This window comes from Magnolia sinica, chromosome 16, assembly GCF_029962835.1.
Source record: "Magnolia sinica isolate HGM2019 chromosome 16, MsV1, whole genome shotgun sequence".
Classification (NCBI taxonomy): Eukaryota; Viridiplantae; Streptophyta; class Magnoliopsida; order Magnoliales; family Magnoliaceae; genus Magnolia; species Magnolia sinica.
This window is the reverse complement of record NC_080588.1, coordinates 59,104,151-59,176,239: the sequence shown is the minus strand read 5'-3', so window position 1 is coordinate 59,176,239 and position 72,089 is coordinate 59,104,151. Positions and strand designations below refer to the sequence as shown.

The 72,089-nt window shown below is 40.2% G+C and overlaps 1 protein-coding gene across 1 annotated transcript; it reads right to left on the bottom strand.

The window, feature by feature from the left end:
- Window positions 1-13,223: 13,223 nt before the first annotated feature.
- LOC131228723 (uncharacterized) lies at window positions 13,224-64,719 on the bottom strand. Its single transcript, XM_058224573.1, has 9 exons — window positions 64,550-64,719; window positions 61,674-61,754; window positions 59,133-59,253; window positions 58,934-59,028; window positions 46,822-46,893; window positions 44,078-44,410; window positions 43,821-43,929; window positions 40,541-40,727; window positions 13,224-13,767 (listed from the first exon to the last, which is right to left on the bottom strand). The coding sequence occupies exons 1-9, from the start codon at window positions 64,571-64,573 to the stop codon at window positions 13,680-13,682; spliced, it is 1,110 nt and encodes a 369-aa protein (XP_058080556.1). The 5' UTR covers window positions 64,574-64,719; the 3' UTR covers window positions 13,224-13,679.
- Window positions 64,720-72,089: the final 7,370 nt, after the last annotated feature.

The following is a 72,089-nucleotide window of genomic DNA, read 5'->3' as shown; positions in this document are numbered from 1 at the left end:
ACTGCGGACCGCTGATATTCACTACGTACCACTGATATTAACAGTGGACTGCATATATTTTCACCATGGATCGCAGATATTAACAGTAATATGGTAATATTTACCGAAGACCACTAATAATAACAATGGACTGTTGATATTCACTGTGGACCACTAATATTAATAGTGGGCCGCTGATATTAACAGTGGACTGCTGCTATTCACCGTAGACCGCTGATATTAACAGTGGACTGCTGCTATTCACCACGGACCGCTGATATTAACAGTGAACTGTTTGATACTCACCGTGGACCCCTGATATTAATAATGGACCATTGATATTCACTGTGGACCGTAGATATTTTCACTGTAGATCGCAGATATTCACTATGGATCGTCGATCCTAAGAAAATGACCATAACTCCCTCATTACATGTCTGATTTATGTGATCTTATGCTCTTGGAAATATAATTTGGTGACCTTCCAGATGGCTTTGGAATCATCTTATTTTGATACCATTTGATTTCCCAAAAGTGGGCCCAAAGGTCATTGTTCAATGTGGGATCATTGATATACATTGTGAGGTATCAGTCCAACGAAAACAGCCATAACTCCCTCGATACATGTCTAGTTTAGGTGATTTTGTGTTCTTTGGAAATACAATTTGATGAAATTTCAAATGGCATTAGAATCATCTCATTTGAACACCATTTTATTATCCAAAAGTGGTTCGAAAGTTCATCATTCACCGTGGACGACAGATATTCACTACGGGTCACCGATCTCTTGAAAATGGACATGACCCCTTCGTTACATGTGTAATTTAGGTGTTCTTGTGCACATTGAAAATATAATTTGATTAACTTTTAAATCACTATTGAATATCTCATTTGGACACTATTTGATTGCCCAAAAGTGAACTCAAATTTCATCATTCACTGTGAGTCATAGATCCCACGAAGATAGCCATAACTCTCTCATTACATGTCCGATTTAGGTGATCTTATATTCGTTAGAAATATAATTTGATTAACTTTCAAATGGATTTAGAATCATCTCATTTGGAAACCACTTGATTTCTTAAAAGTAGGTCCAAAGTTTATCAATCTCTGTGAATTGTAGATATTCACTGTGGGTCACCAATTCTATAAAATGACTATAACTCACTTGTTACATGTTCAATTTGGGTGATCGTGTACTTGTTGGAAAGATGATTTGATGAACTTTTAAATAAATTTGGAATCATATTATTTTGACACTACTTGAATGCCCAAAAGTGGGCCAAATTTTCATAATTAATGTGGATCGTAGATATTCACTTTGTGTGACTGATCTCACAAAAAGGTCATAAATCCCTCGTTACATGTCAAATTTGGATGATCTTGTACTCTTTGAAAAGATAATTTGATGTAATTTTAAATGTTTTTAAAAGCATTTTATTTGGACACCATTTAATTATCTAAAAGTATGCTCAAAGTTTATAATTTATTGTGGACTGTATATATTCACTATGGGTCACCAATCCCACGAAAACACCCATAGCTCCCTCATTACATGTCCGATTTGGGTCATCTTATACTCATTATAAAGATAATTTAATAAACTTTCAAATAATTTTAGCAACATCTCATTTATGCATCATTCAATTACCAAAAAGTGGGTGTAATATTTATCAATTATTGTGGGCCGTAAATATTCACTATGGGTTACCTATCTCATGAAAACAATCATAACTCCCCCATTACATGTTCGATTTGGGTGACCTTATGGTTGTACGAAAGATAATTTGATGAAATTTTAAATGAATTTGAAATAATATTATTTGAAACCCACTTGATTGCCAAAAAGTGGGCCTAAAGATCATCATTCACTACAGACCATAGATATTTATTATGGATCACTGATCCTACAAAAATGGTCATAATTCCCTCGTTATGTGTTTCTTTTGGGTGATTTTGTGCTCGTTAGAAAGATAATTTGATAAAATTTCAAATAGATTTAGAATTATCTCATTTGAATACCATTTAATTGTGTAAAAGTGGGCCTAAAATTCATCATTTACTATGGACCGTATATATTCATTGTAGGTCACTGATTTTATGAAAACAGTCATAACCCCCTCGTTACATGTCTAATTTGAGTGATCTTGTGCTTATTGAAAAGATAATTTATTAAAATTTGAAATGGCTTTAAAATCATCTCATTTGGACATTATTTGATTGTCCAAAAACGGGTCCAAAGTTTATCATTCACTGTAAAATGCAGATATTCATATAGATCGCAAATCCCATAAAAACGGCCATAGCTCCCTCGTTATATGTTTGATTTAAGTAATCTTGTACTTGTTGGAAAAATAATGCGATGAAATTTTAAATGGCTTTAGAATAATATCATTTAGACACTGTTTGATTGCTTAAAAGTGGGCTTGAAACTCCTCATTCACTGTGGACCCTAAATATTCACTATGGGTCATTGATCCTATGAAAATGACCATAATTTTTTCGTTACATATTTGATTTGGGTGATCTTATACTCGTTGGAAAGATAATTTAATATCATTTTAAATGAATTTAAAATTATCTTATTCGAACACCATTTGATTGCTCAAAAGTGGTTCTAAAATTCATCATTTATTATAGACCACAAATATTCACTATGGATCAGTGATCTCATGAAAATAGTCATAACTTTGTCGTTACATGTCTGATTTGTGTGATCTTATATACGTTGAAAAGATAATTTGATGAACTTTCAAATAACTTTATAATCATCTTATTCGGATATTTAACGAGAAAGTTATAAGATTACATAAATCAAACATGTAACGAGCGAGTTATGGCTATTTTGTGGGATCAGTAACCCATGAATATCTATGGTCCACAATGAATGATAAATTTTAGGTACACTTTTAAGAAATCAAATGGTGTCCAAATAAGATGATTCTAAAGTCATTTGAAATTTCATTAAATTATTAATTCAACAAGTACAATATCACCTTGAACATGTAACTAGGCTGTTATAGCCATTTTCATGGGATCGGTGAGCTACACTGTGAATATCTACGGCCCATAGTGAATGATGAACTTTGAACCCACTTTTAGATAATTAAATGATGTCTAAATAATATAATTCTAAATTCATTTCAAATTTCATCAAATTATCTTTCCAATTAGCATAAATTCACCCAAATCAGACATAACGAGAGAGTTATAGTCACTTTCATGGGGACGATGACATATAGGGAATATCTGTTGTCCACAATGAATAATGAACTTTGTGCTCACTTTTGGATAATCAAATGGTTTTAAAATGATATTATTCCAAAGTTATTTAAAATTTCATTAAATTTCTTTCCAACGAGCATAAGATCACCCAAATCGAATATGTAACGAGAGAGTTATGACAGTTTTCATAAGATTGGTGACCCATAGTGAATATCTGTAGTTCACAATAAATGATGAACTTTGGGCCCAATTTTAAATAATCAAATGGTGTCCATATGAGATTATTCTAAATCCATTTGTAATTTTATCAAATTATCTTTCCAATGAGTATAAGATCACCCAAATCAGACATGTAACGAGGGAGTTATGGCCATTTTCATAGGATCAATGACCCACAATGATTATCAGCGATCTACAATGAAAATATTGGCAACTCACAGTGAATATCAATGATTCACAATGAATATTAATAATCCATAGTAAATATCGGTATTGCACAGTGAATATTGGTGATCCATACTGAATATCGACAATCTACAGTGAAAATATCAGCGATTCACAATGAATATCGGCTGTCCACATTGAATATCGGCGATCCACACTAAATATCAGCGATCCACACTAAATATTAGCTATCCATAGTAAATATTGGTGATCCATACTGAATATCGATGATCCACAGTAAATATCGATGATCCACCATGCAACATACTTTCATCTCAACATTCATTCATTACAACATTCATCCACTTCAACATTCATCACATTCATTCATTACAAAATTCTTCTATTATAAAATTCATCCACTGCAACATTCTTCCATTAAAAAAATTCATCCATTACAGCATTCTTCCACACCTTTTTCCCTTTCACAAACTCCCACCATTCATACCCAACAAGAAAAAACTAAAAAACAATTAAACTGTAGGGAACTAAAAAAGGAAAAGGAAGGAAAAAGGAAGGAAAAAGGAATGGAACAAAAAGAAACACCATCCTCACTTTCACACCCTCCTCCCCTCCCGTGGAAAAACTAAGGAAGAAGGAAATGGGCAAATAACCCTCATGTGGCAAGGGCCCCACATTTTGAACCCATCCACATCTTATGCGGGGCTTATTGGGATACAGAGAGCTTCAAATAGAAAATTGAAAAAATCCTTCTTAGGTTCATGGATATTTCATTAAAATAAATGGATCAGATCGACCAAGATGTGGGCCGAATCCTTATTTTTGTAGGGTCATGCCCCTTTTTCAAAAAACTTGTTTCCGCATGCCCCTTTTTCAAAAAACCTTTCTCCTTTGGAAACAAGAGCCCACAGTACGAGGCTATTTGCCCCAAAAAACTCAAATTTTGGAGAGGACTTATTACGTCCTGATGCATGAGGACTTGAACAACATCTAAAGGATAGACGTAGGAGAGTTCCTACAACACAAAACTCTGTGAGGCCCACCAAGATGTCCATGTGAAATTGACTCTATCCATCAATTTCTACTGGTCATGTTAGCATGAGAGCCCAAAAATGAGATAGAAAAAAAAAATCCCAAATGGCCTCACCACATAAAACAATGGGTATAGAAATGCCCGCCATTAAAACCTTTCAGGGCTCACGATGATGTTTATATGTTAGTTCGTAAGGTGATTCCCACTAGGACAAAGGGAAACCACAAATATCGCCCTAATATAAAACTTATGTGATCCCAATAAGGTTTTAATGGTGGGGTTCATTCCCCATTATTTCTTATGGCATGGACTACTTAAGGATTGCATCTAGTTCATTTTTGGGCCCTTATCTTTACGTGATCTAATGACTCTGATGGGCGGAGTAGATTTCTTACTAACAACCTGGTGAGTCCCATAGGATTCTGTGTTGCAGGAACTCCCCGAAACAAGAAGCGCAGAAAGCACTGATGATTTATACGGTGGATGCGGCATTGGTGGATGGGTGAATCCCAAACAATGGGGCCCACCATGATGTACATTCCTTGCATCCCATCCATGCATCCAGTTTGAAAGATATTATTAGGTCATGATCCCAAAAATTAAGCAAATTTAAATCTTATGTGGACCACACCATAAGTTACAATGTTGATTGACCATTAAAAAATTTGGGGGCCACCATAATGTTTATTTGCCATCCAACTTGTTGATAACGTCAAAATTACCTAGATGAAGGGACCAAACAAGTATCAGGTTGATCCAAAGCTTTTGTGGCTCATGAGTTTTTAATGGTCATCCACCATTGTTTCTTGTGGTGTGGTCCACCTAAGATTTGGATCTGCTTCATTTTTTGGACAATGCCCTAAAATGAGCTAGAAAAACATATCGACAGCATGGATGTAAGCCATATACATCAAGGTGGCCCCATAGTTAGGGATCCACCCACCTCCTTCTATGAGTAGCTTGGACTTCGTGGGATGAGGATTGGGTAGGCATGGCTCTATGAGCTCATTGGGATGTATAGGATTTATCCACATTATCTATCCATTTTTTAGATAACTTTATATTATGAAACAAAAAATGAAGTAGATCCAAGGCTCAAGAGGGCTGCATAGTGAGGATTGAACACCCACCATTAAAAACTTATTAGGAATCGTGTAAGTTTTGATCAATCTTATATTTGTGTTTGTTTACACCCACTTTCGGCATCCTAATGTGGTCCAATAAAAATATGCCATGTGATGACAATACGTGTTTGACAAATACGAAAGACGTACTCACTCTCGAAGAAATCATCAGTTGATTTTCCTTCGGCGTTACGCATTCCGTTATTAATGCGATGGCACAAACCCTTACTCATGTCTTGTAGCCACGATCAATGTGCCTATTTATAAGGCAGCTGTGAATGCTGGAAATCGGTGCCTACACTGATTTATATATTATGTATTTGTGATGGGGGTGATTAGGCTGATTTGTAGATGTCGGAGTCGCCACTAGCCAATTAATCTCAGAATCTCACAGTTGGCTAGAACCCGCGTTAGAGAAATCCAAAGACTCTCTTACCTTAGGTTGACTCCTGGTCTGTGATCCGGGATTTCAAGTAACGGACCTCGATTACAAAGTGGGAAGGTATTAGGCACCTTCTCTACCCGTACAAATGTACAATCTCTACTCAGTGTGGTAAGAAATCTCAAGGGATGAATGGTATGGTTGGATTAGGACTAGGCACACACAGATTTCTAATGCGGCAAGGTCCGAGATTTCGGCAAGCCACAGAGCATACGTCGAATGATGTATCTAGAGGGTGGATGTAATGATGCTTATGTAAAAAGGTAAAGAAAAGTGGACTAGATCGCTAGGAATTTCTGATGTGACAAGATCCGATGTACGGCAAGTCATATAGCATACGTTCACTAGAAATTTAGAGAAGCAGGGGGGTTGAGAAGGGAATAGATGTCATAATGAATGCTTATATGTAAAATGAATGGATCTTTAGCTTAATCTTAAGTACGCTAAGACATGGACTGGGCCATGATCAATCCGGGCTAGACTTGGGGATTGAGATGGTTGGGAAGGTAGGAAGTAGGGTAAAGGGATAACTGAAAAATCTAGACTTGGAAGCTTGGGAGCTCCTCCTCACCCTCACTCTCTTCCTCCCTCTCTCCCTCTCTCTCTCACTTAGCCTTGGAAATAAGAAGTTGTGTGAAATGAGAAGAGGAGAGGGTTATTTATAGCATTTTCTGATGACATTGCTGTAATTGCTGGGTTTGGGAGGGGTAAAAGTTGACATGACAGCTTGGAATTGGTTGAAAGGAGAGGAATGCCACATGGCATGCTCTTATTGGCTCTTGGTGGTTGGTGATGTTAGTAAAAATGGTAAATAGGGTGACCTACAGGGGTAAATCTATATGAAAGTTGACTTTCGGATGTTGTGACAGCTGTTACTCAGAGGACACACGCATCTTGCGCGCGAAGGTAATTGGATTACCGCCGGCGCTAATCGAACTACCGCCCAGGCTGGGTTTGGTCCAAAGTTCGTCCAGCTAGAGCCGCGTAAATTTTTGAGAGGCGGCGGTAATCGGATTATCGCTCGAGTACAGTTTCTCCTGAATTTTTATCGGTGGGCCCTTTTTTTGGGTCTTGAGAGTGGAACAAAGTCCGTTTTGGATATTTAACTTGAAATAGTTCAAAATTGGCTCGATCATGACTTGAAGTGGCTCAAAAAATGGATTGATAATGAGTGAAGGTTTGGGTATGCTTTGGCTTGAATGATGACTCGTAATGGCTTAAGTTTGGTTAGGGTTTGGATCAGGTTTGGGAAATGGCTGCGGTTTTGGGTAGGGTTTGGGGTTCGAATTAGGGATTAAGCTAGAGTTAGGCTGGGTCTAAGGCTTGGTTTGGATTAGGGTTTAGTTCAGATTAGGGTTTGGTTCGGTTCAGGGTTCGATTTGGATTATGGTTTGGTTCGGATAAGGGTTCGGTTTGAGTATGATCATGGTTCTCGGATTGTGTTAGCTTTCTCAAGATATTAGCCTGGGTGGGGTGTCTACAGCAGCGTACTAGGCACGTCTATAAAATACTTACCAAGAGAATGAATCTATCACAAATGTGGCAATGATATTCTCGATGAGGTCGTCTCTCACGATCCTTCCAAAATGGGAGATCTTCCTAAAAACGTTTGGAAAGGCAGCAACGATCGAGAAGGTTCTAAACATCAAGAGATCGGACCTATGTCCGGGTCAATCAATATGTGGTTCAGGCCTAAGTCAGGAAAGACAAATACATCATTTTGATCAGGTTCCCCATTCCGTAAATTAAGAGAATGGGAGAACTAGATCCAACTTAATCCGATAATAGATCAATACCATGCGTCAAACCCTACCTCACTCCAGACCATCACCTATTGAATGGTCAAATGTGGGAGTGGTTTAATTTGGACCATCCAACATCTCGAAGTCTACAAGATAGGCCATCAACAGAGATTTTGAATGGTCATAATTGGTCCAGATATAGCCCTTGAGGTTCGTGGATCTTGGTCTAATTGTCTTCATCAGAGAAACTTTGGTAGTTCCAGGCCTAGTCTTTAGTGGGTCACGAACATCTTCGCGACAGATTATCTACGAGAAGGAGATCCGAGAAGCTAGCGAGTCTGGATCTAATTGGAGTCTTTTTTCCTAATCAAAGTCGCAAGTTCCATAGTAATCAAGGAAATTCCCATATCTGGAACTTGGGCGAGAGCACGAAGAATCCAGAAGCAATAAGGAAGCCCAGCAAGAGGTTTTCATTACATCGACAAGTTATAAAATGAGCACATGAAAAAGAGCTCGAGGCCTCATACTAAACAGATTTATCTTCTTTTCATTTATCTTTCCTTAATTTACCATAGCATACGTAGCTACTGCATAGCAGATCCCGCTATAGTACCTTATGGGTAGAGATTCTCAACCTTAAGTTGTTGGATCATGTTCAATTGAGTTCTGATTCAGTTGTTCATACCAACCCAGTCACGTCTTGCTGACCACCCACCTCGATCATTCGTAGGTATTTATCCTAGTTTAGTTTTTGTTTATTTATCTAGTTGATTGATACTTTATCGATTGTAATTGACTATACATTTTAATATCAACAAAGTCAGCATTTATTCAGCCTTATTCCATTTATTTGTACATTCTTCTTTATTTGAGAGGTATACAAACCTAAAGAGTAATAAAAGAAAAAATTCATAAAGCCATAAACTCATGTTTATTATCACGAGACATCTATCCATCTCGGCACAGGGGACACCGGCAATTTAATCATAACCTCTAAGTCAAGTAGACTTTGACATGCATACATTTTACTCTCACATGAATAATCAACTTGAGCCCTCGCTTACACGTGTGGCCTAATTTGATTGAATTGGTAGCAGCAACAGAATGGGTAGCAGCAACAATGTTTTTCATTCGTTTAGGTACATGTGAACTTATGAACAAATTGGATGGAAAATAAACATAACGGTGAGCCTTAAAGGTTTCAACACTGGCATCATTACCACAGTTGGTCGGTCAGGTGCACTTGAACCTTGGATGAGATTTTGTTTTTTTTTTTTCTTTTACACACTTACACTCCCACACAAACCCACACACTCAGGCCACAATGGGTACTCGAACCCATGACCTCTTGTTGAAACTCTCTTGAGCCTACCATGGAGCCATGAGTAAGGACCGGCCTTGGATGAGCTTAGTTTTGGGCAATAGCCTAAAATGATCCGTTAAAATGGCCAGACAGTGTGGATAAAACTAAGGGTGTCAATGGGCCGGGCTCGGGCCTAAAAAACAGAGTTTTGAATAAATTCAGCCTGGCAGCCCAGCCTAAACAGTTCAAAATCCAGGCCGAGACCTACCCTAGCCCCGGCCCGTTGACAGCCCTAGATAAAACCTATACATCATGGTGGGCAGGTGATTAAATGTTCACTGTTGAAATATTCGTGACGCCACTGAAGTTTTGGATCAGTCTCACTTTTTTGTGTTTTCAGTTCATCCTCATGGTAATGACCTTATGAACGGTTTGGATGGCACATAAAATCTAAGTGGCCGCAGGAAGATTCCAGCAGTCTCATGTCCTAAGCATAAGATAGCAAAGCGAAGGTTCCACCGTAATGTACGAGCCTTAAATCCACGTTTTGAAATCTCATATCGGCGATGTTCGGCTTCTGATCTGTGGATAGGAGATTTATACAGTTGATATGATGTACCCAACTGGATGGCACGTACACGCAAAGATTTCAACGGGAAAATCCCACCCTTCAATTGTGGACAGCAATGGTCTAAAACCAATCCAAGGCCAAGATTCAACCCCTGGGATCTTTCAATCTGTGAAAATTTTGATTCATGGGAAATCATGATGAGACACAAATGGGATATGTAGGCGCGATTTTATCCAGGCCCACAGGTTGATCTGGGCCGTTAAAAGTGATCTGACATCACATCAGCTAAAATCAATCATGGCAACCATTGGATCAACTCGACCAACGAATCCAATATTTGGAGAGAATTATGCTTACCAAGATGCACGGGAGATTGCATGTCGACGGTTTAGATCACTTGAACACGTGCTCCACTTGCACAAACTAAAAGGCCCAAGTTAACAGTAGATATTTTCTGGTCCAGATTTAACTCACTCGTTGATTGTAGGACTCGGATTTGACAGCGACCCCCCCAGTGCAAGGGTCGGTGCTGTGGACCCCACAATGATTTATGTGTTTTATCCACGCCATCCATCTATTTTATCAGCTCATTTTAGGTCATTAGCCCAAAAATAAGGCAGATCCAACTCTAAGTTGGACCACACCACAGGAAACAGTGGTGATTGAACACCCACCATTAAAAATTTCTTGGGGGGGGGATCAAGCTGATATTTGTGTTTTACTTTCATCAAGATTTGTGTGACCTAATCAACAGGTTGGATGGCAAATAAACATTAGAGTCATCCATGAGAAGTTTTTTATGGTCAGCGTTCAATTACCATTCTTTCGCTCTTTCATGTGGTGTGGTCCACCTGAGATTTGGATCTGCCTCTGAAAAAATGGATGGACAGGATGAAAAAAAAAAAAAAGAACCACAAACATCATGGTGGGGCCTACAGCACCGTCCAGCAGGGTTACTATGGAATGGTCTATTACATTGATTACATTGTTTGCCATTAGGAGTATTGCGCTCTCATTTAGGTCCGAAGCCCAGATAAAGGAGGATCATGTCTGGTCCGTAATCCAAATAATATAACATTTTAAACTCATACCAGGGTGTAGACACCATCATATACGGTCTGACCGAAGATCTGGCCTTTGATAGAGTGGAATGGTCAGGCTATGATGATGACGATGTATCGTCAGTGGAGATTTGTATGGCCCATGATCCTGTGGACCCCATCAGATCAACGCCTGGGTCACCAGACCAGACCAGACCATGGCCCCCAACTTGTACGCCTTACAAAAGATGGTTCATGAACCAAAAAACAAACTGAATGGCTGATCTAACTATCTCATTTATGGCCATTAAATGGGAACTTGTAAAGAAACATATTCAATAGTCCATATATAACTACAAAAAAAAAAAAAGTCCATTGATTAGCGGCCAGGATCGTCCAACCAGTCTGATTTGGGAGCTACCACCGATCGACGTTCTGGATTAAGGTACATGCATGCCACTTGCAGTTGATGCCAGCATAGTATACTATCGTGATAGGACTCTACCATTATTAAAAAGCAGTGACTCCACGTTTAAACATATATACGAGACAATCGAGACCATCGAAATTGTGGGCCCGTATCTCAAAATTAGCCTGCAAATCCTACTGAACGCATGGTTTTTTTTTTTTGAAAGGTAAAGATTTCTATATTAGATGATAAAGGAGTACACAAATAAGGATAATCAGCCCGCTGAGATTGCGGATAGACTACTCGCCTAGAAAAGATAAATTACATCCTATCAAGGAACCAACATTAGAAGCCCATTCTACAATCAGGTATTTCGCCCTTTTAACTAGAGACTCTTCTCCAAATCTCCTTTCTTTGATTCCCTAATCTAGCACCTTGCCGGGCATTGAGCATCCGACCTGTGGATTCTGGAAAGGACCAGTAAATTCCAAAGAAGGATAAAAAACTGGCCAAATTTGATTAACAAGTGGGCAGTGAATGAACAGATGGTCTACTGATTCTTCGTTTGCCATACAACACAGGCAAACATTTGTGATTATCATGCCCCTTTTCCTCAAATTGTTAATTTTTAGGACTTTCTTCTTTCCAACTAGCCATCCGAAGGCTGCTATCTTTGGAGGAACTTTAGATTTCCACACTTATTCTTTCTAGTTCTCAAAAGTGGCGGAGGATTCGCTACCAATAGAGATTACCAATAGAGATGTACAAGGACTTAACCGAAAATGTGCTGGATTTGTCCAATTTCCATACTAGGGTATCTTCACTGTTCTGATCCAGCTTGCAAGTATTTAATCGACCAAGGAGAGCCGTATAATCTTCACTAAACATATGGTTTACCCTGGCATTTCGATCTCAAATCATTTTATTTTGAGTAATCAATATTTGACGGCCACAAATTGAATGGCAGGATCATTTGATTTTAACTAGTCCGACTAATTTTGTGTGTTTCCTACATAACCGTTTTTGCTCTATTTTCCTACATCAGATCAACATGTTGCATGCCTATACATTCTACCTGAATTACAGAGTCCTGTTCATCAGCAAAACGCATTTTTGCTGATGTGGAGGATTCTAAAAATGAGGGCCCAAGTTTCTGCGATCCGACCGTTGATCTGATGAGCAGGGTCCCATCATGGATAAGAGATACCCATGAATCTCTCTGATTAGAAGATATTCAACTTGATCTGATGAGCATGGTCCCATCATGGATAAGGAATACCCATGAATCTCTCTGATTAGAAGATATTAAACCTTCTGCATTTGGCTATTATTTCTTAGGAGATGATACAAAGAAGAACCGGAATCTGGGAGAGCCATCTCTCTACAGTACACGTGGTCCGATGTGAAAATCAGGTCAGCCTATATGCAGGGCCCTCACATGGATAGTTAATGTCTTGAAAATCTATTAGACGATCTAATTCATCTTACCTGTGGCCATTAAAGTGATGTTGGAAAACAAAATCATGTTAATGGTCAAATATGCAGTGATACAAACAGTTGGAATTATCAAAATAAATTAAAATAAAGCAACGACTAGGATTATCTGATGGGTTTTATTTTGAAAGCATAGGCCATTTGTTCTGGTGCTAGTATATGGCTGGACCCGATCAATCCTGCCACGTCCTGTCGAGAGATTGCTTTACCAAATTCCAGTTCTCTTGACTCTACTGTATTCAAACCTACATCTAACCCCCCATCTCCCATCTACAGTGACACTCTTCAAATCAACGGTTCACATTGCCAAGCCAAGCCATACACTCCAGATGAATGGCATCTTGGGTGCCAGCAATCCATGGCATGAGCGGGACTCTATAACCCCTCCTCTTCAACAGATCATATATGGTTCAAAGCCATCAAAATTCCCCAACATGGCGTGCAGACAATTAAAAAAAAAAAATCAATGCAAATTCCATAAATTCATAAAATTCAGCGTCTTCATTTCCACGGTTCACTTGACAGCCAAACAGGTTCGGCCTTCTTTTATTTTCACATGTAAAAGTTCAGACAAGAAAATTACATAAAACAAGCCCATGTTTGAGAAAACCAACAAACATGACCTCTCCTTTTTACCAGCTTCCACAATTTCATTCCAAACTGTAGCATACATAACAAAAAAATGAAGCAAGATCACGAAAAAAAAGTAGATTCCCATGATGGAACAGTGACAAAGGTCATCTAACCCCTTTTCACACAGCAACAAAAGATAGAAACTGGACATCTCGTTGTGTGTTGAGTGGGACCCAGATGAATGGGAGATGTGGCCCGAAACAAAAGCCCGGAATCTGGTAACATCTAGAAAAGGATTTCATATATATAAAACCAGCTTGGATGGGAAGTAAACAAAACTCACTGCTGATTGTCTTCGAGCTGATTTTCGCCAAGACTCCGTTGTGCCAGTCTGTAATATAAAATACCCATCGTAGCCAAACATGCCCTGCAAAGATAATGACACCCTGTATGAGCTTAAACACATGAAATATATGCTTCTTTTTTCCAGGTTCAGTAAAAGTGATGGTTAAGAACAAAGCTTAGAGGGCAGTTTTGGGCAAGAAGCCCACTCAACCTTTACATGGCTCGTCTGATCCATACATGTCGAAAGATGGGTCTTTAAAACCTATCTTACACTTGTTCTTTGTGGTATTTGAAAATGGGAGGAGAAGAAACTTCATTTGGGATTTACGGTCCAAAGTTTTATTTTCGACGGAAATCCATTTTGGGCTTTCAAAACTGAGGTAAATGTTTATGTTTTATGTTTGATATTGACAATTTTTCACGCAGGTAAGTACAAATCATATAGATCCATGGACTTGTGATGAAAAAGCATATTTTATCAAAAATATTAAAATTTTCAACAACAAAAAAAAAAAAGAAGCTCTTTTTCTTTTTCTTTTTTCTATTTTTGTATTTTGTTTTTGGTTTTATGTTATTAAATGTCTCTTAAATTTTATGATCAGTACATTATTTTCACCTCAAATCTATTGATTTAGTATTAAAATCAATTTTAAGTTAATAAGCAATGTTGTTCAAATCATTATCATATCACAAATCGTAAAAGGAGTTGAATTGTATCGTAAATCATAAGATTTACGATATCACAGTGCCGCCACCATTCATCAACTCAACAGGATCATCAGAGCATCAAGCAAACTGTCTTCATTTTATTTATAACCAATGCATCCCTCTAGAAGGGTTCGCGGCCTGATGGGTGAACAAGAAATTCAAAAATCTGATTATTGTTATTCATTATCACAACCTCCAGATGAGTTCCCCACAGGCACCAAAGTTTTGAACCAAGGCACAAAATGGGACCAAAAGGTGTAAAGCACATGCTCAAGTAATTGGAAATAGCAGGGAGCCCACCAACACACTTTTGCCAAACACCACTCGTCATAACCTCTCTCTCTCTCTCTCTCTCTCTCTCTCTCTCTCTCTCTCTAACACACACACACACACACACAATGTTCGATTGCTCCTTGACCTAGTTTTATGCATGGATTACTCATTCATTCATTGGCTAAGTTAATGTGTGTAGAACATGTTTATTATTACGGGTTTATGAGGTTTACCTTTGTTATCCTTAGGCACCCTAAGATTGGACACATTGCCCAATGGCCAGGGGAGAGTTATGATCCATGGATCTCAATGCCTTGGCCATGACCATACAATTCCTTGGATATGCTTGCATCATTCATATTGGTTGTCTTGTGTTAGGGCGAATGACTCAGTTTCAGTATGGACGGTCTCTACCATCAGGCCCAACTCGTGTCAAAATGCCTTCCCCCTAACATGAGTGTGTGAGTGTTTCATGGATGGTTCCTTGGATGAGGCCTTCGATCGCTTCCATTGGCGAGATCGCTTGCAAGTAATTAGTCTAGAATACCCAACATACATAGACTAGAAGATACTTGCAGTTACAGTTGCTCTATTAAATCCCTTGACCTGAGGATGTGTAGATGGAAAGATTCTTATTAATACTAATTTGACTCAAGGTGTCCTGTTTCAGTATCGGTTGGCGTAACGGTGCCCTCCGAAACTGATACGGAAACGGGGGCGCAACGGCCCGTAACAGCGCAAATTTTTTTTTTTGCCAAAAAAATATGAAAAAATATGGTTTAAATCCGGAATATTCTAAGCATTCCAAATATGCATTCATTTATAAATTGGAACATGTTTATGGTGGTGTAACGGTCCACTCTTTGGTGAGAAGTTGTACCAGACTGTCTGATGAATTTATGAACCAAATAACCTGAATTTGACTACAAAATTCATATATTTAATTTTCTAAATATCTAATTTATATACTTAACAACTTGATATTATTTCTCCCAATAGTTCTTTAAAAAAATGAAATTAAATTCAGGTAGATGGCGTTGCCAATTTGGGGCTGACTTGGAGGACCAATCTATGCACTAAATCAGCCTCAAATTCATGCAATTTATTGTCATTATCCCACTTATGAATTGATGGACATTTATTGGATAGTGAATCATGAAAAAAATCAAAAGGCCCTATTTTAAAAAATAAAAGTCCACAAATTAACAATTAAAACTATTCAAACAATTTGATTTTGGCATTGTGAGTTAGCAATTGCAGTCCATAATTTAATTGCTAAATTTTAAGTTAATATATGTCACGTGTACAATTTTTTAAGGCTCAAATTAGGCGGGACTCGGATTGTGAAGTGTAGCACGTGTCAAAATTTTTTGGGCCCCGCCCGTGATGAATGTGTTATATCCACACCGTCAATTCATTTTGCCAAATAATTTTAGGGCATGAGCCCAAAAATGAGGCACATCCAAAGCTCAGGTGGATAGCACCATAAAAAACAACAATAATTAAACATTCACCATAAAAAATTTATTGAGGGCTACAAAAGTTTTAGATCAAGCTGACATGTGTGTTTTCTCTTCATCCACGTCAGTGTGACCCAATTAATAGGTTAGATTGAAAATAAACATTACAGTGGACCTTAAGAAATTTTTAATGGTGACCATTTTATAACCACTGTTTCTTATTTCCTATGGTGTGGTCCACCAGAGAATTGGATATTATCAAGTTTTTAGATCCTGACTTAAAATGACATGGCAAAATGGATGGACGACATGGATAAAATATATACATCATCGCCCACTCAGGTCTGATCAGATCAGATTGGATGGAAAATAAACGTTACCGTGGGCCCCACGAATTGTTTAACGGTGAAAATATTATCTCCGCTGCTATTTTTGGTGTGGTCCAGATGATCTTGGGATATAATTCATTTTTTGGATAGTGCTCTAAAATGATCACTGAAAAAGATGAACGGTGTAGATGTAATAAATACATTACTGTGGAGCCCATATAACTTTGATCTCCTTTGAACCGTTCGTACAACTTGGAGCTCGAGGAGTGTTAGCATTCGTCTTAGCGTGACACGTACCTACAGCCAGCGGCTAGTTGGTGCGTGGTACGCCTGAAAAAAAAAAGGGGGGGGGGAACCGAAAAGAAAAAAGAGGGAAAGAAGAGAGAAGAAAAAAGAGAGAGAGGGAAAGAAAAGAGAAAGAGAGAGAGAGGAAGAAGAAGAAGAAGAAGAAAAGGAGGAAGAAGGCCGCGGCTGCCTGAGAAGAAGAAGAAGAAGAAAGAGAAGAAGAAGAAGAAAAGAAAGGAAAAGAGGTACGTCTCTTTTCTTTTCTTTTTTTTAATGGGAGAAGAGAAGAAACTTCATTTGGGATTTACGGTCCAAAGTTATATTTTCGACAGAAATCCATTTTGGGTTTTCAAAACTGAGGTAAATGTTTATGTTTTATGTTTGATATTGACAATTTTTCACGCAAGCAAGTATAAATCATATAGATCCATGGACTTGTGATAAAAAAGCATATTTTATCAAAAATATTAAAATTTTCAACGACAAAAAAAAAAAAAAAAAGCTCTTTTTCTTTTTCTTTTTTCTTTTTTTGTTTTTTGTTTTTGGTTTTATGTTATTAAATGTCTCTTAAATTTTATGATCAGTACATTATTTTCACCTCAAATCAATTGATTTGGTATTAAAATCAATTTTAAGTTAATAAGCAATGTTGTCCAAATCATTATCATATCACAAATCGTAAAAGGAGTTGAATTGTATCGTAAATCATAAGATTTACGATATCACAGGGCCGCCACCATTCATCAACTCAACAGGATCATCAGAGCATCAAGCAAACTGTCTTCATTTTATTTATAACCAATGCATCCCTCTAGAAGGGTTCGCGGCCTGATGGGTGAACAAGAAATTCCAAAATCTGATTATTGTTATCCATTATCACAACCTCCAGATGAGTTCCCCACAGGCAAAGTTTTGAACCAAGGCACAAAATGGGACCAAAAGGTGTAAAGCACATGCTCAAGTAATTGGAAATAGCAGGGAGCCCACCAACACACTTTTGCCAAACACCACTCGTCATAACCTCTTGTCATAACCTCTTGTCATAACCTCTCTCTCTCTCTCTCTCTCTCTCTCTCTCTCTCTCTCTCACACACACACACACACACACACACACACACACAATGTTTGATTGCTCCTTGACCTAGTTTTATGCATGGATTACTCATTCATTCATTGGCTAAGTTAATGTGTGTAGAACATGTTTATTATTATGGGTTTGTGAGGTTTACCTTTGTTATCCTTAGGCACCCTAAGATTGGACACATTGCCCAATGGCCAGGGGAGAGTTATGATCCATGGATCTCAATGCCTTGGCCATGACCATACAATTCCTTGGATATGCTTGCATCATTCATATTGGTTGTCTTGTGTTAGGGCGAATGACTCAGTTTCAGTATGGACGGTCTCTACCATCAGGCCCAACTCGTGTCAAAATGCCTTCCCCCTAACATGAGTGTGTGAGTGTTTCATGGATGGTTCCTTGGATGAGGCCTTTGATCGCTTCCATTGGCGAGATCGCTAGCAAGTAATTAGTCTAGAATACCCAACATGCATAGACTAGAAGATACTTGCAGTTACAGTTGCTCTATTAAATCCCTTGACCTAAGGATGTGTAGATGGAAAGATTCTTATTAAATACTACTTTGGCTCGCTTTACAAGGCTACCGCATGCCCATTGAAAGTGGGTGTGGCTAAATGGTTTCATTAGGATTGTCAAAGTCCACACAATTCAACAAGGAATCCACTTGGTCCGCCCGTGACATTAGTATGTGGGTTGATCTTAAGGTTTGAACTACCCATCTAGTGTTTTAAAGGCTTAGACAACACTTCTATGGTTCCTAATTGGTTAAAAAAGGTTTTCAACCGTTAACTTAAAGTCTTTTACTATTGATTTGTTTTTAACCATACCTGATGGATATCCAATGACTAGGATTTGTTGATCCACTTCTTGGGGCAGCATGGGATTGCCTGACGATAGTGATCACGGATAGTGGAGGGATTTGAACAATTGGGATGCATGGATTAAGAAAGGTATATAGATTTCCTTCACAGTAGGGTACACAGAAGCCTGTATAGGATGGTGAAGCGCCATATTATGGTGCATCTACTGAAACCCTATCTCCTCTATATATAGATCATATCCAAGAAGGAGAGCTACAATGGGAGAGCCCTGGACGTCCAAGTTGTGTTAGACGTCCAACCTTGTGAGAGCCAAGAGAGGAGAGAGAGAGAGAGAGAGAGAGAGAGAGAGAGAGAGAGAATAGGTGGGACATCCCCACTTCCCATCTCCCACACATGCACACACCCAAGGCGTGAAGTCCACTTCTCGAATGGCTCTGGTCAGCCCTTGGCCTCTACTAGAGGTATTGAGACGGTTCTCTATCCTCCTACACCTGTGATAAATTGAGGAGAGACTCCCTACGTTGGAAGATCGACAGCGATAAAACAAGCAGTTTTTACCGCACACGGTTACGCTTTTAGAAAGTGTATTTTGTGTTTTCTAGAAACACGGAATGATCATGATAGAGATCCATAAGGTCTAACTAAAATATGAATTTTAAAAAATTAAATGCCCACTTCTAATATCTTGGGTCAATAATTCATGAGAACAGAGAGATTGAAAAGGATGTGTTGCTCAAAAAAATACAACTGGGTGAATCTTGGTTGGCTAAGGAGGAGCGATCAAAGATCGAATTCTAACAGTAGAATGGGGCAGAGGTCCAGCTCACAAGTAAGGCAGAGTTCTCTGGGAGCTCATCCCTATCACCATCTACTAGGAGTTATGAAAGGGAAGGAATAACCATATTTTGGGAGCTCATCCCTTTTGCCATCTACTAGGAGTTACGAAAGGGAAGGAGTGACTGTATTTTCAAAGATGTATCTCTGCCCGTGGAATTGATCATTGAGAAAATCAAAGGTTCTATCATCAAATGGATTTCACTATCATCTAAGTTTAAAGAATGGAGTCCAAGGGATATTGCTAAAGATTGGCACATGCTAGTGCAACACATCTCCATTAAGCGCCGACCATCATCAGATACGGTTACCACACACGATTGAGAACCAGAAGAAAAATGGCAAACAGTGGAAAGGAAAAAAGGGAAATCAAAGTTGGAAAGGGGCAAAGGAAGAGATTACACAGAGTTACCCAACCCTCCTTGTGAAGGGATTTCCTGACGGATGGGCTCCTGTTAACTTCGCCAGAGTTTTCGGACAAGCAAGGGCTGTCATGGATGTGGTCTGACCAAGAGACAGGTTCGATGGTACCTACGGGGATTTTGCTTTGGTGAGAATGAGCTCCGAAGAAGAGCTGATAAGAGCTATATGGATGCTCCATGGCGAGAGCTTTGGTGGAGCTAAACTCCTAGTCCAGAGAGCAAGGTTTGGCCCAGAAATGAAATCCAAAAAAGTTGCTGAAACCCTCACCCCTATAATGGCCAAGGATCCAGTGCAAAATCAAACCCAGCAGAAGAGACCCATTTCGTTCAAAGACGCGTTAACCTGATCCACTGAATCGGGTAGGGAACTCAACAATCCATCCAATACCATCAGAACTAATGTGACAATCCCCCAAATCCGAACCAGGATTGATGAATGTTGCAGAATCACGCCGAAGCAATACAACATTCAACCGATCGGATTCAACGAACTCTGGATCAAGCTGAGTCTGGATGTCAACCCAGACATCCTTATATGGGCAGGAGCACTACACAAAGATGGCCCTATCCATCGCATCCAGTCCTGGGAAGAATTTTCACTGTTCGGAATGGAAGAAGTGTGGATCCTCATATGGTCGGTTCCCTTGGAGCTATGGTATGAAGAGTTTTTCCTGCAAGCTGCTACTATTCTCGAAAAATTCATCGAGCTGGATTCTAAGACTCTCCTTGGAGAGGAAAAGGGAGTGATCAGAACCAGGATAAGGAGCAAGAAAGGAGAACCATTGCCTCCTCACATCCAGGTGGTAGTCGATAATAGAACCATCTTTCTACCAATTCAAATGGAAAAGAAAGACGATCCTCTCCCTCGTTGGGGAGATCTCTGGAGATCCAGAGAGTCTACTCGCCAGCCGGAAGCATTGACAATGGCCATGGATCCAAACGCAGGAGCACGATTCCGGTGCTCCAGACTACTTTTCTAGAAACAGCTGTCCTTAGCACTCGAGCGTCTGCAGAAACTTTGGCGCAAGAGACATGTGGCCTCGAGATATGTGAAGAAACTACATGCTGTCCAGCTCGCCTCGCCCGAATAGAACCGTGTATGGAGGAACATCGTCCACGTCATCTACCCGAAGCAAATAAAGACCCGAAGCTCCAGACCCGACCAGCTAAAAAGACACGTATTCCCCCGGAAGCTCTTGAAACAGCATCCGAAGCAGACCGTAACGGGCCCGTATCGGCCGATACGGGTACAAAAACTGGGAACGGCCGATACAGCCCCGTATCGCATAACGGGTACCACCGTTACCGATACGTATCGGCCGTTACGGCCGATACGTATCCGATTTGGGATACCTTGCTTTAGCTCGCTTTATGAGGCTACCGCATGCCCATTGAAAGTGGGTGTGGCTAAATGGTTTCATTAGGATTGTCAAAGTCCACACAATTCAAAAAGGAATCCACTTGGTCCGCCCGTGACATTAGTATGTAAGTTGATCTTAAGGTTTGAACTACCCATCAAGTGTTTTAAAGGCTTAGACAACACTTCTATGGTTTCTAATTGGTTAAAATAGGTTTTCAACCGTTAACTTAAAGTCTTTTACTATTGATTTGTTTTTAACCATACCTGATGGATATCCAATGACTAAGATTTGTTGATCCACTTCTTGGGGCAGCATGGGATTGCCTGACAATAGTGATCACGGATAGTGGAGGGATTTGAACAATTGGGATGCATGGATTAAGAAAGGTATATAGATTTCCTTCACAGTAGGGTACATAGAAGCCTATATAGGGTGGTGAAGTGTCATATTATGGTGCATCTACTGAAACCCTATCTCCTCTATATATAGATCATATCCAAGAAGGAGAGCTACAATGGGAGAGCCCCGGACGTCCAAGTTGTGTTAGACGTCCAACCTTGTGAGAGCCAAGAGAGTAGAGAGAGAGAGAGAATAGGTGGGACATCCCCACTTCCCATCTCCCACACATGCACACACCCAAGGCGTGAGGTCCACTTCTCAAATGGCTCTGGTCAGCCCTTGGCCTCTATTAGAGGTATTGACACGGTTCTCTATCCTCCTACACCTGTGATAAATTGAGGAGAGACTCCCTACGATGGAAGAAACAAGCAGTTTTTCCCGCACACGGTTACGCTTTTAGAAAGTGTATATTGTGTTTTCTAAAAACATGGAATGATCATGATAGAGATCCATAAGGTCTAACTAAAATAGGAATTTTAAAAAATTAAATGCCCACTTCTAATATCTTGGGTCAATAATTCATGAGAACAGAGAGATTGAAAAGGATGTGTTGCTCATAAAAATACAACTGGGTCAATATTGCTTGGCTTAGGAGGAGCAATCAAAGATCGAATTATAACAGTAGAATGGGGCAGAGGTCCAGCTCACAAGTAAGGCAGAGTTCTCTGGGAGCTCATCCCTTTCACCATCTACTAGGAGTAATGAAAGGGAAGGAATAACCATATTTTGGGAGCTCATCCCTTTCGCCATGTACTAGGAATTATGGAAGGGAAGGAGTGACTGTCTTTTCAACGATGTATCTCTGCCCGTGGAATTGATCATTGAGAAAATCAAAGGTTCTATCATCAAATGGATTTCTCTATCATCTAAGTTTAAAGAATGGAGTCCAAGGGATATTGCTAGAGATTGGCACATGCTAGTGCAACACATCTCCATTAAGCGCCGACCATCATCAGATGGGGTTACCACGCACGATCGAGAACCAAAAGAAAAATGGCAAACAGTGGAAAGGAAAAAAGGGAAATCAAAGTTGGAAAGGGGCAAAGGAAGAGATTACACGAGTTACCCAACCCTCCTTGTGAAGGGATTTCCTGACGGATGGGCTCTTGTTAACTTTGCCAGAGTTTTCGGACAAGCAAAGGCTGTCATGGATGTGGTCCGACCAAGAGACAGGTTCGATGGTACCTACAGGGATTTTGCTTTGGTGAGAATGAGCTCCGAAGAAGAGCTGATAAGAGCTATATGGATGCTCCATGGCGAGAGCTTTGGTGGAGCTAAACTCCTAGTCCAGAGAGCAAGGTTTGGCCCAGAAATGAAATCCAAGAAAGTTGCTGAAACCCTCACCCCTATAATGGCCAAGGATCCAGTGCAAAATCAAACCCAGCAGAAGAGACCCATTTCATTCAAAGACACACTAACCTGATCCACTGAATCGGGTAGGGAACTCAACAATCCATCCAATACCATCAGAACTAATGTGATGATCCCCCAAATCCGAAGCAGGATTGATGAATGTTGCAGAATCACGTCGAAGCAATACAACATTCAACCGATCGGATTCAACGAACTCTGGATCAGGCTGAGTCCGGATGTCAACCCAGACATCCTTATATGGGCAGGAGCACTACACAAAGATGGCCCTATCCATCGCATCCAGTCCTAGGAAGAATTTTCACTATTCGAAATGGAAGAAGTGTGGATCCTCATATGGTCGGTTCCCTTGGAGCTATGGTATGAAGAGTTTTTCCTGCAAGCTACTACTATTCTCGAAAATTCATCAAGCTGGATTCCAAGACCCTCCTTGGAGAGGAAATGGGAGTGATCAGAACCAAGATAAGGAGCAAGAAAGGAGAACCGTTGCCTCCTCACATCCAGGTGGTAGTCGATAATAGAACCATCTTTCTACCGATTCAAATGGAAAAGAAAGACGATCCTCTCCCTCATTGGGGAGATCTCTGGAGATCCAGGGAGTCTACTCGCCAGCCGGAAGCATTGACAGTGGCCATGGATCCAAACGCAGAAGCACGATTCCGGTGCTCCAGACTACTTTTCTAGAAACAACTGTCCTCAGCACTCGAGCGTCTGCAGAAACTTTGGCGCAAGAGACATGTGGCCTCGAGATATGTGAAGAAACTACATGCTGTCCAGCTCGCCTCGCCCGAACAGAACCGTGTATGGAGGAACATCGTCCACGTCATCTACCCGAAGCAAATAAAGACCCGAAGCTCCAGACCCGACCAGCTAAAAAGACATGTATTCCCCTGGAAGCTCTCGAAGCAGCATCGGAAGCAGACCTGGAAGTGATGGACGGACCAACCCGCCAACTCATCCCAGCCTCTCATGCTTCGGACCTCTCCAATCCTTCTCTTCTCGATCTAAACCAAACCCAATATCCCAATCCTTCTCTTCTCGATCTGAACCAAACCCTATATCCCGATTCTTCTTCCGACCACTCCCGTTTCAAAATCTCCAAAAACACCCCATCGGCCCCTCTAGACTACCCCATTTGCATACCCCCTTCCGTTCCCGCCCCTCTCTAGTGTACAAACCTCAACCCTCCCCTTACCCCAGAGCCATTACCTCTCCCGTGGGAACCCACAGAGCCCTTTAACCCTGACTTCCGATCATCCAGCTCAGATTATGAGGACTCCCCTTCCAACCCCTCCTCTCCAATCCAATCTCCCAGAAGTTCGATATCCCATCTGGCCCTATCCACCTTATTTCGTGAAGACAGCATTGCCGGTTTGATCAAAGCAGAGCCCCTCCAAATTTGGTAGGAAGGCAACCTAGTCCAGACTGAGAATAAACACTCTTATAAAGCGGAAGACGATTTTCAGAGGGCAGAGATGATCGAAGTCATTCAAAGGAAGAAATGGATCAGAGATGTGATCGGTCACGTGGGCAAATCCTTAGGCCTATCCTTCAGAGACTGTCTAGAAGACTACATAGCTCTCTTCCAACGTGTAGAATCTCGAGGCCGCCCTCTCTCTGGCACCAGATCTCCCAGACAGCGAACCTCCAGATCGCGTAACAACAGAGAACTCCACAATCTCACATCCTCTCTCAATTCTTCAATCGGCTTATTATCGGGAACAGTGAACGTTGAAAACCATGGCAACTCAGTTCCTGAATGAAGATCCTCTCGTGGAATGTTAGAGGAGAGGAGTAGGATCGAAGCAGAAAAGAAGATTGCTCAAGGATACTTGCAGGAGGAATAATCCAGATGTGATTTGTCTTCAAGAGACAAAAACTCAAAATTTCGGTGGACACTATCGGCAGCGCTGGAGGCATCATTGTAGCCTGGAATTAGTCAATTTGGTCCCTGGATTCGAGTTGGAAAGGGGAGTTTTCTGTTTCTATTATCCTTAAAAACAAATCATGCAATTTCCAATGCCTCGTTACTTCCGTTTATGGTACTAATGCTGACAGTAGAAGAACAAATTTCTAGTCGGAACTCAGTGACTCAAGACGCAGATTCAAGGGTCCTTGGTGCCTATGCGAGGACTTCAACATTTACAGATATGCTGAAGAGAAATCTCACGCCTATATCGTCTCTCCCGCAATGCGAATCTTCTCTTCCTGGATCGAGGATCAAGAGCTTGTAGATCTTCCCCTGCTCGGCTCTAAATTCACTTGGACTAACGGGAGAATCAAGCCGACATTAGCCAGATTGGACAGATTTCTAGTTTCTTCTAACTGGATCGATGTCTTCCCCTTCGTCTCTCAATCGGCTCTCCCAAGAACGACTTCAGATCATTCCCCAGTGCTGCTCTCAGCTGATCACCAAAGCTGGGGCCCAAAACCTTTCAAATTTGAAATCTCTTGGACCAAGATTGAAGGCTTTTCGCAACTTATTAAAGATTGGTGGATGGCCTTTAATGTGGAAGGATTCGCCGGCTACAGACTGAGCATAAAACTGAAAATGCTGAAGGAGAAGATCAAACAGTGGAGAGAGAAGGAATCGAACAAAAGGGTTAAGGAATTGGAATCTTTGCTAGCAGAGCTGCAGGATATCGATCTGAAAGCGGAAGATGGTTCGATTTCAACAGATCAAATGTCTGGCAAAATTCAGATTATCCAAAACATTTTAGCTAGAGTCCTGGAAGATGAGATTGCTTGGAGACAACGATCGCGAGCTAAATGGATTAAAGAAGGCGACAAGAACACTAGATTCTTTCACAGCATTGCCAGTGCGCACCTCAGATTCAATAAAATCTGCAGTATTGAGGTGAACAACACATTATCTAAAGACAAATATTTCATCGAATCAGAGGCTATTAGATTTTTTAGCAATCTTCTCCAGGGAGAGACCTGGAACAGACCGGGCCTAGATTTTCTACAGCTTGACAGATTGCAAGCAATGGATGTCAACATTCTTGAGGCCCCTTTCTCCCTGGAAGAAATTAAGGCAGCGGTGGATGCCTTAGGAGGTGACAAGGCTCCTGGTCCTGACGGTTTTCCAATCATTTTCTTCCAAATGTTCTGGGAAATTCTCCAAGATGATATCATGGCTTTTTTCAACGAGTTTCACGACAGAGGCCGACTCTCCAAAGGGCTCGGGGCATCCTTCATTGCTCTAATTCCCAAATTTCCGGGGGCAATTAACTTTAAGGATTTCAGACCGATCAGTCTAATTGGTGGACCGTACAAGATTTTGGCAAAAGTCATGGCGTCGCGTCTGAAGCTGGTGATAGGGAAAGTCATTTCAGGCAATCAGAACACTTTCATCCCGGGTAGATAGATTATTGATAGCGCTTCGAAAGCATACTCCATCCACAAATCCAAATCAAAAGGCATCCTATGCAAGTTAGAAATTGAGAAAGCATATGACCATGTGGATTGGGCCTTTCTCCAATATATGCAAGCCTGCATGGGATTCAGGGAGAAATGTATATGATGGATCGGAGAGTGCATTGGGTCAGCCCACTTCTCAGTTCTTCTAAACGGCTCACCTAGGGCCTTCGGCGAGTTGATCCCCTATCTCCTTTCCTATCTCTTATTGCGGCTGAGGCCCTATCCAAAATGATATCCAAAAAGTCAAGAAGAAGGGATTCTCAGGGGGATCAAAATCAAAGGCTTCGACACCCCCGATCTCTCACATTCAGTTTGCCGACGATATGTTGCTCTTTAGTGAAGCCAACCAAGAGAATGTCAGTAACCTCCGCACTACGATTCGTTGTTTTGAAGTAGTTTCCAGTTTGAAGGTTAATAATGTCGAAATCCAAATTGTACGGGGTGAACATGGATCAAGATGAAATTAGTCACTACGCTGAATTTTTCAACTGTTCCAAAGGCAGATTCCCGTCATCTTTTGTTGGTCTCCCGCTGTGCATAGGCAAACCCCCTAAATCTCTATGGGACAAAGTCATCGTCAGATTCGAGAAATACCTAGCCAGATGGAAATGCAGATACCTATCTTTTGGGGGCTGCATCAACCTCATAAAATCAGCATTATCCAACCTTCCTCTATATTTCATGTCTTTATTCAAATGCCCTGCCCCGGTTCTAGCGACCCTCAAGAAATTAAGACGTGATTTACTTTGGAATGGGAAAGAGGAAAAAAAGAAATTTCACTTGGTTAAATGGAAGGAAGTTTGCAAGCATTATCATGACGGAGGCATTGGGTTAAAACGCCTCAAGCTTATGAACCAAGCCCTTTTAGGCCAATGGATTTGGCGTTTAGGGAATGAGAACGGGAGCCTATGGAACAGGTTTAAGCAAATACGGCCAATCTTCAGGCGGATGGTGGACAAAGCACTCTTCTTCCTATAAGGCTTCCGCTCTATGGAGGGGCGTTCTCTCTATGCAAAAGGAGGTTCTCAAAGGCGTGGGGTTTATCATTGGTAATGGTGCAAAAGTTCAATTCTGGAATGACGTTTGGGTTGGAGAATCAGCCCTCAAATCGGATTTTCCAAATATCTATCGGATATCTCCAAACCAAGCCAGAGCTGTTGCCAACTGTTACTCCTGTATTTGCGGGAAGCTGGTTTGGAACCCGAAATGTAGAAGGAACTTACAGGACTGGGAGGTTGCTGAATATTGGGGCTCTTCTAGACCGTATCTCTAACAGCTATCCGGATCCCATGGACGAAGACAGGCTAGTTTGGAAGGCCGAAAAATCTGGTATGTTTACGGTTAAATCTCTCTACAAAATTCTAGACAGCAAACCCCTTCCCGAAGAAGTTATGACGACATATCAGACTTGGCACTATTCAGTTCCTCCTAAGATTTCATTTTTCGGATGGTTGGTTGGAAAGAAAAAGGTTCTCACGATCGATAACCTAAGGAAAAGAGGAATGATTCTTCCGAACATATGTATCTACTGCGTGGCTAATGAAGAGTCAGTAGATCATTTATTTATTCACCGCCCTTTCATCCAGCAAATCTGGCCTCAAATCTTTAGCCCTTATGGTATTTCCTAGATCCCTCCCCGACTCTACAGACTGGCTATTGAAGGCATGGCATGGGGTTAGTCTAGGCAATCAGAGAACTCCAATTTGGAGAATATCCCTCCTGGCTACTTGGTGGGCAGTTTGGGAAGAAAGAAATTGCAGAACTTTCAGGAACGAGTCCAACTCGACAGACTCCTTAGTTCGTAGACTTAAAAAAAGTGATCATTGAATAGGCTGCTAATTCTGATTCTCTTAAGGGTTGTAATCTCCTTTTCTTAGGCGCTTAGGCGGCCCGCTTCCTCAGCGGCTCCTAGCCCCAATAAAATTATCGTCATCTTTCAAAAAAAAAAACATCTCCATTAAGGCCCCTACTCCAAATGTTGTTTGGGTCCTCTCCTTTCTTGGGTGGAAATGAATAGAATGAGTGCTCGAGAGGTGATCTTTTTCCATCACGTGTAGGGGGTATTCTTAGAAATGAGAATGGTGGTTCTATCTTGTCGTTCTCAAGCCCCATCAACCCAGGCAGCCGAGATGTTGCGGATGTATCAGCATCAAAGGAAGCCCTCTGGAACCTTGCATCTCGAAATATCAGCCCTACGGTGATTGGAAGTCAGGTACCTTTTTTGCATTGCAGATCCCACCAAGCATGTCAAGATTGAGATTCCGAATCACAACGGTAATCTAGATCCTAAGATTTTCAATGACTAGCTAAAGTAAATAGAACATTATTTCCACTTATACGAAATGGAAGAAGCCGTCAACTGCATTTTGTTACCCTGAAACTTAAGAGCACACCACAAGATTGGTGGTATACTATCTAAGAAGACTTGAAACACTACAACTTTCCTCTCTTGGACAAATGAGAGGAAATGAAGGGGAAATTGAAGCAAGGGTTTTTGCCGCTGGATTATGAGACGACTTCCATCGAGGAACTCTTCACATTGCGGCGAGATAATGTGATTGTGAAGGAATAGCACAACATTATCATAAATTGGTGATGCATTGCTGCCTGAGAAAGACGGGAAAGTAACAAGTGGAGTTATTACAACAGACTATAGTCAACATTCAAATAATAGTGAGTAGTGACCACTTGGCTCAACAGTATGAACGTAACGAACCAAATGGCCCAAAAAGTGTAGGAATAGATGTTGGCAGTAAGATGCAATAGCCCCCAAGCTGATGGGGATATAAAGCCACCCACCATACTCCCAACAGCTTTATAGTGCGTCCACAACCAATCGTATGCCGCTGTAATTTTCATCAGGACTACAAAATTTGCCAGAATTCCGCTTCTAACACTCCTAACATAATCAATGGGTGAATCCACTTTACCAAAAACATTGACACATACACAAGTCTATTGCACCAACTCAGGGAAGATCTTCCAACACTTGTCTCAAGCGTGGTTGTCATGAAAATAATGCGACAGAGTGCCCCTCTCGCAATCTCCAATTATGCAACGGACAATAGGATGAATGGTACGGAGAAATTCGTTGAAGACTGGGACAAAGGTGAACACGGAAGTGATTCAGAAAGTGACATTTAGGGACTTGAGGGGGTATAGAAGGCTCAAGGAAAATAAATTATTGTCGATGATCAAGAGGATTCTGATGGCACGAAAAGAGAATGCCTGAGAAGACTGTTTGAGAACCAACATCTTTCATAAACGAGTATTGTGTGGTGGAAAGGTTGTTTAGGTTATTATAAATGGAAGCAGCAGTATGAACATAGCTTCGTAAACAATGGTGGACAAGTTGAAGTTGAAGGATCAGAAGCATCCCAAGCCCTACAAGATTGCATGGGTGAATGATATGTTTCATTTCCCATAACCAATCAGTGCTTAATGAACTTCTCCATGTGTCATCAATCATGAAGAATCACTTTGGTCCAAGTCTATGATAAATCATTGCTGAAAGTCGCACATATATTGTTGGGGCGCTCATGGATACACAACAGAGATGTGACTCATAAGGTTGAAAGCCTGTCATTCTCAACCCTAAGAGAGAACAAGCCTGAAGAGACCGCTGGCTTCCATAGTGTTGGGTATGGCCTGATTCATGGAGGAACGTCAAGAAGAGAGAATCGTGTATGCCAGATCCAAGATTGATATGGATACCAGACTGATCTAACTGGTGAAGGCTCTGTCCAACCACCTGGGATACAAGACATTCTGTCCTGATTTTAGGATTTGGTTCCCAACAAACTGCCAGTCAGCTTCCGCCCATGCGTAGCATTCAGCACGCAATTAAGCTGGTGTGTGGAGCGCAGCCAGATCCAAGATTGATATGGATACCAGACTGATCTAACTGGTGAAGGCTCTGTCCAACCACCTGGGATACAAGACATTCTGTCCTGATTTCATGATTTGGTCCATATGATTGAGCTAGTGTGTGGAGCATAGTTACCTAATCACTAATCTCTCATCATCATCATCATCATCATCATCATTATGAAAGATAACGGGAATTACCTAATCTCTCAACATGCCTAAGGAATCCAACAAAGCATGTAGAGCTCTGATGACCGGGGAGCAATTGCTGGCCAAGGGTTTCACTTGTGAAAGCCTCGGCCCATGTGCCGTGACAGCATTGCTGACGCCAAAGGAGGATGGTAGTTGGTGGGCAGTTGCATCATCAACATGATAATAGTAAAGTACCATTTTTCAATTCCACATCTAGACGGCATGCTGAAAAAGACGACAAATGCTATAATCTTTTCAAAGATCAATTTGCAAAGTGGGAATCGCCTGTGTGACAAATATCACGAGAGTTTGAAGATCTCACAATAATTTCACGAGCAATACATTTAACGAAATTATTCCAAGATTTTCAAAATATTGGCAAATTTTGAAATATCGCATTTTTTTATCGAGATAACTTGGCAATATTAACTCAAAAATAATTATAAAAAAAGGGATTTGTTGTGTAGATATACATCTATATTTAAAATTAATATAATAATTTAATTTTTTAAAATTTTAACTATATTTATTTCTGGGGAGATTTTCTTGATAATATCGTGAGTAAATCCTTTAAAATTTTTGAAAATCTCACAAGAAATTTTCTTACCGATAACGAGATTCGTCACTATAGGTATTACTATATAAGAATTCATATTGAGGACGAATGGAAGACCACTTTTAAAACGAATGATGGATTGTACAAGTGGCTAGTCATGCCTTTCGGCCTGACAAATGCACCTAGCACGTTCATGCAGGTGATGGCATAGGATTTTTTTTTTTTTGAGAAGGAACGAAAATATTATAAATGACAAAAGATACAAGAAGGGAAGGCCCGTTGAGATAGCAGACCAACGCTCCTATGAAAAAGGAAATAAAAACGGATCGCTGCAGCCAGGTTGCGGAGCATGGGAGGCCCATTCCACTATTAGGAAGTGAACCTTCGTAATTATAAACCCGACTACATGTGATTCCCCTACAAAGCATCTCCCATTGCGCTCTTCCCAAATCGCCCACCAAACTATCGCTAAAGCCATTCTCCATATCTGATTTTTCTATTTGCGAAATCTACCCCATGCCATGCTTTAATCATAGTATCGGAAGAGGGAGGGAGAACCCAAGAAATGTTGAACCAAGAAAAGACCGCTGACCATAACTGAAGAGTAAGAGGGCAGTGAATGAAGAGGTGATTCACCGATTCTACTTCCGCCATGCAGCAAAGACAGATATTAGGAATACACATCCGCTTTTCCTTAGGTTATCTACTGTCAGGACCTTCCTGTTGCTGACTAGCCATGTGAAGACCACAATCTTTGGCGGGAGCTTGTATTTCCACATGTAATCTGCCGAGGGGGCTGCCGAGCCACGGGAACTGCTGAGGATGCGGTTGTAAAGGGATTTGACAGAGAAAACTCCTTTTTTATCCGGATGCCATCGGATACTATCTTGGGCGCTGAGATCTGGATTGCTGTTGTTGAGGAGAGCTAACTGGGCCGCTAGCTCTGAGATTTCATTGTCTATCAGGTTTCTACGACATTGGTTATCCCACACTAATTTGGAGCCAACAATGGAGAAATTGTCTACTACTGAAGAGGCCTGATTAGAAACCAGATGATGGACGAGAGGGAACGCCACCTGAAGGGGGGAATCACCTATCCAAATGTTGCTCCAAAAAGAGATTGTTCCTGTTGCAGACGGAAAAGTGAATCCCGTTAATAACTTCCTGTTTCATTTCTAACGCCCCATTCCATAAGGCCGATGCTCTATATGCTGCTGAATCTTTGGTCCACGACCCTCCTAATGATCGCCCATATTTGCATTTGAGCAAAGTCTTCCACAAAGCCCCTGGATCGGACCCGAGCCTCCATGTCCATTTTCCGAGCAGAGCCCGGTTCATCCATTTCAACTTTCTGACGCCTGCTCCCCCGTCTGATGTGTGAAGGCACACCGTATTCCAGTCGACCAAATGGAAATTCTTCTTGTCCCCTTTTCCGAACCAAAGAAAATCTCGTCTTAGATTTTCTAGCTTGACCAAGACTGATTTAGGACATTTGAAAAGAGACATGTAGTATAATGGCAGGCTGGAGAGAACTGCTTTGATAATTGTTAGACGACCCCCTATTAATATGTACTTGCATTTCCAAGAGGCAAGATGCTTCTCGAATCTGTTGATGACTCTGTCCCACATCGATTTGTGGGGGGGGGGGGTATGAACGTCGTAGGGAGGGAACCAATGGAGCAGTTGAACAGCTAAGCATACCCTGACACTTCCGATTCTTCCATATTAACACCGAAGACAATCGATTTAGACAAATTAACTGTTAGCCTTGAGACCACTGCGAAGCAACGAATAACGGTGCGAAGATTGCTCGCCTTATCAATGTTGGCTTCACAGAATAGCAGGGTGTCGTCTGCATACTGAATGTGGGAAATGGGAGATATTTTTTATTTGGACGCCTCCAATAATTCCAGCCTCTACTCCTCTATGTAGCATCTTGGACAACGCTTTGCCGACGATGAGGAATAAAAAAGGAGAGAGAGAATCTCCCTAGCGGAGACCACTAGAACTAGCAAAAAAGCCTTTGGGGGATCCGTTGAGGAGGATAGAAAAGAAGGCTGTCCCCACGCACTCCTTAATCCAGCCGCGCCATTCAACTCTGAACCCCATTTTCTGCAGCATGTACTGGAGAAAGTCCCAGTCCACATGATCATAAGCCTTCTCTATATCTAATTTGCAAAGAATACTCTTGGACTTGGCTTTATGAATAGAGTCGAGACACTCAGAAGCCATCAACGCATTGTCGATGATCTGTCTTCCAGAAATGAAGGCGCTTTGGTTCTCGAAGATGATCTTCCCCATAACCCCTCTGAGGCGAGTGGCGAGAATCTTTGCCAAGATCTTGTAAGGCCCTCCTACAAGACTGATCGGCCGAAAGTCTTTCAAGGCCGCTACCCCCTGTTTTTTCGGAATGAGGGCTATGGAAGCTGCTCCCATCTCTTTAGACAAACAGCTCCGACCGTGGAATTCAGCGATAAAAGCTATTAAGTCCCCCTGAAGCACTTCCCAGAACGAGCGGAAGAAGGCTATCGGAAACCCGTCAGGGCTTGGAGTTTTGTCGCCTGATAAGGAGCCGATCGCCTGCCTAACTTCTGTTATCGAGAAATGGGATTCAATGGATGAAGCTTCTTCTACGGTGATTTGAGAAAAAGGAAGGTGATCAAGCTTTGGTCTGGACCACTCCTCATTCATTTTAGTAGAAGGAACTGATCTCGAAAAAATAAACGCCATTATCAATTGGCCTGCTCCAACAAAGATTCATAAGGTTCACAATTTTCACATGCTAGTGATGTTTTACTAAAGGTTCATCTAGAACCTCAATTCTGTAATGGCCCCAATTATTGAATGCACAAAGCAGAACCTTTCAAGTGGACCAAAGTAGCCGAGGCCACCTTCAAGGAAATTAAGAAGAAGATGATCGAAGCTCCAATTTTATGGGTAACAAACTTTCACAAAGTCTTTGAAGTAGTGTGCGATGCTTATCATGTGGACATTGAAGGTGTCCTAAATCAAGAGGGTTCCCTAGTTGCATATTTCAACAAAAAGCTCAATGATGAGCATGAACTATATTTTACTTATGACGTCAAGTTCTACATCGTGGTACAAGCCCTAAAGCATTAAAGGCACTATCTAGTGCATCGGGAATTCATCCTCTTTTCCAATCATGAGGCATTAGAGTACCCAAACACCCAAAAGAAAAGTGCACAACACACCAACTGGAGTTCGTACATCCAGGAGTTTAGCTTTCACCTCGAGCATAGAGTCGGCATAGAAAATAAGGTTGCGGATGCCTTAAAATTACATCTCTTGTCTGCTATATCAGTCTCCTCAACATATGATGATTTTGAGAAAGTATTTTCAACACTCTACAGGCTTAAGTACCGAGTACCCATGATACAGTATGCACAATGGGTATTTGTGTCTTCTTAAAAGCTCCTTGCAGAAGCTCCATTCAAGTGGCCTTGGTGGTCACTTTTGGGATTGAAAAAAAAGATAGCCCTGGTCATTTCTACTAGCCAAGTTTGAAGAAAGATGTTGAAAGCGTTGTTTGGCATTGTAGAGTGTGTCAACTCTTTTGCTTAGCTTGGTTAGTTCGCTCGACTCGACTCGAAGGTGGCCTCTCTTGGAGAAAATGCCGCACTAGCTCGAACTCAACTCAAATTGGCCCGAGCTGCTGACCGAACCAAGCCGAGCTAGCTAGTCAGGCTCGAGGACCGAGCCGAGCCGAGTTCGAGCTGGGGTCAACTAGTGGCCAAGCTAAGTCAAGCTGTGCCAAGCTCGACTCGGTTCAACTCGTGTACAGCTCTAAGCAAAAGTAGTAAGAAAAACATTGGTCTTTATACTTCACTACTAGTATTAGGGCTGAAAGTCGGGCAGCTTGGGTTGGGTTGGTGCTCAACCCTAGCCCAACCCAAGGTTCCTGTACCTCAACCCTAACCCAACCCAACCCAACCTCAGGTTGGAAATTCTCAACCCAAGCCCAACCTAAGCGAGCTCGGTTGGGTTAGTCGGGTTGGTCGGCTGGATACATGATAATATTTTTATTATTACATTAGTCTATTGTATTTCAATACACGTCTTATTTTTTGTATCTATAGTTTTATTAATTATATATGTAGTTATTTATATTAAAGAACTTCATTTTTTTTCTAAACAAACAAGCTAAAATACAGAACAACTATTTCTTTAAAAGTCATGTTGTGTAGCACGCAATCTATTTGGGAGAGAAAAATCCGGCATATCTTATTAGCTTGAGTCATCAGAAATGATGTAGACCAATGAGACCCAACAACACTGGAATTTCCTATGCCTTCAACACAAACGATCCACACTCAATTATAATTTATTAGTAACTTATATATTGATTGGGTTCAAGTTGGGTCGAGCAACCCAATACCTCAACCCGAGCCCGACCCAAGTTTTATCAGGTTGGTGTTTGTATAGCCCAAGCTCAAGATGGGACCCGATACATCCTGCCCAAGCCCAACCCAATGTCGGGTCGGTCAAGGGTCGGTCGGGTTGAACCCGCCCAACTTTCAACCCTAACTAGTATCAGATGGCCCCGGGGAAGACATTGGCATAGATTTCATCCTAGGATTATCTAAGACTCAATGTTGTTATGACTCCATCTACGTCATGGTTGATAGGTTTTCTAAGATCACTCATTTCATCCTTTATAAGAAGACATCAGATGCTCTACACATCGCCAATATTTTAAGGAGGAGATTCGTCTACATGGTGTTCCCAAGACAATTGTGTGTGATCATGAAGTTTATAAGTTGCTTCTAGTAAACCTTATAGCCTAAGATGGAGCTAAATTTAATTTCTCATGCACATATCATCTGCAAATAGATAGACTGACTGAACTTGTTAACCGCAAAGCTACGAATCTTCTTCGATGTTTGGTTGGTGATCCTATTAGTTCATGGGACCTCACGCCATCACAAGCCGAGTTTGCTTAGAAGAATTTTGTGAACCACACTACAGGACTATCCTTTCAAAATTGCGAATGGTATTAGACCTCGACAACCTATCAATCTAGTCCCACTTCCTATTACATCTAGATCGAGCCAGAGCGTCAACGCTTTTACATAACATGTAAAGGAGATGCATGATGAAATCAAGTAGAAGATCACCCTTGGTGATGAAAATTACAAAGGACATGAAGATATTCAGCAACGTTTCACAAAATTTCAAGAGGAGGATAGGGTCATGGTGTAGCTTAAACTTAAGAGGTTTCCAGTTGGGTATAAAACCAAGCTCCAGTCCAAAAAGTTGGGTCCTTATTGTGTTCATAAGAAGTTAGAAGATAATGCATACCTAATTGAGCTTCCACCAGAAATAAAGATCAGCCCCATTTTCAATGTGGAAGACTATACAGTTAATCTTGGGCATCATGAAGACGAGCACAAAAGAACAAGCTATCCAGATACCTAAGGTCCACCCAGTTCGAGGATGTCATTGAAAACATGTTGGACAATCAGATAGTTTTCACGCACCAAGGAGAATATCAAAAGCTTCTCATCAAGTGGAGGGTTCAACCAAGGTCCAATAACACGTGAATCTCAGTGAACAAGTTCAAAAGTAGAACGTTTACCAATGTGTCAGCTTCAACAAAGTGAACCACGACAAGTACAGCTTAACCAAACGATCAGACCTCTCATCACCCACCCTTATAGCTCGTCTATGATGGGCGGGAATGATGGTAGGCAACCAGGATCTGGGGAGTGCAATTGGTACTGGTAATAACTGAGGGAATGAATGGCTTAGGAATCGACCAGTTCCGAGCAGACTCGTGGAGCTGTTGCGTCGGATTATCGTAAAATGACGAGGAGCAATCTTAGGAAATGACTTCAAACATGTTCTGGGCAGAAGCAGTGGCTATAGCTGTTTACCTTCTTGGTAGAAGTCCAATGAAAGTGAAGAAAAGGCACTCCGACGCAATTTTTGCATCTCCGTGGAATAGGACGTTTCAACAACCAGACCCTCAAAATGACCCTGAAGTCGCACATCTGGTTGTGAAGATACCGCGTGGTACCAATGTAAATGATCAAGCCATAACTTTACCGATCTCAAGCACATCAACTTGGAGCTCTATGAGGATTACATTGCCATTAACTCGATGGAGCCCAGTTTTTCCAAGGTTTTCTTAAGAAGGAAACCTTGTACTTAAGAAAACCTTGTAAACGCTCATTATAAATAAGGCATAGGACATGAAATAAGACATAGTTGAATGATATTTTTCTTTGAGAAAATTCTCTTGCTTCTTGACAGTAATAGCATTGCGGGAAGTGGTGATCTCTAGTTCAAAAAGGTACATTGAATTTCATTACACTTAGTTAATCATTCCTCATGGTGTAGCCCACTTGATGAATGGATCAACACAAGTTTCTTTTTTTTTTACTTTTTGTGTGGCGGGGTTGGGTAGGTGGGTGGATGGGTGTGGGTGTGGGGCAGGGATAGATATCATACACACACAACATAGGGCCCATTTTCAAAAGTTTGCACCACAATTGTGGTTTAAACATTTTTTTACAGACACACACACACACACACACACACACATATATATATATATAGAGAGAGAGAGAGAGAATTTTAAATTGTTTACAATCATGTAGCCCACTTGAGTATTGCATCAATCTGATTTTTAGGCTCACAGCCAAATAAGTGAGGGCGCATGTGATGCGTGACTTGGACATCATGCACATGCCACTGTGAGAGAAAATTCTGCAAGTGTGAGTTTTTGCACTCTCATTTTTTATCCCAAACCTAAAGGAGGGTTGTGTCGAGTAGAAAGTTAGCTTAAAACTTGTCATATCTTTTCTCTTGAATGCTGACATGATATTTCAAAGAGCATAATGGTGGAAGAGTATTAGTGTAGCTAACCACAATTAGTTGGGATAAGGCTTTAATGATGATGACGATTATGATCAGTGTTTTTATGTGCGACCACATATGCGCACATTGCTAGAGAAGTTGCATATGCGACCGATGCACATATGCAATCGCATATGCCACTTGTGCGAAAATATGCGATTGCATACAACATATGCGATCACATATTGGCCAATGGTCAGAAATCTGACAGTTGGCACTTTATTTTTTATTTTGCCAAAAAAAAAAAAAAAACACCTTTTGCCTATAAAAAGGCTTCCAAAGCTCTTCCATTTGCAATATTCTCACCCCAAACTCTCTTACTCTCTTCTTCTCTCACATTTCTTAATTCCAAATGGTCCTATTTCTTAGTTCTTCCTTATTAAGTGTTAATCGTTAGCTACATTTGAAAAATAAAATAAAATATGCGACCGCATGTGCAATTGTATATATATATGAGAGAAGATTAAAATTAACAAATCATTCATCATCATCCATCTAAGCTTTATCCCAATTAATTGGGGTCGGCTACATGAATCTCGTTCCACCATTTCACTCTTTCAAGGGGTTTGGAATGTCATATTGTTCGGATACATGATCAAAGTTATGGTGTATGTTTGACATCAGCTGCCAATCTGATGCCGCCCTCCTTTATCCAAGCTCGGGACCAGCATTGAGAGAACAAAACTCCAACAAGCGCAATGTGTTGATTACAATCAAGAGCTATCTAATAGTCTATTACATGGTTGATTACAATGAACGAGTTAAAATTAATAAATAATCAATGTGTGTACTGGTAGATCTACATGTGTAATGCAAGTGAAGAGAGGAAGTGGTTTGCATGACATCAGTGATGGTGGAGGATGAAAGTTGCGAAAAGTAGGCTTTTTCTGGAGGTTTGCTATATTACACCCCGATTTTCTATTGTGGGATATGTAGCCAATGGACCTGGGTTCATGTCTGAATGATCAGAACAGTTTATATGATGGACCACATCATGGATGCAGGATACCCACGAAAAATGCTCTCATCTGGTAATGTTTCAACTCATTGATCATTTTAACTCTTTTCCTTCGAATATGGACCATCTCCTCAAGCATTATTTTGTGGGCCAGAAATCGAAAGTCTAGGATCTTCCCATCTGGAAGATTTTCAAGGCAATCATTAACATTATATATATATATATATATATATATATATATATAAACCAGATGAACAATTTGGATCATCAAACATGAATCCAAATCAATGGCTATTTTCTGACTTAAGCCATAACAATCATGGCTAGAAGACATGTTTGAGTCCAACACAAGTCATCCAAATCTATCGGACTTGGTCGGACCCAATCGAGTCGATACCACAAATCTCGAGGGCAGGGCAGACTTAGGCTGAGACTCATGTGAGTCAGGGTGAGTCAGTCTGACTAGAACCCTTCTCATTTTTCAATCTTCTTCCATTTTTCTGCCCATTTTCGCGTCCAAACCCAAGATCCAGGTTATTGAAATCTCTATAGAAGATTTAGGAGCCTCCCACGAATTTATTAATTTAATAAAAATATTTTTACTAAAAAATATAATATTATTTAATTATAAAACAATCAGATACCTATTCGGCATTTCAACACAATGAATTAGTAGTATTGCATTTTTAGGTCACAAACTCCCTAGATCTTATCTTAAAATTAGCCTAGGTATCATTTTTATCTTTTGAATTTTTTTCTACAATTTTTTTTCCATTTTTCCTTATATTTTGGGAAAGGGGGGGCAACTTAGCCCAACTCATCCAGTATGACAAGAATCAAGACCAGACGAGTCCGTCCAAGTCTATGAGTTTGAAAGCAATGTAGTATGTAGCTATGTGCATACATCAAGGTTTGCCAAACGATCATGTAATGGCTGTTATGTTGATGGAAACGATGGTAACCGTTATGCAGTACAGGGCCAAAACGGGCATTATAGAAAAAAAAAAAAAATGGCCCATAACGGCCTCATAACAGGGCCTAAACAGATTTTTTTCAAAAAAAAAAAGAAGGCTGTAATGGTAACAGCAGTGGCCATTACAGCCACTGTTACCGTTATAGAATAGCTTGGTACACATACATACATAAATGAACATGAGATGGGTTCTTAAGCAAAAAATTGCTGCAATTAGTTATTCCAGATGACTGAACTATGCAATATTAAAATGTCAAATATTGGCCCCAATTTCCTTTGTTTAAAATCCCATCTTATGTCCCCTTTTACATAGCATTGTTTAGTCATCTGGAATAACTAATTGCAGTAAATTTTTGCTTAAAAACCCATCTCATATCTGTGTGTGAGTGTGAGTGTGTGTGTTGGGGTGGGGGGGTGGGGGGGTTGGTTGGGGGACATAAGATGGGATTTTAAACTAAGGAAATTGGGGGTCAATATTTGACATTTTAATATTGCATAGTTCAGTCATCTGGAATAACTAATTGCAGCAAATTTTTGCTTAAAAACCCATCTCATGTCTATATGTATGTATACACATACATAAATATGTATATAGACATACGCACACGTGTAGGAGAGAGAGAGAGAGAGAGAGAGAGAGAGAGAGAGGAGGGAGAAGAATACATGATTGCCATGACAAGGAGGATTTTCCGTGGATCCATCCTTGAAGATCTTTGATGCCGCAAACGACCTTCTGGAGCATCAGCAGCAGCAGTTCCATCTTTGCGTGGCGGTGCAGTTACTGGTAGAGTTGGCAATGCGCTAGACCAGAAAGGTATCAAAACCCTCAGAAACTTGTGACGGAGAGGACCTGTAATGGAAAATTTAATTAGCTTCGCACAGTACACCAATCAATTTCCTCACAAGGAAGTAGCTAAGAGGTTTTAAATACTCCAGCACAACCACGGAATTTCAAAATATAGCCTATTCACTTCAAAAAAGAGGTGGGGACACCTTATGTCTTCAAAAATAATAATAATAATAATAATAATAATAATATATCTACTGAATTTTATATAATTTCAATAAGCTTTGTAGCTTGGATAGGTTCCACCTATTATGTGTGGAAAAGCTAGGCTCCAAAGGTCCACCATAAAGCCATTCTAAATTTACATGAACAATGAAGCCTGCACCAATTACTAAAAAAATCTGCCAGAGGGAAGAAATACCCATCCACCCACCCCTTCTTTTTTATTTAAACATAACCATTTGCAACTGAGTTGGCTGGGAATAGGAAAAGCATGTCCAAGCTCAACCCATGAGCTAAGGACCCACGTTCAGCTCAGCCCAGCCAGCAGGCTAAGTAATTGGGCTCAGGACAGATTGTGCACTAGAGCTGGGCATTTCTGACCCGATCCGGTGGATCTGATCCGACCCGATCCGAATCAAACCGAAGGCCTGGATCGGTGCGGATCAAGTAGGATCAGTCAGATCCGACCGTTCATCGGATCGAGTTTGGATAGTGGTCAATCCGAACCGAAATCCAATCCGATCCGATCTGGATCTATTATTTTTTACATATTTTTACCCTAAGTATATATAGTTTTTAACTTTTTAATATAATAAAATGATCAATAAAAATAGATGGACGGCATGGATGAAATAAATATATCATGTTGGGGTCCATAGAGGCATGGCTGGTAGTAGCGGGAGCAGCCAATCCGTCTCCTCAGTCACCTCAAGCGGCGCATAGAGCACCATCTCTGCTTAGAAATCGGATTGCGTTGCCCAATACATTTTTATCGTACTGAGTAAACTATGTTGGGCCCACTATGAATTCATGTTGTTTATCCACACCGTCCATCAGTTTTTTTATCTCAATTTAGTGGTTGAGACCAAAATTGAGTCATATACAAAGCTCAAGTGGGTCATGCCACAGGAAACAGTGGGAATAATGATTTTCACTGTTGAAACCTTCCTAGGGCCCACAGTGACGTTTATTTGTCATCCGACTTGTTCATAATATCAAAAGGACATGGATGAAGGGAAAACACAAATATCATCTTGATCCAAAACTTCTGTTGCCCCAAAGAATTTTTCAATGGTAGATGTTCAATTCACATTGTTTCCTGTGGTGTGGCCCATTTGAGCTTTGTATATAATTGATTGTTGGTACATGAAAACAAAATTAAATTATAAAATGTATGGAAGGAGTGGATAAAATAAATACATCATGGTGGGACCCACATAGTTTACTATGTACAGTTATCGTACTGAGTTACTCGGTACACTGGACACTTCTGACTGTCTGACTAACAGACATGAGGAAGACAGATGGGCAGGTGTACCATGTTGTCCATGCGTGAGCTGGTGCATTGACGTCAGCAAGTTCTGTGGGTCCCATGAGGTATGTGTTATATCCAAGTCGTCCATCCATTTGGCAAGCTCATCTTAAGGCTTGAGCCAAAAAATAAGACAGATCTAAAGATCAAGTGGACCACACTGCAAAAATCAGTGGGGGGTTGAACGTTTACCATTGAAACTCTTTAAGGGGTCATAGAAGTTTCGGATCAATATGAAATTTGTTTTTCCTCTTCATCCATGTAGTTGTGACCTAATTAATGGATTGGATGGAAAATAAACATTATGGTGGGCCCTACAAATTTTTTTAATGGTAAAAATAATATTCTTTTATTTTTAAAAACATAAAAAGTTGGAGGCAAAAGAGCTCGCCATGTGGGAACATTTTCACACGAAATCCTTCCCAACCCGATTCGAATCATAACCAACCCGATCCGACTCGGTCTCCCTGACCGAGTCGGACTTGGATCGGATCAGGCCAGCGCTTGACCAGATTGGATTGAGTCAGGCGACCCAGACTCGGTCCCGGATCGGATCGAGTTCGGGTCAGGCCATGGAAATTTCGGACCGAGTCGAGTTGGACCCAATCCGATCCGACTCGACTCGATGCCCAGCTCTACTAGGCACACTAGGCATATGCTAAGCCCAACGATGTTTAAATCAGTCAAACCATGCTGGGCGATCCATCAGGCCTTCAGGCAGACTCAAGCACAAGCCCATTGAAACTTGGTTGTGGGGCCTGAAAACTCAGCCCCAACCTCACCCATGGGCCTTCTATACTAAGGCCAAACCTAGGCAACTGTAGGCTGGAAATGGCCAACCAAACCCATTGCAACCCCATATTGGGGTTATGTTTACAGGCTTCGTTGTCAGTCCTAGGTGGAGCATGCAAAAGCATGTGCTAGCATGCATTAAGTTGATAAAAACATTATATGTACCATTAGTAAAGAAGTAACTCGTGAAAGGATTAGAAACAATGGACAAGAATGTGGGGAAATTGGGGATGCCCACTTTTTTAAGTTTGTCTCATCCACACTACACATGGCATACATCCCCATCAATCCTAACCATTTGAATCATAGGACCTCTTACGGATGGAGCGGATCCCAAATTTGCACTGATCGAATGATCTTAACCATTCAACTGATGGATATCAATTGAACAATTAAAAAGAAAATGGTCAGCACTCAAATTCAACAAGCAAAATAAGGTGGTTAACATTGTTTGGTCAATGTGACTTTCAGGCTAAGCTCCATTCACAATGGAGCCCACAATTTGGACGGTCTACACGCCATGAATATGGTGTATGAGAAACCACAACTTAAAAAAGTGGTGGTGCAGTATAAACCAAAATGACCATTTGGACTTGCTCCTAAGTCCTACCTTAGAAAAGAAGCCAAAAACATCTACACAGTTTGAAGGAAAACAAAAAAAAAAAAAAGATGAAGAAGAAGAGCATCAAATGTAAAAGCGGCTAACCAGATGCAGTAGATTTATTAAATCACTGGATGCAATAAATCCAACCAGCAGGATTTATCACAACACCAGAAAGAAAATAAAACACAATTATAACCAACAAATAACAACTATAACACAGACTGACCCCTTCGAGTGTACTTCTTCCGGGATGCGTCTTCATCATCCGCATAATATGAAGCTTCAGAATTTTGTCTATCGGCATGGTGCCCAGTCTTTCTCGTTGTAGCACCAGGCTGTATTGTGGCATGGCCACAGAAACATGGTATCATCATAGAGCACATTTGCATTCCCATAAATATCACAAGCAAGACAGTCAAGCAAAAATACTTTTTTGGTCAGAGATATTCATTGAAAGGAAATAAATAACCAACATCTACTTACAACAGTAGGGCTCAAGCTTTTCATGTAATTGGAATCATTGTCAGCTGTGAATTGGTTTCCTACTGAACTGGGACCATCCACCTCCACAATATCTTGTGAAGAAAATTTTGCATTTGGGTATCCTTCGGCTGAGAACTCTTCTTTTACAACTGAAGAAGATGGAAAGCTAGGATCTTTGATGGACTCAAATGCATTTGTGCTAGTTCTCTCCCTGCCTTCCACAGCAGTTATACTCATCAGCGGATCTGAAGCAAAAGCAGGAGGAGGAACACGAGACTCTGATGCCGGCAATGAAACCAGATGACTTCCTAATAGGTTTTTCTCAAGGCCAGTCTGCATGGACATCAAACATGAATTGTCAAAGCATAACTTTCAAGTGTAAGAATGGCTAATAACAACACATGAGTGAACAACTCTACAAACAAAAATTATTGGCTAATGGTAAAACATCCATGGGATGTTAAATGGGACAAGAAGGAAAATTCAAAGACAATCAAGAAATGCGGTTAGTAGTAGAACTGAAGGTTACGGGAAGTCATGGCACTGAAAATGACGACCGCTCGAATTCTTGTCTGGCTTACTATTTATCAGATGGAAGATATATATTTAATTTCTTAATAGAAACAGTAAAGAGTATTACTGAATATCCTGGTAAAATTTTATTTGACACTGGTAAAAATGATAGTAGTAGTTTCAAGCAATCCTTTTAGACATTTTGTGTTCTTGTTGATTTTTTAAATTTTGAAATGCCATGTCCTTTGAACTTCGTTTGGTGGGACTAGCTGATTAACAATTTTAACGGCTTATGATTGGCACGGCATTCTGTATTTGTGTTGATAAGAGTTGGCATAAATTATTTCTCCATTGTGATAATTGATAACCTTGATTCTTTGCAAAATGCATAGACCCACACCTCATTAGACTCCTTTTAGTATGACCCATAAAGAAGAGGCAAACTCCATTCAATGATCCCTAATAATGCCTCCGATGCCCGACTGGATTTCTAAAGAAATTTCTGTTGAAGTTGAGTTTAAGGTGTCTCGCTGGTGGTGTCCTCCACTTTCGCACCACCTTCTCGGCAAACTATCTGTGCAGCAACTCCTCTAATTTGATGGATTTTCTTAGCTGCTAAAGCTAAGATATGATGCTGCATTCAGTTCCTCTCACCCCATCTGAATTCTCAGTTCCTTTGGCAATCTGCAACCAGCCAGGGTTGGGGGTATATAGGGATATCTCTTAATTCTTAAAGCTTTCTTCGGTTATGTTAGCTCTTGTAATGCTACTTACGCAGAAGCTTGCGCACTGTTTTCTGTTCTCCGGCTCTTCCAGAACCTTCACAGAGGCACTCTGGTGATGGAAGATGATCCTTTTAATGTTGTCCGATGGGCAACATCTGGAATCTTACCTTGGAAGCTTACAAATGTCTTAGAGGAAATACGTGTCTTAGTTTCTTATTTTAATTTTCCCCTTTTCCCTGTTTGGCAAGAGTTTAATTCTGTAATGGATTTGTTAGCTCAGGAAGCGGTCTCTTGCAGCTCCCTTCTGTTGGATGCTTTTTCCAATGAGGTAATGAGTTATTAGAGTTCTGTGACCTGAGTTTGGTTTTTGCCTTTTTATGTTGTTCTTTTCTTTTTCTTTTTTATTCTTTTTTTTTTTGGAAAGAGAGAGAACAAAATTTTATAGAGAAGACATGACAGAGCAAAAACTAGACAGGAAAATAATACAGGCCCAACCTACAACCCAAAAAGGGACAAGATTACAAACTTCCACAGCCTTCGCACTGGGCGCCCATACCAACACTTCCATCTTGATTTTCCTCACCACCTCTTCCACAGATGCACTCCTATCCTGAAAAAAGCATCTACTCCGATTTCCGTTCCCCCCAAATCACCCAAACCACAACCATAATAAGAAGACACCACACCACCTTCCCATCATTCCCTATTCCTCCACCATTCCAGGCCCATGGGAGGTCTTTACATGACTTTGAAATCATCCACATGGTGTTGAATACTCCAAGTAAGCACCCCCACACCTTCCAAGCGAAGGGACAATGGATGAAGAGATGATCAATTGACTCCGCAACAGCTATACACAACACAAATGTTTGGGAGGATCATGGATCTCTTCTGGAGATTATCCATGGTCAATACCCTTTTCCTGCCCAGAAGCTAAATGAAAGCTGCAATGTAAATAACAATTTGCCATTGTCAGTTTTTAAAAACAAACCTCCACCTTATTTCCAAATATCATATCCCTTCCTAATCAACCAAACTGTTGCCACCAAGCATAACCTTCATTAAATAGGGACTCTAGATGGGAGTGGCTCACAAGGCCATCCATCCAATAAGGCTGCCATTGACGTCAGTAGTGATAAAACCACTCCAAACAAATCAAATAAGGAACACCAGGTCACCCATGAAAAGGAACAATGTATGAAAGGAACAACCCATCAAATAGTCAAGGCCATTGTAGTACACCCACCCTCTCATTCACTTGGAACCTCATCCACCTCTTCCAACTGATCTAGTAAAGACAAAAGGAAGGTCCTAAGTTTGATTGCTTAATGCATAGACAGGACAAAATTAAGCCATCTATGAATAATGTTTTTTTAAAGATCGTCTCATTCAATAACACTCATGTTAATATTTATAATAAGAGAGAGAGAGAGAGAGAGAGAGAGAGAGAGAGAGAGAAGAAAATTTATAATAATAATAATAATCAGGTAATGTCATTGACCTCACCTGAATGATAGCTTCCTTTAGTTTTGAATGAAGACGTGATCCAGAATCTTTGATGCTTTTAGGAGGCCATATCTGCAAGAGAAGTGCCATCAGTGAATACACAATTTCTGGTGACTGAATTTGCCATGATAAAGAATCTTACAGAAATAACAACATCATAAAACAAATAATTGTCCCATTTGACAACAAGTTAAGAGTAAGGAGGCAGAAATAACAAGGTAACCTTTTGATATAGATACAGCATATGAAATATGTGGCTCTCCTGATTCTAATCAGATTATCTTAGATTAGATCTGTCCTCTACTAGCATCAGCTAAAGCATGGAGAAACGGAATGTTTCTGCCAGTTACATGCCATGTGAGGCATTAGGCTGTTGACAGGTTCTATTGCAATAGATACGTTTGAAATATCATATCAATGACTGGAAACAGGAGCAGAGCAGTAAATGTGGGAATATGTGATGCATTTCAGGCCCGTTATTAGATGACAGACCTATACAATCATGATGTTAGCAGTATGTTACCAGCAAGGACTAAAAACCAGTTCTGGGGTCCTGCATCAGTCACCACCAAAACCAATACCTATATGCCATATCAGCCAATTTGGGCAGATATTGGCTGACCCCATTTTCTAAAAATCAAGCAATTGGGCCATGGTTTGGTCATCCAGACATTGTTGTGTTGTATCCCATCAATTCTAAACTCTCCCTAAGAAAACTCCTGAATTGGAAGATCCTACCACTACACAATATCAAGACTTTATCCAGCTGAATTGAACTGTCATTGTATTTCTTCATCTCTTGTCTCAACCATCTGTTTGTATCCCATGATATATCAAGCATATTTTTAAATCACCATACATCCATGATGGACAACAGTAGACCCATGGTCCAGATTACTAATCCATGGGCCCCACTTGTCAGAAATGGAATCATGAGTATCATGTGCAACTATAGACTCCCAAACTCCTCTCTAACATGTGGGAGCAGAAACCTGGCGGAGTAATTAGTAAAGGACCTTTTTAATTCCCAGGGCTAGATTCCTATGTTAACTTTGCACAATTTTGAAAATGGTAGTGACTCATCTTTCTCACGTGTGACAGGGATGTACACAAATCTAGACCACCCAAGTTGTGGGTCCCATTATGGACGGAGCATATCCCTAAAATAACACTGATCTAGTAATCCTACCATTTAATTAATTCACATCAAATGATTGTTAAAAAGGTAAAATAATGGGGGGTCAAATTTGAGGGGGACAATCAGATGTTAATGTTATCTTTATATAGCATTTTTTAGGTACTTACACGGCAATTTGGACAGTCTGGATTGCCTTTAAACCATGTCATTTGAATGAGTGAATAGTCACCACCATAATTTTAAATGGTGCAAAAAAAAATGTAGGAGTTATTGATCTAGCTCGATTCCCAACCGGAATGTTTTAGTAAATTCTAGGGTTTTGCTAACTTAACATAGAATCAAGTTGTTTGCTGGCCCATTTTGGTTTTTGGGTGACATCCAGACCGTGCATCAGTTGTACCCCGCCATGAAGACAAGACACCCAAAAAGATCAGGCCGATCCAAAACTCAGGTGGGCCAATCAAACAAAACAGTGGAAGAACTTGCCCCAACCCTCTAAATTCAAGTGATGTAGCCCACCTGAGTTTTGGATTAGCCATTTTTGTCAGGAGTACTTTCATCTTGATAGGGCTCACCTTGTGAATAGATAAAGGACCACGATAGGCCCCAAACAAAAAATATGATCCTTTTCTAAGGGGGGTGTTGATGCAGGACAATTAACCATTTGCTCTAAAAGCTCGAACTAATAGAGCATGGCAAATTAATCACTTTATCTTATAGCCCAGGCCCCACATCCATGGGTTAGGACCTCAGCCGAACCCCCCTCGTGGGCCCTACTTCACATGGGTACAGCCTCACATGGGTAGGGCTTACGCCGAGTGTGCCCATGCGTCCCACAGGCCACCCCACTCAAGCCCGATGTAAAAATTCTCCTGCATTAATCACCCCCGGTGAGGAGTCTCGAACACGAGACCTCCCACTCTGATACCACTTTGATGCAGGACAATTAACCACTTACTCTAAAAGCTCAAACTGATAAAGCATGGCAAATTAATCCATTTATCTTATAGCCCAGGCCCCACATCCCATGGGTTAGGACCTTGGCTAAACCCCCCTCGTGGGCCCCACTTCACATGGTTATCGCCTCACACGGGCCGCCCACCCCAAGTGTGCCCTTGCATCCCACAAGCCAGCCCACTCGAGCCGGTGTGAAAACGCCCCTGCATTAGGTGTCCTCCCTGATTGTTCCCCACATTGTAGCCCACTAGAGTTTTGTTTTGGCCTGATTTTGGGGCTACATGCCAACCATTGAGGGACATACCTAATGGACGGAATGGAATTTTGATACGCATCATGGGTGGGTCCCACACAGCTGTCATCTATAAAGTCTCAACAAGTCATGCACGAGCAACTTAATTTGAATCCCCCTTACTCATTCAAACCAATCGGATACAGCCAAGTCAGGGACAATGTGGTCCAATTTTCACCCCCTACTAATGTGTACAGGTGGGTGTACCGTATCATCCGGGGCTGAAAGTGGTACGTATCGAGCAATAAGTACCAATTTCAGTTGACACTATTAACTTTGGTTACCAGGTAAATCATAGGTACGACAACATATGACATGGGTATGGAATTTATACTGTGTACAAGCAAATGAGCAATTGTAAAGGTGTCTAACTAACACGAGCCAATACTAGTTCAATCATGTAAACGAGGATCGCCCTTGAGCCTAGCACACATGTGCTTTGAATTAAGAAAAGTTGCCTGCAAGGGTATTTTAATAATAAGTATTTTTCTGTGAGTCAACCTAGTAGTCTTTATTTAGGTTTTTTCTTTTAGGGAAAAGACATTGTAATTTGGTGTTTGAAGAAAAAGAAGAGCTTTCTTTGGACATCTGGCTGGTAGAGGTGTTGATTCTTCTCCTTCATCTTGGTGGTAATTCCAAGATCATCATTGGTGTTGATTCCACAATGAAACCTATCTCTTTCCCTCTAATCTTCTGTAATCCTCTTCTTTTCTTACTTTCACATATTTTGTTTCAGACCTTTAAATCTCATTTATTTCTGAGTTTAGACAAACTCATCAACCCTTAAAGATCATTTAAAGGTGACATCCAGGATTTGTGAACTTTCGAATCCCTAGGTCATTCAAACGACCATCTCCATTCTTACCCTAATTTGTAGGGTGGGTTTCCCCTATTCTACAGGGTTGGATAAAGCTCTCCATTGGTTTCCCTAGCCCTTCTCTCTCTCTCTCTCTCTCTCTCTCTCTCTCTCTCTCTCTCTCTCTCTCTCTCTCTCTCTATATATATATATATATATATATATAACCATTGGTTACCCTAGCCCTTCTCTCTCTATATATATAAACCCTAAACACTCCCCTCTCTCTATTTCTTCTTTCCCTTAAACTCTAGATCTGCTATATCCAAAATTTTCATATTTTTTAATCCTTATTATTCAATCCTGAATTCTTCCATCCCCCATTATTAGGTTTCAAGTTACCTGTTGGCACCACCCTGCATCAACATTATTATTCTAGTTGCCCATCCGCTATCAAATTGATATCAGAGCTAGGATTGCCACAATGTCAACTCGCACAGGCAGATCCTATCGTGGGAGATTTACAGATGTGCAACAAGATGACATGCTCGCACACATGGTGGATCAAATTGACTACTTTGTACGTCACATGGATGCATTGAAGATGCGAGTGGAGAGATTGGAGTCAAGGAATGATGGAAATCGCGTGCCCGCAAACCCTACACATGACACGTGATATGGTGAGACTTCCGGACAACATGTGGTGGAGGAAGAAAGTGAGGTCAATGATCTTCTTCGAGAGCATCCATTGGCACCTACTAATTTAACCACCAACAGAGCTACTTGAAAGCGGCCTATTCCTCCCCAAGGTGCATTTATAGAGACCGTACCAAGGCATTTTGGAGGGGTCGGGCCTGAACGTAACTATGTGACTGATGATATTATGAAGAAAGTGAGAATAGACATACCAGATTTCACTGGCAAAATGGAGCCGAATCAATTTCTTGATTGGTTGACCACTTTGGAAGATTACTTTGAATGGTCCGACATAGATGATGATCGTCGAGTCCGATTTGCCAAGATGAAGCTCAAGGGGCATGCTTGTATAGTCGTATTTGGTGGAGAAGTGTGGAAGATTGTATGTATCGACTTGACCAGCCACCTCTTGTTCATTGGGAAAAGATGAAATTGAAGTTAAAGAGAAGTATCTTCCTTTTTATTATAAGGATATGCTTTATCAACAGCTGGTCAAACTTCAACTAGGTAGCATGACTGTGGAAGAATACATGGAGCGCTTTAATGAGCTCATAGTCCACTGTCAAATTAATGAGAACGAACATCATATTCTCTCTCATTTCAAATCATGCCTTAGATTTGAAATTCAAAGAGAAATTACTGTTGTGAGACTTTATGGAATAGATGATGCATTCCAATTAGCTCTGAAAATTGAGCAACAACTTAGACAGTCTGTTGGGAGAAAATTTAGCACCGTTGTCAAGGAGTTGATTACTTAAAGAGGTGTTGAAATTAGCCGGACAATGAGGACTCCCGATCATGCAACGACTAGCAAGCCTGCAACTTCCAAGCCACCTCTTTTGGCAGAGAATAAAGGTAAAGCTCCTATAGGAAGTGGCTCTCACAGGGATATTAAAGATGTGGACTGCTATAGTTGTGGTGGAAATGAGCATTATGCAGCACGTGCCCTCAAAAAGTTAATGCTATTTGTGAGGAAGAAGGGGATAATGAATCCAAAGGGGAAAAAGATCCATGTGAGGCCAATGAACAGCAAGAAGACACCTATGAATGTGACCCGAATGATGGAATATTGGCAGTTGTTTGGAGAGTACTTGTAACCCCTAAGGAAGAGACTGAAGATTGGCAATGGACTACTCTTTTCCAAACCAGAGTTAGGTGTGGTGATAAAGTATGCAACTTGATTATTGATGGGGAAAGTTATTCAAATGTGGTATCGCAAAAGCTGATTGAAAAGACACAATTACCAGTGGAGGCACACCCACAAACCTATAAGATTGCGTGGGTCAATGACATGACCATTCCAATATCCAAGAGGTGCTTGGTGAACTTTAAGATGGCCCACTATGAAGATTCCATTTGGTGCGATGTAGTTCCCAACTTCCCATGAACGTTTCTCATATACTTCTTGGGAGTCCTTGGCTTTATGATCGAAAGGTGTTCAGTGATGGAGAGGCCAACAATTTACCTTCAAATTTAATAGCAAGAAGATTCTCCTTACGCCTATGAAAGCAAGTGAACCAATGAAAAAGAGAGTTGAGCCAAAGAAGTCATCTAATGTTTTATATATGAGACAATTTGAAGAGAGCAAAGAGGGAGGTGTCACGTATGCTATAGTGACGAGAGAGGTTAAAAACAAAGTCTCAACAAAGGGAAAGTGATGAATCTACAAGTAGAAAAGTTGATGTCTGAATTTTCAAATTTGGTACCTGATGAATTGTCAGATGAATTACCACCTATGAGGGACATTCAGCATGTTATCCACCTCGTCCTAGGGTTTATACTTCCTAATTTACCAACCTACAGAATGAATCCAACTGAGCATGCCAAGTTAAAGAGGCAGGTTGATGAATTGTTGCAGAAATGCTTTATCAAATAAAGCCTTAGTCCGTGTGTTGTCCCAGCTTTGTTGACGCCAAAGGAGGATGGGAGTTGGCAAATGTGTGTGGGCAGTCATGCCATAAATAAAATAACCACCAAGTACCACTTCCCAATACCACGACTTGATGATATGATCGACATGTTGACTGGTTCTACAGTCTTTTAAAAGATTGACTTGAGAAGTGACTACCACCCAATACGAATCAGACCTGGGAATGAGTGGAAGACAACATTCAAAACAAAGGATGGGCTCTACAAATGGTTGATTATGCCTTTCAGACTGACCAATGCTCCTAGCACCTTCATGCGTGCAATGACCCAAGTACTACATCCATTTATTGGTCGCTTCGTTGTTGCCTATCTTGATGATATACTTGTATATGGCAAAGAGGCTTCTGAGCACATATTGATCACCTTCAAAAAGTAATGAGAATTCTCAAAAAAGAAAAAAATTCTACATTAACTTGAAAAGGTGCACTTTTATGAGTGCAAGTGTGATCTTTTTTGGCTTTGTAGTCTCTTCACGTGGTGTAGAAATTAACCCGAATAAAGTAAAAGCAATATTAGGCTGGCCTATTCCTACTAAGGTGCACGAAGTGTGAAGTTTCCATGGGTTAGCCACCTTTTACAGGAGATTTATCAAAAATTTCAACACCATTATGGCATCGATTACTCAATGTTTGAAAAAGGGACCGTTTTTGTGGATCAAGGCAGCAACTAAAGCTTTTGAAGATATTAAAGCTAAAATGATTGCAGTCGTCTTCAAAGTTGCTTGTGATACTTTTCACGTCGGTATTGGGGAGTGCTCAATCAAGATGGGCACCTAGTGGCTTACTTTAGTGAAAAGTTGAATGAAGCCAAACAAAAGTACTCAACATATGATGTGAAATTTTACACGGTGGTGTAGGCACTAAGGCATTGGCAGCATTACCTCATCAACAAAGAGTTTGTTCATTACTCTGACCATAAAGTACTCAAGTATCTCAATTCCAAGAAAAAGTTAAGTCATAGGCATGCCAAATGGAGTGCTTATCTCCAAGAATTCACCATTATGCTGAAACATAGGTCGGGAGTTGAGAACAAAGCAACTGATGCATTGAGTAGACGAACCTACTTGTTGACAACAATGTCAGTAGAAGTGATTGGTTTCGACCAGATAAAGCATGACTATAGGGGAAATGGTGATTTTGGGCAGATTTATGCAGATTTTCATACCAGGCAGCAAGCAAGTCACCCAAAGTTCAATGTGCATGATGGATATCTCTTCTTCAAAACTCGTCTATGTATACTCGGCACTTTTCTATGGAGCATGTGATGCAAGAATTACACTTGAGTGGCCTCGACGATCATTTTGGGCATGATAAAACAGTTACTCTAGTAGAAGATAGATTTTATTGGCCTTCATTGAAGCAAGATGTGGCAAGATGGTGCACAAATGTCGAATTTGCCAACTTGCCAAAGGACGGAAGAAAAATATAGGTTTATACACACCGATACCCGTGCTTCAAGAACCATGGTAAGATATTAGTATGGACTTTTTTTTGGGTTTTCCGAAGACTGTACGAGGCAATGATCCCATCTTTGTCGTAGTAGATCGCTTTTCTAAGATGGCTCATTTTATTCATTACTCTAAGACCTCATATGCTCTAAAGATAGCCACTTTGTTCTTCTGGGAGGTGGTTCGCTTATATGGTGTGCCAAAATCTATTGTATCTAGTAGGGATGTGAAGTTTATGAGCTACTTTTGGAAAAGTTTATGGAAGATTATGAGCACCAGGCTTAAGTTTTTGGCCGCATATCATCCTCAAACAGATGGTCAGACAGAGGTGGTAAACCGAAGTTTGGAAAATCTACTACAGTGATTAGTTAGTGACCATGTTTCAAGGCGGGATCAGATTATGTCTATGGTTGAATTTGCTTATAATAGTTTGGTTAATCAATCTACCAGATTGTCACCATTTGAGGTAGTGTTGGGACTTGGGAATGAAACCAAGACAACCCATTGATTTGACTGCCCCACTTATAGATGCACGACCGAGGGAGGAGGCTGAAACTTTTGCCCAACATATGCTTGAAAATCATGAAGAGGTAAGGAAGATTAGCGACCAGCAATGAAAATTATAAATTGCGAGCTGATTTGCATTGGTGCTTCATGGAATTCAAGGAGGGTGACAAAGTGATGATACGTCTCCGATCATAATGATTTCCTAAAAGGAAGTACCAAAAGCTTCACTCTAGGAGTGCTGGTCACTTCAAAATATTGAAGAAAATTAGTGCCAATGCTTATATTTTGGAGTTGCTAGAATATTTACATATGCTCAACATTCAATGTTGAAGACTTGACTATTTATCATGGCCACCATGAAGATAAAAGATATGAGGAGCAAGCCATAAGGTTAACTCCCATGCCTACCATAGGCGAAGATACCAAAGATGTGTATGACAATCAATTGGTGTCTACTAAGAATGGCGGATATCACAAGTTCCTTGTCAAATGGAAGGATTGCCAATTTCATATTGCATATGGATTACGATTTCCAATTTCATATTCCATATGGATTACGATTTCCAATTTCCAACATCTTAATCCGAATTTAGATGAGAGGTACCAAGCTGCCAACTCACTTGGGTCGAGTTTTTCCAAGTGGGGAGAGATGATGGCGGCCTTAAAGTATGTAAAAGGAGAAATGCAGCTGAGGTGGCCCCCAAGTCTTCTCTAAGCCCCACAAGTCAATTGACCACTTTAAAAAGCCAAAATGAGTGGTGCAACTGGGCCCCCTTGAGCCCAGCAGTGCACATGTGCTTTTAATTAAGAAAAGCTTACTGCAGGGGTATTTTAGTAATAGGTATTTTTCTGTAATTCAGCTCAGCCTAGTAGTCTTTATTTAGGCTTTTTTGTTTTAGGGAAAAGATGGATTGTAATTTGGTCTTTAAAGAAAAAGAAAGAGCTTTCTTTGAACATGTAGCTGGGCCTGGTAGAGGTGTTGATTCCTGTCTTTCGTCATGGTGTTGATTCCAAGATCATTATTGGTGTTGATTCCGTGGTGAAACCTATCTCTTTCCCTCCTCTAATCTTTTATAATCTTCTTCTTCTCTTCTTACTTTCACATCTTTTGTTTCAGACCTTTGAATCTCATTTGTTTCTCTTCATTTCTGATTTTAGACAAACCCATCAACCCTTAAAGATCATTTAAAGCTCGCGTCTAGGGTTTGTGAACTTTCGAATCCCTAGGCCATTCAGGTCCCATCTACATTCTTACCCTAATATGTAGGGTGGGTTTCCCCTATTCTACAAGGCTGGACGAAGCTCTCCATTGGTTTCCCTACCCCTTCTCTCTTTATGTATATAAACCCTAAACACCCCTCTCTATTTCTTATTTCCCTTTAAACCCTAGATCTGCTACAGCCTGAATTTTCATATTTATTTTATCATTGTTATTCAGTCCCGAATTCTTCCATCCCCCATTATCAGGTTTCTAATTACCTGTTGGCACCACCCTGCATCAACATAGTTATTCTAATTGCCCATCTGTTATCACTTTCTCACTATCATCTATCGAAAGAAGAATGCCCTTCAAAGAATAGTATTTGGATGTAGATACTCTTGAAGAATAAATTCTAGGCATACTTCCAAATTAATTACGAAGATTAAGGTCTTGCTTTTACAAAATACCATCTCATCATGGATCTCTTCGCCAATCTTATGGTTCGATCTCTACTTTACTATTCCTCTCAAGAATCACTTTAATGTAATGATCCTATCCACCCAATCAATGGCCAATAAAATGAACAGTCCATATCATTCCATCATCTAAGCCTTTTTCCCAGCACATTAGCCAACAAAATGAATGGTCCATATCATTTTCGAAAAAAAAAAAAGATTATTTGAACATGGATCTAGACCATTCACTGGATGCAATATATAGTTGCTCTCATGAATCACTTGGATTTGATGGTATTAGTCATCCAATCAATGCCAAAAAATGGACAATCCAGATCATTTATGACAAAAAACGTCTGATTATGGAATCTAGACTGCTGATCTTGTGGCCCACCTCTGATTCACTCATTCCTCTCAAGAACCACTTCAAGATGATGACCTTTATCCATCCAATCAATGGCCAACAAGATATACGGCCTACATAGTTTATGACAAAGATCGTCTAATTGTGGATACAAACAGTCCATGTTGTGGGCCCTACCTCTGCTACACAATTTCTCACAAGAATCAATTTATCTAATGATCCTAGCCACCCAATCAAACAAAATGGATTGTCTTTTTAATGAATAAATGGATTCACCATATTGTTTATGAAAAATATCGGATCATGTAAATGGACCACCCATCATGTGGGCCCCAAATCCAATCCCTCTTTCCTCTTAAGCATCACTTTAGTCTAGCTATCTTAACCATCCAATCAGTGGACAACAAAATAACAGTCCAAATCTTTCTGACAAAGTTCCATCATGGATCTAGATCATCCATCTTATGGGCCATCTATGATTATGGATTCACCATATTGTTTATGAAAAATATCTGATCATGTATATGGACGGCCCATCATGTGGGCTCCACATCCGATCTCTCTTTCCTCTTAAGCATCACTTTAGTCTAGCTATCTTAACCATCCAATCAGCGGGCATCAAAATCACAGTCCAAATCTTTATGACAAAATTCCATCATGAATCTAGATCATCCATCTTATGGGCCATCTTTGATTATGGATCAAGGTGGGGCCATTATCCATCGTGTGGGCCCCATAATTGTTCGACTAACAGGGGGCAGGAGAGAGAGAGAGAGTATTCTCACAAGAGAATAGGTTGTAGCTATTTCTCAGGAGAAATAATTCAAGCCATGTTTGGAGTACAAGATAAAATGCTTCTCCGAGAAATTGCTTACAAAACAGCTACTTAACATAGAATCAATTATACCCAAGAAAAGTGAAAATAATTGATTCTTGGGGTGTTTCTGACATATCCTTAATCATCGTGAAGGAGTCAATATTACATTTACAATGCTTGGTCCAAATCAACATATTCATGTTTCACACCCCCCTACTCTTCCTTAGCCAGGCTAGGGCATAGAGGAGATCGACATCAGTGGCTCGTCCCCTGGCACTTGGCATTCATCCAGCAGCTAGAAACCCTCTAGGACTTTTAATTTATATAAACAAGTCTAACTACAAAACTTCCCAGAGAATTCTAGATTCTTCCAGTGTAATATTATACAAGTAATTAGCATAGTAGCACAGACACGTGAATGCAGACTTAGAGGGAATATCTTGCTGCTTAAGAAACCCTCCAATCAATTTATGTTGAAAGGAAATTGACAAAATAGTGTTCTAAGCCATATTACATCCTCTCTTCCTTATACCAAAATGTACTATTCAAGCAGCAAAACAGCAATACACTCAGTTCAGTTTGATTGGGTAGACAATGTTGAAAACTTTCACATCCAAAGGATACTACTACGGTTCTAAAAGCTCTTCATTTTTTCTTCTTCTTCTTTTTTTGTGTGTGTGTGTGTGTGTGTGTGTGTGTGTGTGTGTTGATAGGTAATAAGTTTATTGAAGAGAAGGATAATGTAAGATTAAGAAGAGAGCAGAGATTGCCCTACATACGAAGCATCATGAATCACTTCCTCAAAAGCTAAAGCATCCGCAGGGCCAGTGGCTTCCCTAGCAACAAGAGAAACAGAATCTCAAGCAAAGAAAACTTGACATTTAAAAGCTAAATTTGATGGTGACACAAAAATCAGCCCGGTCAACAATCTGGGGCTGCTGAGGCCCTTTGTGGCTGTTCCCCATTGGGGGGGGGGGGGGGGGGGCGGTGCTTAAATTTTACAAGGAATTTTTGTGGCTTTTTCTATTCCATCGTGGCCAAATACATTTAAGAATGGCCTTAAGTGAGGGGCAGTCAATCAAATTTCTACTCTTCCTTAGCGGATTAACCAGAAACATGATAAATCCTTCACTATCGCTTGGCCATATGTATTTAAGATATCCCACGTATATAGTAAGAAGAGCAGATTGGGGGGTTGGCTAACTATAGAATGGAAGATAGATTGCAAAAATAGAAAGTCTTTTTCCCCTGTTATTGAATCCTTTTGAGGCCCCAGCTTTTCTTTCAAGAATTGTTTGCCATCCATTCATGAATTAACTAATGTTTATTGTCAGCAAAAAAGGAAATATTTGCAACGAAAATTTCTGTGTAGGCTAAGAAATGAGACACTTTTGTTCGGCTTTGGCACTTGGCAAGATTATTTAACACTATCTCCTCATAATTCAACAATAAAAATGAAAGCAAAATGTAATGGAAAGCTCAAAAATGCATAGTTTCTAGTTTGGGATCTTACAGAAGTAGAACATTTAGGGCACACATATCCTGCTGGTGCAGTGTGAGGAGGAAAACTCTGAACGTGTGACACCAGGCAATTTGTGTGCATAATATCTGAAATGGAAAAAAAAAAAAAAAAAAAATTGGTGCAATTTGAGTTGACAAGGTAGTCATGAAAGCAAAGACAATTTGTCCACTGCATAAGAAGTATCACATACGCAAGCAACCCAATCGAGTAGTTTGAGAATCATTTCCATCTTCGAGCACAACATGGCATGAGCAGCATTTAGAAGGCCAATCATACTCTCCATCTATTACCCATTCTGAGTAGGTTCGGACCTGAAGACAATCATGCGAATAAGTACATCCCAATGCCATTATATAGTATATGGCTCAGGAGAATCACTCCTATTATTGCAGAACAACGCATAAAAATGTGTTTGTCATCCAATTTCCCAAACTTAAGCAAAATAGAAAACCATAAGTAACTACATCTTATGTCATCTGCCAATAAGCCTATGCAGAAAGTTTGCAGTAAGAGAGTACTGGAAATAGGAACAAAAAGGAATATGGATGGACTAGAGGAGGATACTTGGTCACTGACATTAATAAGGAACCATATATACGAGTAAATTACCTTATAATCTGCGACTATTTGAAAAAGATGTCAAACAACCATTTACTCCAAAAGCATAAGCTGTCAGAGTGTGGTGTATCAATGTATATCAAGGGACTGTATCACTCCAACACCCCCCTGCACGTGCGGAGTGGGAACTGCGCACGGGAACATACTGACAAGGGTGGAGGGACACTCACACCATAAATAGGCCGGGCTTGATTTCCCGGTCCCTGGGCCGGACCTGATTTTCCTGACCCCCCGTGGGAGAATAATATATTAGCAAGGCATATTTGCTGCTCTCGAGATTCAAACATAGGACCTTCCGCTCTGATACCATGTCAAACAACCATTTACTCCAAAAGCTTAAGCTGTCAGAGTGTGGCGTATCAATGTATATCAAGGGACTGTATCACTCCAACAAAAGATACATAGTCAACTAGCTCATATAAGAAAGAATAAGCCAAGTTAATTTAAATACAAAAGGCAAGAAAAGAATTATAATCAAACTAAGAAGCCACCAATTTAGAGAAGGCTAGGCAATAATGACTTGAAAAGCTGAACCTAAGCCCAACCACTTGATCTCTTTACAGCGGAGAAGAAAAGGTATTATTAAGGAAGATTCTTAAAGAAAAAGAGGTGGCTGAAAGAAAATTAATTCATGATCCACAACAGTAAGAGTTGGAATCTCAGGCTGAAACTTACTTTTCAGCATTATGCATAAACTTATGCAGATTAGTGAGCTTATTCTCTATCAATAAATAGGAGCGATATTATAACTTAAAAAAATATATATAGAAAGGCACAAAAGAAATCTCTGCCCATGGAAAATCTGTAGTACGAACAAGAAATAATGACAAGCCCAACATGAACGAATCCAGTGACAAACCAGATACAAAGTGGATGTAAGATAAGGCTACAATTTGTATAATGTTTACAATGCGATCGAACTATTTTAAGTCCTATAAGATGAAGCTTCGGCCTAGGTTAGAAAAAAACACCAGACACCTCAAGCATTCACAACTAGTGGGACAGTTAGAACAGAAATGCCACGGATTTCCTAAATCATTTTCATGCACAGCTAGAATGGCCATGTGGACAAAATTCAGAGTATAGAAGGCCTCCGAGTTAGAAAGACAGAAGGCTTAATTCATACCAGAGCTCCAACTTTCTTCCTAAATACAAATAGATTACAGAACTTTACATTTCTCTAATTCTGTCCTGGGAATACTTGAGATGGCTAAGACCCTGATTGATGAAAGAAAGAGAGTGGCTTAAACATATATGGAAGTGTTTATATAATCTTCTGCAAGTAAATGATAACCCAAAGTTAATCTTTCTTTTAATGTATACAGATAATCATTTTGAAGATCGTCTAGGAAATATTTGAAAAATTGGAGGCACAAGAAAATCTCAAATATATAATGTAGCAACCAGTAAAGTATACCAATCGATCTTTTTCTTCATACAAACAAGAAATATTCCTTAACCAAGTTAAGAGCAGCTTGTGTCTTACACTTAAACAGCTTCATAAATATTCACTGGCATAGCTACCATCCTAAACGAAGAACAAGCAAGCATAGAAATTTCACATGTGGAGGTGGTGACATTAGCAAAGTGATGCGAAGTAGCAAGGTATACACTACAGACAGATACAGAAATGAGCATGAAATAAAGATGAATAGTTCATCTCCAGAACCATTGTTACAAGATGAAATACATTGTTACAGAACTGACAGAAATGCTGGAGCAATGTCACAAGTAATATAACAGTTCAAATGTCAGCGCATATCAAATATTTAAAACAACCTAAAAGCCACCTTAGATCTTCATAGTGTGGATTTTAAAATGTGTATGCTAATATTGAGATATGACATTAGATAGGTAGGACTGATGAGGCAGGATCTTAAAACAAACCCCAGATAGCGGGACAGTTTTCTTTTCTTTTTATTTTCCTTTTTTAATAGCTGTGACAATAACCTTTTTTATGGTGTATACTCATTGATAGAATGATATCCACTGCGAGACTATAAGGCCGCCAAATCTCCCAATCCACATCTGCTGCAGGTATCCAAGAAGGATAGCAAATCTTGGATAGCAAATGTATATGAAGGCCAAAAAAGAAGACAGTTTTGGTAGTTACCACACATATTTGGTGCTCCGGGAAACAAATGCATTCTCCGCAAACGGGAACTTTATGCACGAAGCAATAAAGCTTAGTAGCCTGAACCCAAAACCTCTCCAAATGTTAGTAGTTAAAAAAACAGAAAATCACCATGTGCGAGCTACAATCTTATATAGATGGGTGCTACTGATGCATATTTAAATGCCAATGCACATATGGAACTCCACAGCAAGACACTCAGTGCAACTACAAACTGTGACAATATCCAGCACCCTTCTTTTTACTAATTTATTTTATTTTTTGTTTTCAACAAATAAACAATGTTGTTCCTTCTCGTATTCATGATTCTACATTATCAATTGAGTGATGACATCAAGACCGTAGGAGGCTATATAAGAGGCACCATTTTACCTACTTCCTTGATAATTTAAAGGATCTTAGAGAGCAATTAGAGCCAGAATAACAACCACATGTAGAATAATAATTTTTATTTTTTGTAAAAGCCATTTCATTATCAAAAAGAGGAATTATAGGATCTTGGATCTGAGGCTTTCAACAGTATCCTCAGGTTTTCAGTACTAATGAGTAAGGCATCTGGTTCAAGTGATCCAGACCTTGCATCCCACTGTAGACGGACCATGCCCCAATTTCTCCAACATTTGAAAGACCCTAGCCACCAATCTAGGGCCCTTTCCATTGAGTGTGTCCTATTGCTGCATTTCTCTTTTCAACCATTTATTTACAGGTCACATATCAAAAGGTTAGGCATGTCCTATAGATGAGATTTCTGTAAATCAGTCCATCCATAGTGGGGCTGATGCAGGCCCATGGCTCATCTAGGCCCCTATAGGGCCTGTCAATGACGTAGGCCCACAGCCCACCGAATGGCCCAACATATGCTGATTTTTTTACTAATTATTTACATATTTGGGGATTATAATTTACTATTTTTGGGAGATATGGGGTCTGATTTAAAGATGTGATAAGCATGTAATTGATATAATTGAAGATATGGGTTAGATATAGAGATATAATTGCTTTCCATGTTTGCTTTTTATAAGCCTTTTACTATATGAAGAAAGATTAGATTAATTTGCAATAAATTGTGATTGATTCTCTTAGTTGTAGAGATTTCAATCAAGGATTCATTTAGGAGCCATAAAAACGGGGGGGGGGCGGGGGCGCTGGATTCAAATATCTTTCAAAGCGTAGTTTTTCCTTCAAGCTTTGTAAGAGAAAAGTTTGATATCAATAAAAGTTCTCTTCCTCTCTACTCCATTGTTCCTGTAAGTATTCTTCTTTTTTTTTCCCCTTTAGAATTTGGATATTGAGATCTCATTGACTCGATAACCGAGTTGCGCACTAGGGGCCTAGAAGGCTAATGGTTTGAATCATCGGGCCACAACTTGTCAGAACTAGAAACCAGAGTATAGTGTAGTAAGCCTCCAATCGTGGAAGTACAGATCTTATAGGGCATGTTTTGTTTTCCAATTACAACAGTAAATAGCTGTATATGGGTAAAGATTATTTAATCTTTTAATTATGTGGTGACATCACTTCCATTTGACTGCAATGATGATTTTGCTACATTGTTTGTTTCACCCAGAAACCACTGTGAATTTGGGTTTTATAATGTGAAAATGTGAAAATGTAATGATTACAATTTACTAAGTCGATTTATGAGCCATAGTTCCTGTTTAAACAAACACTTGGAAATGATAATGATGGCTCATTTCATAGGAAATTGGAAAACCAAACATGCCCATAGTTCCTCTATTTCAAACCATTAGCCTAATCAAGAAACTATTTACTCAAACTATTTACTCAAACTATTTACTCAAATGGGGGGCAATGTCCTCAATCAAGAAACTAACTTGAGAAAGACATCCCAATCCACATCTCGGTGCTCTAATACAATCAAAACCCCAAGTAGGCCAGCTTAACCTAACAACACCGGTGCCCTAGTACATCCCAATCCAGAAACTAAGTTGGGAAAGACATCCTATCTTGGTGCTTGGCAAGCTTTGCCTAGCAATGCCAATCCATCCTTGAATGAAAGATATCCCAAATTCAACGAAGTTTGGACTCCCGCCCTTACTGGTACCATCAAGACCGATTTTGATCAAGACCATTTGTGGAAGGTTTCAAGCATCAAGGGAGCAATATATGGGTGGGAATCAGACAAAAAAAAAAAATGCCCCAACTAAAACAAAGACTCTATGCTGAGTCAACAACATACCGTTGATTGCAGCTGGATAATCACCAACTGAATCAGCTTTTTTTATATCAAACATCATTTTCTTGAATATTATTACATACAAGATAACAAATGAATTAAAAAGATACATTCTAAGCCAGCAGTGTACTCTAGCAGAGATGGGCACATACTACTTATACACTTCCAGCATACATTTGATCCAGACCATCCAATTCACGCTCCGGATTGTGGATCAATCATAGCCCAAAAATTGAACTGATTGGACAATGACAACAGCACAAGAAACAGACATTTGCCCTTGAATATGCATCAGTGAGCACGTCTATTTCGACCTTCTGCTTGATCACAACGATTTGAACGGCCAGGAACATCCAACCAGCGCGACTTCTGCGATATGCCGGCCCATGGTGAAAAACGAAATTTAGCGGGTTCCGATCTGTATGCATATGATTTAGAGTGCTCTACCGGAGTAACGTATGATTCTTCACACAAACTCAGATTCGTAGATTTCTGCTTCAGAATCATGCATATGATATTTCAATTTTTCGTAATTTGGAAATCAAGAAATTCCAATGCATTTGATGAATTCTGGAAGTAAAATCTTCGAAGGTGAGGGGCAAATTAAAAAAAAAAAAAGTTTTATGAAAATGTGATTGTATGAGATTTGGATGTGCACCTTGCGGCATTTGCAAACGACCATCGCGCCGGACGGAGATTTTCTGAAGAGGGAATTTGAGAGAGAGAGAGAGAGAGAGAGAGAGAGAGAGAGATCTAGTGAGAGAAGAACCGGAGGAAGAAGGTTATGGAATATGTCAGTCGAGCTGGGCGAGAGGCTGGGTCGGTTTCAGTTCGGGAGGTTTTCCTAGTTCTACACACGTGTGGATCTCAGACCACCTATCCACAGGACGCGGTTTGGACCCCAACATCAGCCAACTAGGTGATGTCAAAGCTATGCGGGCCCCTCCGTAATGTATGTGCTTTATCCACGCCGTCCATCCATTTTTCTAGTTCATTTTCGGGCGTGAGCCTAAAACTGAGGCAGATCCAAAACTCAACTGGAACACACCATAGGAAATGGGGACTGAATGCTAACCGTTGAAAACTTTTTAGGGGCCCACCGAAATATGTAATTGCCATCCAGCCTGTTAATAAAGTCACGTAACCCTTGATTAAGGGAAAACACAATATCAGCTTGATCCAGAACTTCTGTGCCCCCAATAAGTTTTCAAAAGTAAGCGTTCAATCCCCACCGTTTCCTGTGGTGTGATCCATTTTAACTTTGGATCTGCCACATATTTGGTCTTAGGCCCTAAGATGAGCTGGAAAAATAGATGGACGGCATGGATAAAGCAAATACATCATGGCGGGCCCACAGAGCATTGACATCAGCTATCCGGCTGATGTTGGGATCACCAGCCAAACCGCGTCCCTTTCTACACGCCTCATCGTGGTGAGGGAGATCCGGGCAGTCTATTTTAGTGGGTCTCATATTCCCAGCCACCCAACGTGGGTAGATGTTGTATTTATCTTCTTAACCGTCCGCCTATATGCCACGAAGTGAAGGGCCAGTCCATCGGTAGTGGGACACAACATTTCAATAACCTGTAAATTCAATGGCTATCTCATCTAATTATTGAGATGATATTAGTTGAAAATCACGATGACCATGTGATTTTGTAGATAAAATGTTATATTTTAGTTGCGCTTAAGTTGAGGAGTGACTTCTCTTCACGTTTCTTAGAACCTAAGATTAGACAATGGTTATTGAGAAGGTCGTTATCTCAACAACTTGCTGTGTCATGACCATTACAGGTGCTTTTAGTGGTATTGGTGGTCATCAAGTGATGAAATGTATAGTCATCATCCTTGTGTTTGGTCTACCTTCACCCTTATTATATATAAAAGTGTGAGTGTATTATAGATAAAAGCTCTTTTTAGAAATTTGGGCACTTGCATTTGTAGATCAAGATCGAGTCACTGGTTTGGAGATTCATTAGGGCCCGTTTGGCCGGTCGGATTGGAAGGGATTGGATGGTATTGGAAGGGATTGGAAGTCATCACGGTTGGCTTAGCCTAAGATGGTATGATCAATGGTATTGAGAAGTCGACTCAATCATTACCTTGCTAAATCATCAAATGACCAATCTTCTACCTGGGACGTGTTTGGTTTGAGGGATTAGAAGGGATGAGAAAGTTTAAAACCGGGATTGGCCGGGCGCGCCAAACAGACTGGATATAGCAATCCAGAGATATATCAATCCCACGGATCTCCAGACAATCCACCGACAACACCATTATTACCTAGAAATCCATGCCATCCACCCTAATACCATTCAAACCCTTCCAATCCACCCGGCCAAACGGGCCCTTAGCTAAAAATATGTGGTCAGACTTAATGTTGCATGGTAGTTGGTTCCTTAGACCTGATGATGCTTGAGGATCACAATCTTCGTTGTATACTAGTGGTTCTCTTTATAACGCCACTGAGTGGCCATTAAAGTGAGTGTGGGTGTGTACGTTCATTAAGGTCCTTTGATTCTTTTATCAATTAACAGGGGGTCCGTTGGTTTACCTATGGTTGTTTTTTTGCAAGATTTACTGGATCACGTACTCACCAAATGGTTTTTCTGTTGTGCTTGGCACTTAAAAGGTTCTCATATTCTTTATTAAGATTTTCAACTATTAAAGTTTTGTTTTAGCTGTTAAAATTATTTTGCCTGCATTTGATGATAATATGATGGATCAAATCTGACAGTCCACTGTTTGGTTAGTATAAGATGTAGATCTTTGGTGAATGGCAATGATAGTTAAATAATTTGATCATATATGCATATGCATAGATAAAGGGGATCATTTATAAGTAAGGGCTATAGCAATTTGTAAGGTGGCCAAGTATCATAATAAGTGCACCCTTGAAGTTTTAACCCTCATTCATATATATAAAAGAGATAATTATCACTGTGGACCGCACCTTTTATCCAGCGTCTTTTACGAAGGATCCAAACCTTAACTTCCCAACTTAGACTTTGCACGTACCGCCAGAGCATTTGAGGATGAAAAAACCCCTGCTCTTCATTGAGGTTGCTTTCACTCTCTTTAACGGATAACCCACGCGCGCATTTTCTAAACACATGCCTTTCTCACTCCATTTCAATGAAAAACCCACGCACGCACGTTTTTCTTCCCATTTTCCTTACAAAAATCTTCATTTATCATCTACATATTATCATTCTACATTTGCCATTTTCCATCTTGGTTAGGGTTACGTGAAATCCTCCAAACTGGTTGTAGCTGCAATCTTTGAAAAGGTTCAAAATATTCCCTCACCCCAAAGCACCCTTCCACAACTTGCATTTGACCGTTACTATGGTTGTTGAAGGTACATATCTTTAAAAAAAAAAAAGACTAGTGGGGTTTATAGTTACTTCCTTTTATATTATTGAACGATAATGCAATGACAATTCACTGACTACATGTGGAAATTCAGCTAGTAATTCACCAAGGGTGCTTAGTCAAACTTAGCCATTGCATGGTTGAATTTGAAGAGGAACTCAACGAAATTGAGATGAGCCCAAGTTGATGACAATTGATCAACTACTTGTTCAATTTCATGTGAAGTTCGGTCAATTCCATGTTATGATCGGTGAATTTCATGTCAGTCTCGTACAATTTCATTTGTTAGGCTTACTCAATTTTATGTGTTGATCGTTCAAATTCATGTGAAACTTGTTCAATTCCAATTGAAACTCACTCAGGAGCATATTAGGGCTCACTCGAATTCATGCTAAGATCGCTCAATTTAATGTTTGCCCAACTCAATTTCATGCTAGGATTACTCTATTTCATGTTTGCCCGGCTCAATTTCATGCTAGGATCGCTCAATTTCATGTTTGTCTAGCTCAATTTCATGCCAGGATCACTCAATTTCATGTTTGCCCAACAATTTCATGCTAGGCTCCCTCTATTTAATGTTTGCTCAGCTCAATTTCATGTTAGGCTCTCTCTATTTAATGTTTGCCCAACTCAATTTCATGCTAGGCTCGCTCTATTTTCAATTTGCTCCGTTGAATGTCTTGTTTGCCCTACTTAATTTCATGTTTGCCTCGCTCAAAATTCAGTTTGCCCCGCTCAATTTCTAATTTGCCCCACTCAATTTCATATTTACTCTGATGAATTTCATGTTTGCCCCGCTCAATTTCAAGTTTGTTTGCCCCGATCAATTTCATGTTTTGCCCCGCTCAATTTCAAATTTACTCCACTCAATTTCAAATTTACCCCGCTCAATTTCATGTTTGCCCTGCTCAATTTCTAATTTGCCCCGCTCGATTTTCAGTTTGCCTCGCTTAATTTCTAGTTTGCCCTATTGAATTTCATGTTTGCCCCACTCAAATTTCATATTTGCCCTGCTGAATTTTATGTTTGCCCCCCTTAAATTCTAGTTTATCCCGCTGAATTTTTGGTTTGCCTCGCTCAATTTAATGTTTGCCTTGCTAAATTTTCATGCTTCCCTCCCTCAATTTAATGTTTGCCTCGTTGAATTTTCATGCTTCCCTCGCTCAATTTCTAGTTTGCCCTGATGAATTTTCATGCTTCCCTCGATCAATTTCTACTTTGCCTCACTCAATTTTTATGCTTCATCCGCTCAATTTGATGTTTGCCCGCTCAATTTCATGTTTGCCCTACTCAATTTAATGTTTGCCTCGTTGAATTTTCATGCTTCCCTGGCTCAATTTCTAGTTTGCCTTGCTTAATTTTCATGCTTCCCTCGATCAATTTATACTGTCTTGCTCAATTTTCATGCTTGCCTCGCTCAATTTAATAAAATACCACATGAAATCATTCGTACCTTTGAAGGCCTAATCCATATAAGCTCTAGTTGTTTACTTGAAATTTTAACGCGTTGCTTACTCTTTATTTCCGTAAGCTTTGTATCATTCTCATCTATAATGGAAAACGAGTTCTCAGTCCTCTATTATTTAATTGAGTTTTGTCTTGTGGCAAGCTTCCGTTGTTTAACGATTCATTAATAATTTGTCATTGTATTAGTTTTCAGATAATGGCTATGAGAATCATATGTTATTATGACGGGGAGTTAGAATGTGAAAACAAGTGATGGACGTACATGAGTGGAAGTTCGAAAACTATTATGCTACGTGTCAAGACTACGCACAAGGAGCTTCTATCCAGATTTACAAGATTACTAAGAGTACACCAATAGATTGTGATATTAAAATGAAAGTATTGCATCCTTGCTCTAATGAATCAATCCCTCCAACCGAAATCGAAGACGACGATGACGTGAGAGAATTCCTGGGAACACAGTTGGAGCATTTGGAAAAATTCATCCCTTTAGTCGTTGAGACAATGCAAAACATTAATAAGACAACACACGTAGACAGTGTGGCTGAAGAGCATGGCGTGGAATTTGAATATAATTCATGTCCATTACAAGTAGGAGGAAAAAACTATCAACTGCCCGAGCCACCTCAAATATCAAACTTTGTAAGTAGCCAAGTCAGCGGTGCACGTGACCTTGACCTCATTTATAAATACATGGCACCGCCTTTAGCAACAACAGCAGATCTGTCACCATCATCCACCACCCGATTTGTACGTGTAAGTCACATTCCGCTTCTAGAACTTTCCGAAACATCAAACTTCATCACTCGTCAAGTTCCTGTGCCGCTTAAAGATGCGACATTCACCAATACAGAAATACTGGAATATACGGATTCATTGGGTGAGCAGTTAAAGATAGCTGTAGGACAAACGTTTAAGGACAAAAGTCGATGCTAGTATGTTTTGAGCCAATTTGCAATTCACAATAACTTTCAATATAAGGTATTGTACTCAAATTGTACGAGATTCACTGTGGCGTGCTTCGAAGATACATGTGAATGGAGGGTTTATGCATCTCGGGTGAATGATTTAGAGATATTCAAGATACGGACTTCTATGTTTAAACACATGTGTGGCATGTCATGGATGAAGAGCAATCACTGGCAAGCAAATAGTAAGTTAGTGTGTGATCTGGTTATTAGCCGCATGGAGCAACGCATAGGGTTGAGGTCACATGATATTATCTTCTCTATGCAAGAGAAATATAATGTTCCTATCAGTTATAAGAAGGCATAGAAAGCTAAGGAGCTTGCAATAAATCGCATGATGAGGTCTTATAAAGACTCTTATAATCAACTCCCGTTATATTTACATGAGTTGAGAAGGGCCAACCCGGGGACGGTGACTGCCGCGGTTGTTAACAAAGAGACTACAAGGTTCGAGGGGTATTTTATAGCACTCGGACAATGTGTTCGAAGTTTTCAAATTTTTATGTGGAGGGTATTGGCCATTGACGGGACACACTTAAAGGGCAAATACAATGGTGTGTTATTCATTGTCACGGCTTTAGATGTGAATAATCATATTTTTCCAGTTACGCTTGGTATCGGAGAATCAGAAAACAGTAGCAGCTGAAATTGGTTCTTTACCTACCCCAACTATACATTAGGGTCTCTTCCGAGTCTTGTGATTATATCCGACCGACATAAAGGTTTAATGAAAGAGGTTCCCCAAGTCTTTCCACATGTAATCCATGGCTACTACGCATACCATATCTATAGAAACTTGGCAGACACTTTTAAAGACAAGTCGTTGGAAATGTACTACTAGCAGGCTGTGAAGATATGCAGAAGGGTTGAATTCGATAAGCTAATGCATGATATCGAAATGGCCAACCCCCCAGTACATGTATGGCTGAGAGAAAACGAGTACGAGAGATAGACATCTTCACACTTTCTCGGAAAAAGATTCAACTTCGTCACTACAAACATATCTGAGTGTGTTAATACCCTCTTCAAAGAAGCACGCAAATACCCCGTTACTAAATTGATAGAGGCGGTAAGATTTAAGATACAAGAATTGTTTTACAAGAGAAGAGAATCTACAGCATCGTTTGTAACTCAATTGACACCATGGGCGGAGGAACAGTTAAAAGATCTTGTGCAGAAGGCGTGAGATGTTCGTTGTGCCGCAATTTTTCAAGATGAGTATTCTTTTGTCGGAGATTGTAATGATATAGTCAAGCTCAGTGAGTTTACGTGTACATGTCACGAGTTTGACGTGAAGGGGTACCCTTGTATGTATGTCCTATCAATATGTATAAACTATAATCTTCCTCATTACTCATACTGCTCCCCATTCTACATGGTGCAAAATTACTCGACCACGTATAGTGAATCGGTGTACCCAGTACATGATAAGAACAAATGGAAAATTTCAGCAGCTTTTAAGGAGTATTGTGTACAGATTAAACCCCCGGGACAGAGGAGGTCATCCGAAAGACTAAAAAAGCTAAAAATTCTCTCACGTGGAAAAGAAAAGAAAACAGTAAAATGCAGTCGATGTAAACAAACAGGGCATAATTGTCGGAAATGCAAGTTTCCTATACCCGATGTATGATATGTAGTGTTTTGTATGATACATGCTTTGTAATTAAATTTTAGTGAATTATGAAATCAACTTTCTGCCTGCCTCGCTCATTTTCATGCTTGCCTTGATCAATTTCTAGTTTCCCCCCGTTGAAATTCTAGTTTGCCCCACTGAATTTCTAGTTTGCCCCGCTGAATTTCTAGTTCCCCTGTTCAATTTTCAGTTTGCCTGGCTCAATTTTTAGTTTGCCCCGCTGAATTTCTAGTTTGCATTGCTGAATTTCTAGCTTCCCCCGCTGAATTTTCAGTTTGCCCTGCTCAATTTTTCGTTTGCCCCGCTGAATGTCTAGTTGCCCCGCTAAATGTCTATTAACAAAAGCAAATGTCATGTATGAAAAGTCCTAACAGAACAGCTAACATGTTAGTTATATAAGTATACTATCTTGTGCTTGTTGCTTAAACGCATGGCAAGCCTGGTTTGTTAATACAAAATTTAGAACAGTTAGAAACAGATAAAGCGTAGGGTGCTAAGTTGTTATTACCAACTAGTGTTCAAAAAATCAATATCACTGGACATTTTGGTTGCCCAGGAATGCAGAAACAATATCGATGTCGCCAATAATATCGATGATAATTGGACATGTGGGAAAACATGGGAAAAATTGTGGAACTGTCAGTGAAACTTCATGAGATGTTAATATTTACATATTTCTATATTTATAAATAAAAATTTGCAAAAAAGATACATATATCACAACTTTCCATTTATTGGGGCCTTAAAGGCATACA

Excerpts from the sequence above, each read along its gene's own strand:
- LOC131228723 (XM_058224573.1), bottom strand. The coding sequence starts at position 64,573 with ATGGTCGTTTGCAAATGCCGCAAG. Across the intron at positions 40,728-43,820 it reads GAAGAAGTACACTCGAAGGG|GTCCTCTCCGTCACAAGTTT; the intron begins GTCAGTCTGTGT and ends TTTCCATTACAG. Across the intron at positions 13,768-40,540 it reads CTCCTTGTCATGGCAATCAT|GGCATGTTTGGCTACGATGG; the intron begins GTATTCTTCTCC and ends TTATCTTTGCAG.